The sequence below is a fragment of the Lytechinus variegatus genome, chromosome 19 (assembly GCF_018143015.1).
Source record: "Lytechinus variegatus isolate NC3 chromosome 19, Lvar_3.0, whole genome shotgun sequence".
In the NCBI taxonomy this organism is placed as follows: Eukaryota; Metazoa; Echinodermata; class Echinoidea; order Temnopleuroida; family Toxopneustidae; genus Lytechinus; species Lytechinus variegatus.
Window position 1 is genome coordinate 8,016,740 of NC_054758.1, and position 60,948 is coordinate 8,077,687.

The 60,948-nt window shown below is 37.0% G+C and overlaps 1 protein-coding gene and 1 long non-coding RNA gene across 2 annotated transcripts in view; one reads left to right on the plus strand and one right to left on the minus strand.

The window, feature by feature from the left end:
• The window catches only part of LOC121406005, a 3,036-nt gene extending 518 nt beyond the window's left edge, over nt 1–2,518 (minus strand). Inside the window, exons 1-3 of the long non-coding RNA XR_005968744.1 lie at nt 2,236–2,518; nt 1,104–1,233; nt 1–625 (exon numbers count right to left, since the gene is read on the minus strand). The exon at nt 1–625 is cut by the window's left edge and continues 518 nt beyond it. This is a non-coding gene — a long non-coding RNA (uncharacterized LOC121406005). The remainder of the gene's footprint in view (nt 626–1,103; nt 1,234–2,235) is intronic.
• A 25,149-nt stretch (nt 2,519–27,667) lies between these two features.
• Nucleotides 27,668–60,072, plus strand: LOC121405889. The gene is made up of 5 exons (XM_041596879.1): nt 27,668–27,878; nt 47,448–47,792; nt 48,429–48,566; nt 55,104–55,195; nt 58,436–60,072. The coding sequence occupies exons 1-5, from the start codon at nt 27,800–27,802 to the stop codon at nt 58,637–58,639; spliced, it is 858 nt and encodes a 285-aa protein (XP_041452813.1). The 5' UTR covers nt 27,668–27,799; the 3' UTR covers nt 58,640–60,072.
• The last annotated feature ends 876 nt before the right edge of the window (nt 60,073–60,948 follow it).

The window sequence follows — 60,948 nt, forward strand, 5'->3', positions numbered from 1 at the left end:
GATAACAATAAATGCAATTTAATATCCCTACATAATTATTGAGCCATTATATGACGACTTGCAATTATGGTAACTTTGTCCAAGCCCATTGCAGCTACCATAAAGACCTTGATTTCTTGCTCAGCCCTGTTACCATGGTAATTGTCATAGTGACAAGATTACAATAGTAATAACTTGTTTATGGAATGAGGTCCAGGAGTGATACTAAAATTATTTCTTAATCCTCTGATCACCTTTATTAACATTTATCTACGCATGATTTTTATTTCAAAATATAAATTTTTGTCTTGTATACAATAGTCCTTTAAACTGGAAATTATTTAATTTCACAAAAACTTTCAAGAACTAGTAGAAATATTAAATATTAATAAAAGGTGATACATTTGCCCATTGGAAAAAATTTTCTTCCTTGTATTTTGTGTGAAATTTTGTATACTTTAATGTCATTGCCCGCTGATGAACCTGAACTCTTTTCTACAGATGTGCAGTTTAAAGAACATTCACTGCTTTGTTGATATATCTATTCAAATTAATTTGAAGTAACTACTTATTAGCTTGGCCTTCATATATCTTCCATCTTGGTACTTGTGATACCAGTACTTAAACAGCTTGGACAGTGGGAAACCTGCATTGTAAAAAATAGAGAAAGAACAAAATGAGATGCTGATGTAAATTATTTTTACTCATCTAGTCCAGTTTTATTAAGAAGATTTAAACTCTATTCAATACTTTTGTCACTTTTGTCCTACATCCAGATAAATTGATATATCAATATAACTATTTACAGTATGTTTTGATAATAAAGAATCCAAATTAATTGAAATATTTATCAGATGATAACTGTTAATATCATGTTTTTTATGTACATGTACATAGACAGAAGGTATGGTCGGTGAAAATGGAAATACGGGTGAATCTGAATTATTCAAACAAATATTAACTATCAATGGAGCTTTAATTGTACATGATATCTTATCTTGATTCAGCTCAATTAGCCATACCCCCCCCCCCCTCCCCCAAACTGAAGAGGGAATATTTATTTATTTAGATTTAGACTTTTAGCTTAGATACAGCCTGTATTATTATTAAAACAACAAGCATACCTTGCAATTTTCCAATTCAGATGTCCTGTTCCTCATTAGAGTGTAACTCACACTTGCAGCTGATCTGCATGGTTCTCAATTTTGTCCCTCTGACCGGGTGTGAACTGCTAAGATCTTCGTCCTATTGGATCTGCAATAAACATTTTTTTAGTTTGAGAGTATTAGAGATAAATAAAACTACTCTTCTTAAACAATATTTTAAAAAATCCAGCTGCCCATATCATCGAAGTATGAATATTCCAAACTAAATTATCTGGTCCAAAAACTTCATTCTCTCTCTATCATGAAGTTTCACAGAGGCATATGCATATACCAGGTACCCGAATGTTTATTAAAGTAAAATGAATGTAACCACATATTGCTCCAGCTGTATAGCTGAATCAGGACCTGGTCAATGCTGGTCCTGTATATAACTAAAGAATCACATCACATTTGAATGAAGTAATAACTATGTAATAAAAACGTTTTCAGAATACCACCCCAGGCCAGGCCCAGGGCATCCTGTTCAAATAGAAACTTGATTTACGTCTAAGTCATTTCATTCAAAATCAAATCCTAACACTAAATCAATTGGATTTCATTCATGATTACTCTGAAGTAAAAAGTTTCTGAATAAAAGAAGCTGCTGAGAATTATACTTATTCATATGAAGATGAAATAGCGTGGACGGACTAGGCCTAAACTTCAACTTTCAAGCTTGAAGTTTGGGCCTAGTCCGTCCCCGCTATTTTCATACCCCATGACTACATCGACAATCTCGCTAGCCGGCTAGTGCCGGCGATATCAAGGCCGGATCTCGCTCTGACCAAAATCGACAGTTTGTCGTTACTAAAACAGGAGGTCGGAAACAAGTCCACATCTACCCCTGATAATTGACAATAAAACTGAAATACAGGTTTACTTTTTGCCTACATGAAGCATTTCGATGAAGGTCTACGACAAATGGTAAGTTAGGCCTACTTTTTGGAGAAACTAACTAACTTACAGATGATTTATTTGGAATTCAGGCAAAAGAAATGGGAGTGTATGGAAATGGGGTTTACGTAGTAAAGTAATACGGGATGGGCCCCGAACCCGGCAAACACATCACCATTGCAAGTGAGATCAAAACATGAAAATGAACTTAACTTACTTTTATTCTTATGGAATGTCATTAAATTAATATTGATGTTCCCTCCAAGATTTTCTGCTCCAATGAAGTTCACTCCGAAATCACGATTTCGAACATCAATTCTATAAACAGATGATTAGTCGAGCTATTTCGTTGTAAAAACTGGAAATTCGCAGAGTCCAAAAGAACAACACTTCGCACAGATCTCGTAGGGAATTGTGGGAAGGAAAAAACGTGTTTAATTCATAAGATATGAATAAAACATTAGCTTCTTAGCCAATCATAGAAGTGTATTTTGCGTAATTTGACGTCATTCTTATGAATAAAACATTGATCCTCCAAAATCACCCTTCAAATTGTCCGCCGGCAGCCATATTGGCTGTGTACAAAACCTATGGGAAATAAAAACGCGCGAAAAGAGTTACCTCTCTAGCTCCCTTCGGGAGCTTACGTATACGTAAGATCGTATCTCTGTGCTGCCCTGATACATGCGGGGGCCCCTGTAACAAAATGAAAGAACACTTCTGATTGGTTACTGGTCAATATTTAGAGCCAAATGCGCGCGTAACAACGACCTTGATTGGACGGTTCATCAAGCGATTATTGTTTTAAGATCCCCAGGATATCCATGTTTCTCATCCGTATGAATACTTCGAAGTCTACTGTTTATTGGGATTTCCTTCTCTCTACATCTCTCTCTATTAAAGAAAAAAATTAAATCATATCCATATTGTTTTCTGCTCGGAACTTAAAAGAAGTCTTAGACTTTTCATCATACGGCAATTACGAGTAAAATTAATTGCTTTCTGTTTGTATTTTTGGTGATGATAATTTTTGTTCGAAAAATTCATATCATGATATTATTTATTTATCTACTTTTCCCCTTTTTTATATTGCTGTATACTTCATTTTTATAAGTACATTATTTATTATGTAAGAAAAAATGTAATATCATCTGAATAAAGGCTAAAAAGCATAAAAAAAACATAGGAGTTGTCGATACAGTTACAACTATACTGCAAAGTGTTGCTGCCCTCTACGCTCCTTGGTATTTCACAGTCGGGAGTGATTGAGATGAAAATTCAATCAATTTCAATTTATTTCATTTTCAACAGAAAAAGTAAAGTGGACGAAATAATTACATTGAACTTATACAGACAATATAAATTGAGGCATGTACAATATATGATATTCATCTATATGTAAAACAAAACAGAGTATTATATTTAAGCAAAATATCATTAAACATTAAACATTATAAACCATATCACATAGATAGATAATCATATAGATAAATAATTTTGAAAAAGTTTAAAATTAGCTTCAAGCAAATAAATAACTGATCCAGATTCTGATAACAACTTTTGTCATCTTATAGTTCAACTATGCCCTATTATGGTTATCATGTTCGTGACGTCACAAATCGATTGCCTGCAAGATGCGACCTTTTACCCTGACCGAGTCTCAAGTTGCTAATATTTCTATCACCCATCTTCTTGGGAGATGTTTGGATTCCGAAAATTTCTCCCGGATTTCTTCCTGAGTTTCTGAACCCCGTCAAAGAACCCCTCAACCCCGTCCGTAGAAACCGTTTTGAAGTTTTTGAATTCGGTTTCTAGGACTTCGGGGGGGGGGGGGGGTTAAATCTCATCACAATATAGAGAGAAATATGCCTTTCCTTTAAAAAAGATTCCCGTGATAATGGTGCATTGTATACAGGTCCCGGATAGTAATTAAAAAAACTAAAGGAACGAACTTGAAGTAAATCACTGCGATGATGATAATAAGTTACAAAACATTCTTCTGTTAACCTTTCACGTAGTTTGCTGAGAACATGACTGAAACCATGCGACTTAGTGACCACAAAGGACGGGCATGGGAGAACACTGAGGAAAATTAAACAGGGAAGAAATATTCCGTGTTCTTGAAAATGTACCAAAAACTAATGAGGCTCACGCTTTTAATAGGCTTAATATATACATTATATATATACATATATGCCTATATATTTTAGAGACGTATCCTCCCTATTGATGTCCTTTGTTCAGGTCTAAATATTGATAATAATAAAACTCACTCTTCGCGCTCAATAAATTGCGACTAAAATACATTGATCTTACACTGGAACAATAGACCTACCACGCGGAGATCCGTAACACAAAGGTTTGCGATGAATCGCAAATATGAAAGAACCGCACTGATTGGTTCCTGGTCAGAATATTAAACCAAATGCGTGTGTAACGTTGATATTGATTGGTCAGTTCATTTAGCAATTAATCGCCAATCTTTGTGTTACAGAGCCCTGGCCTTAAAAAAAAACACCTAGCACATCAATGATGTGGAGCTCATCCGGCATCTCGCAACAAAATTTAACACAATTTTAATTTCAGCCCAGTTGACACTGTAGTGAATTATATTAGTGACATAAATTGAGGATATAGAATTTGAATTGATGAAGAAATGACATAGAAGCATTTTTTGTGATCTATGAATAAATTTCATATGAATTAAGTATGAATAATTATCTAGTCAAAGTTTCTTAACTCTGTGTAGAACCTTGGTGAACCTAATGTAGCTTTCAGATGGAACAAAAATAACTCAACAAATAAATAAGTAATTTTATGAGTTTTGAAAATAAATGAATAAATGAGCATATTTAATGAGTTTCAAAATTCTATGTTGAAATTTTGTATCACCACCTCGAGCTATTACATAAAGCAAACAAAATTGAAATTGAACAACAAATGAAGAAAAAAAAATTGTAATTCATGAATAAATTTTGCATAAATTATAATAAATAATTTTCCAGACACCTTTATAAAATATCATGCGTGAGCATGGAAGTTCATTTATAGTGTTTGGTAAAACGATGTCTAAACATTTTTTTGCGGCTCCTTTCTTGGCAGCTTTATCGACGATCTCATTGCCGTTAACATCACAATGTGAAGGAATCCATTCAAACTTAATACAAACATCTTTCAAACTGAGTCTATGAATTCTAAATAAAATTTCATTAACAATAGTGCATTTTATGAAATCAATCATATTCAGTGCTCACAAAGAGTCGCAAAAAAATACAACTGAACATGGCTTATCAAACGAGTCTAACTTTTATGCTATATGAACGTCAACGAACGTAGACGGCAGCAGAACTTTGCAGAATTGCTTTTAGGAAGCCTATATAAGTCAGGCGCGGATCCAGGAGGGGGCCGAGCCGGCCCCGGTCCCCCCTATTTTTTGACAACCTGCAGAAAAAAGTTTACTCTTTACCTTGATAGAAACTACGAAAAACAGAAAGAAAAGTAAGAAAGAGGTATTTTACCCATGATGTGTAATTTACAGCCTCGTAACGACCGGCCCGACCCCGAAAGGAAACAAAAAAAAAGGTGAGGGGAAGAATTGGAAAATAGACTTTATATAAAAATTTTCGCTCGCGCTTCGCGCTCGCATTGCCTGTGTAATGAATCCCATTCAAGAGGGTTAAATGACACTAATATATAACCAGTATATATACAATATATCCAGTTCTGATATCAATTTGCACACAATTCTCTAGCACATCAAGCATTTATTATTTTGTTTGATTTACACAAATTGTTAATGTGTATCAAAATGTTCGGCTCGCGCTGCGCGCTCGCATTGTTTAATTTGTGAGATACCTATGCTCTTTGGAAATTCTTACCAAAATTTGTCAAAATGCTCCTTTATCATGTCAGTATATCAAAAAATTAAGCTCATGCTTCGCGCTCGCATTTAATTGTTTGAGACGCACAGCTTGTTTATTTAAATAAAAACGCGCTTAGACTGTTCGCACTGTCATTATTTGGTGATATTTGTATCCTCTTCAATAATCACTAAAAACAGTCCTAATTGAGTCACTTTTCACGTTACTATATGATAAAATTTCGGCTCGCGCTTCGCGCTCGCATTGTTTAGTTGGATACTTATCTTTGTTCATGATTATAAAGACTGCTCTGAATCTTCAGTTCTAAGGACATAAAATATCAAAGATTTTTAGCTCGCGCTTCGCGCTCGCAGTATATATTAAGACCACATGAGATACCTAATATTGTTTATAGCAATAAAAACTAACATATACTTAAAACTTCAGTCTTTAGTTAGGACTACCCCGTGAAAAACCAACAAAAAAAAAGCCAGATTGTAGCGGCCAATCGAGAAAAATGTTGATCAAAATATTATTTCATTTCATTTATTTTCCATTTCCAACAATCATTTACATTTACAATAGTTTTGTTACATACATCTTGATATAATTATAATCAATAAAAAAAGAAACTTATTATGTATAATAATCAAGATAACAGGTCGGAAACGGAGTAGGCTGCTAAAAAGCGAAGCTTGTAGGATGCAGCCTCCTATAACATACGTATGAAGAATGGAAACAAAACACAAACACAACATGGTAGAAATTTGAACTTAAATCTATCTGAATGAATAGTTTAAAAGAAACAACAAGAAAGAAAAAATAGAAAATGAGAGAAAATAGCAAGATCAGTGGTCTCCAGATTCTTGCCCCAACACTCACAGCGAATTTACGGATCACAGTAAAACGAAAAATATCATATTTCACAGCTCGTAGTGCTGAGTATATATGAAAAATATAATGTATGAGTGATGAAGAGTTAAAAAAACTAACGAGTATCTTGGAGAAACTTTTTCAACTTAAATTTAAAAGAATTTAGGCTTGGGGAATCTTTGATAGTATTATCAAGAGTGCCCCAAAGTCGAGGGCCTTCGAAAGTGAAGATGGATTTGGCAAGAATTGTCCGGGGTAGAGGAAAATGAAATTCCTCGGATTGACGTGTAGGGTATTTATGAATAGTTTTGTTTTTATTAAATGAAGAATCAAAGATTGATGGTAGCATATTATTATTTAATTGATACATAAATTGACCCAAGTTATATTGATATAATGTTTTTACTTTTAAGATTTTATTGTCAATAAACAGTTGGTCTGTGTGGGATCTCCAGGACATATTAAAAATAACGCGCAATGCCTTTTTCTGTAAAAGTAATATTCGTTCTAGATATGATGTATGTGTATTTCCTCAGACAATTATCCCGTAGTTTAGAGTAAAATTAATGTTGAATAAAGCATTTTTTAGGGAGGAAGTTGGAAGAAAAAACTTGACCTTATTTATAACACCAATATTGCGTGAAATTGTACGGCATATAAAATCAATGTGTGTTTTCCAAGATAAATTGTTGCCTACTATCAGACCTAACATTTTTGTTGTATACAACAAAAGTGACCACTTCAATGTCAGCGTTGTCCAATTTAATATCGTATGGTAGTTTATCTAAAGAATTGCTGAAAAGCATACATTTCGTTTTTTGTACATTTATTGACAATTTATTAGATTTTATCCATTGTAGTAGCTTCTCCAGTTCAATGTTCAATATATTGACTAAAATATCGGGATTAGGATGAGAATAAAGTACATTTGAATCATCTGCAAAAAGAATATAAGATAACATTGTCGAAGAATTGTGAATGTCATTTATATAGATCGAAAATAAAAGTGGGCCCAGTATGCTGCCTTGAGGAACACCCCAATTAACCTTTAGTAGAGAAGAATTTTGTTCATTTATGTTAACAAACTGTTTACGGTTTATTAGGTAATTCCTTCGCCCCCCCCCCCCTATTGGCGAAAGCTGGATCCGCCCCTGTAAGACCACTCCGCTCAGATTTTGTGACCACTCTAAGCTCCGCCCCTCACTCAGAGAACCATTTGGGTAGATTGTAGAGTTGATTTTTTTTTCGTTCGTTCAATTTCAATATTTTTCATGGATAATGAGAACTTCAATAAAGAACATTAAATATTATTTCAATAATTTTAATGTATTTGCTAAAAAAGTAAGTCAAAAGGTAATCATGATTTTTGTAGTTTTCATGTCAATAAAAAGGCAGTCTGATGAGATATTCTAAAATACAAATCCCCAAATTGAAATAAATTCTGCACATTGACCTCGCTGGAACTGAGAATAAAACATTGCGCTGCTTTGTGGAAAACAAGGGGCCCACAAATAGCTTAATGTTTATTTCAAAAACGAAACTTGCTCTCATTGTTTTAGGTCATCAAGATGCAAATATTCGATAAATCGAAGAAAAGTTGTGTTTGATACCCATTCAACTTGGCCAAATCTTAGTTCATTTCCTTGTGTTCATATCTCTCTTTGCAGTGACCAAGGTGACCTCAAAGCTGCCAATAGCACCAATATCCTTCCGTTTTCACTTTTTATTGGACCAGATTTTCGTCCTTGCCCTACCCCGAGGAATGCATGAAGATATATATACATGTATATATATATATATATATACATATATATATACATGTGTGTAAAGTTATACAACAGCTTTTGGCAACTCTTTTTATTTAAATATTGTAAAGAAATGGATGAAGAGAACAATGGTAGGCGTAGCCTAAATCAAGGCTCCCCAAAGCTATCTACCCTTTGGAAAAATTGGTGATGCCGATTTTTTTCTTCTCCCATACGTGTACTGTATCAAAGCAATATAACTTTGATCCAGCTGAGGCATGGCGGCTTGTCATTGTGCAAAACCCACCTTCACCCGACAAAGGAAATTATAATTGGTATAGTGTCGAAAATCTGTCTATCTGACGGTCAATTGGATCAGGGTCGCCATAGCCACTAACCCGTCTCTGTGGTCTAGTGGTTAAGGCACCGGCGTTCAAAGCTGGGGGCCCGGGTTCGATTCCCGGCAGAGACATTTCTTCGGCATCACCAATTTTTCAAAAGGGTAGATAGCTTTGGGGAGCCTTGCTTTAATCTACGCCTACCGTTGTTCTCTGCATCCATTTCTTTACAATATATATATATATATATATATATATATATACATGTATACAAGCAACCTTTGGTACCATTCTTAATTAAATCGCATAGTCTCTCCTTATATAGAGGCTTATAATTTATCAAATGTCTTAGATTTCTTTCTCATTTAATATCTCACATTTTTGGTGTGTATCTTATTCATGATAACTTGATTTTCTAATATTTTGCAGTACATAATTTATATGTTCGAATACTTTATGTTTACTGAGATTTTATGTATTCACCTTTATAAAATTAGCTACCATTCGCTCTTCCAAGTAGTATAGCTATTAATTTAGTCTTGTCACAAGCCTTTTCTTTGAGTGTTTGTTCCTTGATCTATCATTTTACTTTCTATTTATTTGCCATACGTTCCCATTTTCAATATTTACATTGATTTTCTGTTACTACATGAATTTAATTATCGTTCCCTTTGCGCAAGCTTAAAATTCAATTTGTATCTAAGAAGCTCATTCTGAATCGAGTTATACTTTGGGTATGAATCTTCGCTATCCGAATTTCTTATTATGTTTCATACTTCTTTTGCTGCTTTTTATGTATACGCAAGTGAACATAACCCCTGTCATGTTCTTCAATTCCATTCCAAATTTCTTTCTAAAATTCAACCAATTGCTTTACCACCCTTTTTCTAATTTGATACACGATTATTTGCTGGTTTGATCGAATTTATATTCTTTCTTTGTTTGATACGACAACCAAATTTTTATTTTTTTTTTCATATTTACAATGGAGATTTATTTAGAAGATTGATTATAATTACATGTTTACAAATATTTCTGTCTTACGCTTTTCTATGTAGGTACCAACCAAATGTGGAGAACCTCTCGACAGAATTTGTAAATTCTTTTAGGTGATCCCCAGGCATTGGCTGGTGCTCAACTTTATATATGCCTTCTAATGTTTATATTTAGTATGTCATGTTTGTTCCTATCTTGCCTGGAAAGAAAATAGATAAATACATAAATAAAGAATAGTAATAAATCAATCAATAAATAAATAAAATGTTTGATTCATCTGCGCACGATTATTTGAAAGGAAGTTTATTGCATATGAGTGATAATTCATCTTAAAGGGGGAGCGAACTTAACGGTTACACTTTGTAATTCCGAAGGTTCGTAATTCCGAAACACGTAAATTGCCTGTACCTCGATGTTCGTTAATCCGAAAACGTAAAAGGGTTCGTTAATCCGAAGTTCCGAACATTTGTGGCGTTATTCCGAAGGTTCGATAATCCGAAAACGAAATAAGGTTCGATGCTCCGAATGTTCGTTAGTCCGAAAACGAAATAAGGTTCGTTAATGACCGTCGGAAGTACGAACCTCATTTCGTTTTCGGACTTACGAACCTTCGGATATACGAACCTTCGGAATTACGAATGTATGCGGAACTCAACAACTCTGTAAGTTATCTTTTATTGACTGTGTTATAAATGGGGAGTATCAAAATATGTCTTATTAGAACCAAAATACAGAGGTTGAATAAGCCTGTAATTTCATTTGTGTAAGAAGTTAAACTATTTGGAGCCGCGTCTAAGTTGCTATACTCGGTAACGTACATGTAGATATCGTGCGTCGTATGTATTTATCAAGCAGTGGAATATAGTGCATGTTTAGGATTAAGTGGATCTGTATTACAAGACACGAACTATTTCCAGGACATTGCATCAAGGCTGTTAGTTTGTATTCCATTTAAACCTCCTCCCAGATATTAATGCATTCTATAATAACGTCAGTGCCCTCGACCTGGAATAAGACTATTCCATTTTATCAAATTTATTCAAGAATGTAACCCGGATCTAAAGGTCATACAATGTTGATAGTTAAGCAACAGACTCGCGATCTCCTGCACTTTTTTGAGGGGGCGGGGGACAATGAATTTATTTCCCTTGGCAGTATACCACGTGGTAGGTAGTTGAATTTCCAAAGTTTAACCCCTTACCAACTAGAACCGCAGTTTGTCCTTGAATACTTAAAGCCTATGAGGCCCTCGTGGTGGAGGGGGTGGGAGGGAGGGGTTAACATAATCCCATAGGCAAATGTATATTCACATCAACGGGACCAACATTGATATACTTATTCTTATTCTACTCTCGTCTTTGTTCTTTTGAGATGGAATTTCGTGTAAGTTGTTTTTAATTCGATTTTATCAAGAAGTTTGCTTGCTAAGGTCAAAAGTTTTTCCTCCTTTCGTCTGATATTGCCAGAAATTGAGGAACAGAGAGTAAGTAAGAGTATGTTTGTTTTTACATGTTGAAATTTTCGGTGTTTCCCGCTATCTAGAGTGAAACATGACCTTGATAACCTTCATTGTGAGACCTCGTTCAAATGATACAGACATGAATGCCATTCAAAAAGCTGATAACTTCTGCGATATCCAAGCTAACTTTCACTTCAGTGGGGGATAAACATAATCCCATAGGGAACTGTATATTTACATCAACGGGACCAACATTGATATTCTTATTCTACTCTCGTCTTTGTTCTTTTGAGATGGAATTTCGTGTAAGTTGTTTTTAATTCGATTTCATCAAGAAGTTTGCTTGCTAAGGTCAAAAGGTTTTCCTCCTTTCGTCTGATATTGCCAGAAATTGAGGGGCAGAGAGTAAGTAAGAGTATATGTTTGTTTTTATATGTTGAAATTTTCGGTGTTTCCCGCTTTCTAGAGTGAAACATGACCTTGATAACCTTCATTGTGAGACCTCGTTCAAATGATACAGACATACATGCCATTCAAAAAGCTGATAACTTTAGTGATATCCAAGCTTTACTTTCACTTCAGTGGGGGATTTCCCCCTTCTCTCACATTGCCCAATTTGAAAACCCCAAGAAAATACCAAAAGCTTTGTAGGCAAGTTATTCATTCTCTTGAGAAAAATCCCCTTTCCAACACTTAAGTTTTTTGGACGACCTTTTCTCCTGAGTGCATAGCAGCCCTGTCCTTTTTGTGATCACACTATGTAAATCGATGTCTTCGAAATGGGTAAAATAAATATTTATACTTTGGCGAAAGAGAAGAGGCGATAAAAGAAATGGAAATCACTTAAAGAAAATATCAAAAAGTAGAAAAATGGAAAGAAAAATAGAAAATAAAAGAATATCACGGAAAGAGGAGAAAAGAGAAGACAAAGTAGATGATGAAGATGATAAAATATTGGTGGTAATAATAAGAAGGAATACAAACAGCAGCCGCAGTAGAAGTAATAGTAGTAGTAGTAGCAGCAGCAGCAACAATATAATACCAACATGTTTTAATAGCACATATCACTGTCAAATGCGTCCCTAAAATACGCTTTTGAAGACAGAAAAAGCAAAGGAAAAGAGAGAAATTCGCAATAAATCATACAAACTCTGAAGTATGTTTTGAAGAGGGGTTCAAACTTGGGTATTGAAGAGTTATTTACATAATATGGGGTGGCATTCCAAAGTGAAGGGGCAGCATGGGCAGATGGGCAAATTAAGGAACGTTGTAAAATTAAGGACGATGTAAAACATCCTTCTGGCAGTCTGTGCTGATCTAAAAGCCCCCTCACAGCTGACCGAATGTAGGCGGACGAAGGGTGACGGATGGGAAAAAATGCGCGAAATGCACGCGAATCCAACGAATTCACGTAAAATTTCTGTCAAATCATCCCGGGGGGGGGGGGCACTTCCATTCACGAGTGGATACCATGCGCGACCATGGGGTCTCGAAAAGCACCCTAAACACGTAATTTCCATATTCTGAAAATGCACCCCTTAACAAGTATTGGCGTGTGAAACCCTACCCTTACCAAGTATTGGAAACAAAACGATACTCTTGGCAAATATTCCCTGAAATGAACCCCTAAACAAGTACAGGAATGTTTTATTGTTACAGGTCCTTCGGTCGTCGGCTTTACCTTATTTGGTTTAGTACGACCCCAACCTTCTACACCTCGCGCAAATCGGACTCTAAACACGTAGTGTTGGGGCAAAAAGGACATCCTTTATAAAAACATTTAATTTTGTTTTATCATCCCCGCAAATTGGACCCTAAACACGTAATTTTCCTAGCGAAATAGATACCCTTTTTTCATTATTTTTGTGTTTTTGACACCCTTATCACGTTACGTACGTAACGTGCCCTATCGTGAAAAAGACATCCTTTTTACGTGTTTTTTTGGTCGCGCATGGTATCCACTCGTCAATGTAAGTGCCCCCCGGCAAATCATGCGATCAGTAACTATTGTCAAATATTATCAACAAAAAGTAAGTTAAGGATATATGTGGCATGGGAAGGATATCGATTTTTCGGTTCACCTCTTTGAATAAATTGCAGAAGAAGGTAAGCGAAGGGTTGATATAACCCAATAAGCATGATGAGACGAACGAACAGTGAGCAATGGTTTGTATGGCGTGCGATTAGAAACGAAGACGAGGAATAGATCGGACGTTCCTCTACGTTTGTGTCGTCGTGTTGCTTCGTTAACATGGTTAGGGATTCTTTCGAGATCGGTCCACTTTGGCAAAAGCGCGATGAGGGACTATGCGCGACATTAACACACGAACGATAACATGATAAACGAACGATCACCGCAGACTAAACAAGAGATGCGAATTAAAACAGATGACCAACGATTTTTTAATTCGTCAGGAAATTTTAAACATGTTCAAAATTTCCGCGCGAATCTGAATAATCGTAGTTCGGATTTCCTTCACTTGTCTGGAGAGATCGTCAACTGAAGATCGAAGAGTTTGTGAAGATCCAGTTGAATGGACTCGTAAACTTGCTTCGTCACCTCCTCTTTCACTACGTCGATAATTGCTTTGATGAAACGAGAATGTGTTTCTTCGCTGATCGCTTTGTCAACCTGAGTGCGATTATTTATTTCATTTTATTTCATTTCCAGGTTCACATACTTATAACAATAGTCGAATTCATTACAATGAAAATAATCATCATACAACACCCAATACACAATATATCAAATAAAAAAAAACACTAAAAAAAGAGGAAAAAACACCAGCTAATGCCTGGGGGTTATCAAAAGAAATCAAGTTTCTGTTAAAAGACTCTCCTCATTAGCTGGTACTAAAAAAAGAACACTAACCTTAAAATAGAGTTCAACAAATAACAAATAAAAATGACATTTGAAGACATAATTGGGCCAATGCAGGTTTAGAAGGAAAAATGAGAAAGAAAGAAAGAAAGAAAAGGAAGAAAAGGAGAAAACAAGAAGGAAATAAAGAAAGCAAAAGCGGGATAAAAGTGAAAAAGGAGAAATGGTGAAAGCAAAGTAAGAAGGCAAAATCACTGACATGCCCTTTTTTTCCTAAACGATTGATGGCTAGAATGAGGGACTGCAATGTTTGAATGAAAAAAATAAAAAAATGTTTAAAATGCCTTTTCAATTGGTGGCATGCTACATAGGAGCTCTCGAAGAGCATTGAGAATTATGTTAATATTTGGTTCCAGGCACAGGTCTCTCTCAGCCCTAGGAATTGTTTCCCAGAAGCGGGCAAAACTGTGAAAGCAAGTATATTTTAAAGCATTGCATCGGGCAAATTCATGAGTGAAAAATAATGTATCTAGTTTCCTTTTCTTTGGGCTAGGTAGTATATGTTGTGGCACATTATACAAACAAAATAGGCATTTAATCATAAAAGAAGTTGACAAGTAAATCAATTTATTGTATAACGGTGAGATGTTCAAAATTGTCAGGCGTTCTGTGTATGTCAGATTTTTTGCATCATTGTATGAAAAACAAAAACGAGTAAAACGTCTTTGGACAGCTTCAAGGGCATTGATGTGATTCTTTTGATGAGTAGCAATGTGGGGTAATTCAATACGTCCACAGTTGAATGGTCACCTGAAATCGTTGGAGATCTGTTGGCTGAATCCATCGGGTGCGCCCCGGGCGTTTGTTGGATCTGGCCTCGTACTTCAGAGTCCCATTTCGGTGGCTTCAAAGTTACCTTTCTCAATCCGAGATTTGGACCGCATTTTCATCTTTGAAGTGGTAGGAACACTCATTGTGGTAGTAAGAAGTATGATATATAAGTTGAAAATGAAAAAAAAACTGGTATATATCCAACAGAAAAAGCCCAATCTTGTTCACTCTTTGGTCACACTACTGTTCACGTTCACCGGTCAATTGTCGAACCATGTCCAGGACCTAATCTAACTGAATATTTCGTTAGACGTTAGCACTTCTAACTTACGTTGTCGTAACGTTAGATTTCTGTAACTTTTATAAGCCTAGTCTAGGCCTAGATCTAGAACTAGATGGTACATGTAGATCTTAAATGTTAAAAAGTTAGACCTAACTGAGATCTATAACTTTTAACGTCAGGCTTGATCTAACGTTAGGCCTAGATCTAGATCTACTTACCAAATTTTATCGTCCTTAAGCTGATCTTATTCCCCATTGCTCATCAGACATCACCACAAATCTTTTGACGTTAGACATGTTAGACCAAATCCAAAACTAAAAGCTTTATAATTAACCTTAATTTTAACGTCAGTTGAGCCTAAGCCTAACGTTAAGCTTCAGTCTCTATCTGCAAGTGGTAAACTACGTTGGATCCACACTCACCAATACACATTATGAAAAATACGAGACATTTGACTTCCTCCTGCTCGTACGCACGGGCGTCCGTCGATATAACACATATTTTTATGAAAATATGCACCTTTTTTCTTAAAAGTTGATGGAGAGGGGGAAAAATTAATCGTATCAAGTCGGGGTATTCAGTAATGAGTACAAGAGAAACTATATTTCACTGATTTTCATGATTCATCCCATTTGATTAACTCATCTATTCGTGTTTTGGGGCTAATCTTTCCCTTACGCATTGCTTTTTGGCAGAGGTTCTATGGAAAATGCACCTTTTTTCACACAAACTTTGAGACACTCTGTATTCATTCCCCCATTGCTCGAGAATGAATGGGCAGTTAACGACGGGGTTAAAGATTTATTGAAGAATGGAATGTATATTTGATGAAAATGAAAGCCATTTCCCCATCGGATGTTATCTTCAATACGTGTTTTTTAGATGAAGTCAGTTATCGAATAGGCTCTCCTGGCATTTGAGGTCTCTATCGGTGACGTCACTCAGGATCGTCATGCCTGGACCATCGGCCAGGCAGGGGTCGCAATGGTATGAGTTATGCATAATGCACTCGATATATACAATAATCTTGTCCTCCCGTTCAAATGAATGTGAAACTCATATAATTTCCATCAGAGCATTCAACAGGAGTACTGTAGTACACATTTCTTTGTTATAAGTGAATTAATAAAGTCCCTCCAGTGAGTTTGCCTCACCCCTATTGTGAAAATGTATCACCCCTAAGTTGTAACACAGTCAGCTGTTTGCACTCAGGGTCACGATTTTCTGTCTCATTTAGGCAGAAATCTTTCATAATGTATCCAGACATTGTTTAAGAAATCCCCAGAACCCCCCAAACTACGGTTATTCCTGTATACACAAATCTAGGGTACATTTTAGTATCTGACAAGGGCCCAACGTTAAACCTAACTCGTTCCTAGTCCTACGACCACACCGTCGTAGGACTCAATTCCGTGGTCCGGTCGAGTGTTGATCGATTGCACACGACCGCTACTTTAGTCCCACAAACATCTAATTTAAAAGAGGGCGCCATGCACGTAGAAAAATATATTCATGGACCGGTTGGTCCATATATTCATCGAGGTTGACCGGCTGGTAATATACACCGATTTCGATCATATCACGTGACGCGCTATGAACCAATTGCGCTTGGCTATCTGTTTTTGCTATCTAATGTTGCTTTTTATATAGAACACTTTTTTCGGGATGTCTTTTCTCTTGGGAATACGGGTTTCCACCCATATCGATATTGCTTCAACTTGTCATATTTTTAAAAATATTTTAGATGTGACTTCCTAAGTGCAGATGATCAGAACTATCGCCCCCCCCCCATTGAGGTGCGTTTCTAGGTGATGTATAAAGATTGATACCCCAAACAGTAATAAATTAATTAATTAATTAATTAATAAACGAATAAAAAAATATTAAAATTAATTGAAATCAAATTAAAAATAAATAAAATAAATATTTTTGCTAGATTGAATTTATTTCTGAAAGAACGACGATAGCACATAATTGAAAGCACACCTGAACAGGTCCCTATATTCACAAATTTTCTTTCAAATGGAAAAGAATAATAATCCGATTATTGTGAATTAACTCTATATGAAGAAACAATACTTGAAAACGCCGATGACCGCGGCCTTGATGTGCTTATTCTTGATACTACCATGTATTTTCATCGGTCTCTTTATCGTTGTTATGATAAAGACTATTCTTTTTGAACTTGATGAATTGACATGGTTATTTGTCACACTGTTATCTCCCACTCAAATCTATCAGCGAGGTTCTATCCCCAGACGATAACATGGTACCCCTTGGTGAAGATGACTGTGACGTCATGTGACGTCAAAGAACCAGTGTGTAAATGCAAGATCATTGAAAAAAAACATTCATTTTCTGATGAAGAAAGTTTAGAGGGAGAGTTCCCTCTGACGAATGGTTTCTTGTAGAAATACCAGAAAAAATAATAGAATATTTATTTGAAAGTTTGAGAAAAATCAATCAGAAATTACGAAAGTTATTAGAATTTTAAGTTTGTTTTTATTTGTGACGTGATTTACGAACATCTGCTACATACATGTAGGTCATGCAATATAAATGGATAAATTTCGATTTTTGTTTAATGGTTCACAATAGGGGCGTTGTGAAATCATTTGTCTGTTGATATACTGAAGGTATAAATAAAACCATTTTTAAAATGAATATGACATTACACTTGTTTTTTTTTAATTCATGATATATCTCTCGAAGTTGCTCGCATGTGACGTCAAAAAATCTAATAACTTGTTAAGTCTTTGACGGACTTTCCGCAAATCTTTACCAATATTTTTCTATTCCGCTATTTTTACCATTAACATTTTGTCAGGGTCTTCCCCTTTAATGGGAATTCGAAAATAAAGAAGAGACAAAGTTTTTTTTTCATTCCTTCATTCCCTCTGTGTTGAACCAGCTTCCCCTTTCGCTTGTGATGATACTGTCACTCTGACATAAAGAACTCACGACAAATCACATTTTTCTTGTGGATAATTTACACAGAATGATCGTCCAACATGTGTCGGTTCTCTTGTTGTAAATGGGGTATTGACTGAATACCGTTAGTTTAGGATGGACATTCAGTACTGGTGTGGCTAAGGGAAGGTAGTCTACAACTGTAGACCCACCATCTGCAGTGCGTGTATCACAGCTGATTCAAGGAGTCTGCATAGCAGACTAGGTCTACTGGAGCTGCAGATGAAATGGCTCGCTTCGCTCGCCCTTCGCAAAACAGCTGCAGATCCCACTTCACAAGCCATTCAGAGTATGCATAGCAGACTAAAGGGAAGGGGCCGATCCAGGATTTTCCTAAGGGGGAGGGGGGCACATTTTCCCGAGGAAAATCGCTTTCAGAAGGGGTGCATACTTGTTTTATAACGGCATATTTATAATACAAGTGGAATGCCTCTGGCCGTCTCACCTGCATCACGCGATTCAACATAGCAGCAGTGCTGGCTTTGAAAACTACTATAACTCACACAAGATGTTCAGTGATACTTGGTTACTCTTATTTCCACGTTTTATGAATTAGACCAATACACTTACAGAGATAGGATGGTAATTCAACAAATACCCCCAATGCGGCCAAAGTTCACTGACCCTAAATGACCTTTGACCTTGATCACGTGACCTGAAACTTGCACAGGATGTTCAGTGATACTTGATTACTATTATGTCCAAATTTCATGAATCAGATTCGAAAACTTTTAAAGTTTTGATTGTAATTCAACAGATACCCCCAAATCGGCCAAAGTTCATTGACCCTAAATGACCTTTGACCTTGGTCATGTGACGTGAAACTCATGCAGGATGTTTGATGATACTTGATTAACCTTATGTCCAAGTTTCATGAACTAGGTCCATATATTTTCTAAGTTATGATGACATTTCAAAAACTTAACCTCAGGTTAAGATTTTGATGTTGATTCCCCCAACATGGCCTAAGTTCATTGACCCTAAATGACCTTTGACCTTGGTCATGTGACATGAAACTCTAATAGGATGTTCAGTAATACTTGATTAACCTTATGGCCAAGTTTCATGAACTAGGTCTATATACTTTTTAAGTTATGATGTCATTTCAAAAACTTAACCTCAGGTTAAGATTTGATGTTGACGCCGCCGCCGTCGTCGGAAAAGCGGCGCCTATAGTCTCACTCTCCTATGCAGGTGAGACAAAAACTGTTGATTGTGCCTCTCAAAGGGGAGAGGGGCACGGGATCCGCCAGCGGCGAACGGAATAAGAAACATAAAACATTAATGGAACCAAAAGGAGGGTTCCGTGTATCATAATACAATGTTCAGGATTGAAAATGACATATTGCAAACCACTTTGAAAAGAACACACAATATTTCGCCCACCAAGAATGAGAAAATTAGAGTGACAACAGATTTAGTGCATCAGATATTCATTTATGCAACTTATTTCGTTACAAGGCCGACATATCATATAAACATGTATGAAAATATCAAATAATGATTATTTTATATAGAAACGAAAAAAAGTTGGGACTTGACATCATCATCCCACCTAATGAATATTCATGACCGCGAGATTATAAGAGTTTTTACAAAATATTGCTCAATTTGAGAAAAAAAAATAACTTTGTTATTTAATTTTGATGAAATATTTTGCGTTTTTTCTCTGTAAATTTTGCTTCATATAATGTAAGTACAATATCCAGCGCGGAGAAAGTTTTTAAGCTTGATTTTGTCTCTACTTTGTAGTAGACACATAAAAATAAGGGTGAAACTACAAGTATTAATCATCAAAACACAATATTTTTTTCTCCCTTTTATAACAGAGGCATAGTACTCAGTTCCAGTATGCACCGGTTTAGTAATTAGGTCTTTACGTCTTTTTTATTCTCGTAAGGTTCTCATTAATATTCACCCCACTATAATCACGATAACTTTCTTCATAATAATTATCATCATCATCATCTTCGCCGTCATCGTTTTCAAGTTAAAAAGCACTTGCAGCGCAATAGAGTATATCGAAATAGTTTTTGCGCTATATAAATGCATATTATTATTATCATTATCATCATTATCGTCGTCATCATCGCGATCATCATCATTATTACATTCACCAGCATCTCCTCAGTCAACATCGTAATCATCATCAACACGACATCGTCATCATCTACGCCATCATAACCGTCATCCTATCTATCCTCATCGTATAAATCGCCATCATCACCATCATCATCATCATTGCGACAATCAAAGTTTTTGTCAAGTACAAGAAGAAGGTGAATGTACTCCACGAGAATAGTTGCTATCATTTGTCTTCCTAGTTCCTGTTTCCTTTCCTACTATTTGCTTATCTCCAGAGAAGAAATCATAGGTACTTCACGGTATTTAAATGACATTAGTCAAGATTTACGACAATCACTCAAACTGCCAGACTGAAGGCTGTTTTCTGGTTGGAAGACGCATGTTTTAGTAGAAACAAGGCAATATCTCCTTGGTAGAAGAGATAGATCAAAATGTTCGATGTCCATGGCCCTTGGAAGCAGGGTTGCTGAAGCACCCCCGAGATTTTCACAGGGGGTGATGCACATTATTGTCCACAGGCAGCACCCCCTGGAATTCTGTTAGGTGTGTAAAATTTGAAGAAAAAAAAAGATGTATTTAAAAAGACATATATTTTGTGTTGAAACCATTTTTTTTTGCTTGTCGATTTTGTTTTCGAGTTATTTTTTTTTTGCTTTTAAAATTAACTTCAACAATCAGTCCCAGTGCCCTGTCACTGACATAGCAATACATGGACCTATAAGTCAGTGGAAAAGTGACAAGTGTTTTAAAACTTATACATAAATGATTTCACAAAATGAGGTCAGGTATCCCCTATACGTTTTTATTTACAATCCAATTTCGTGTGTTGCTATTATTTCTTTAACTCACTGAAGATAAATTAACTGAACTGAGGGACTTGCCAAGAAATGCAGAGCTCGTATAAAAGGTAAGTCCCTAAACTTAGATACTATAATCACTAGGCCTAACAACGAAGAGTCAAAAATTGACCGCAGCGGCATTTCTGATGACGTTGTAGGCACAAATCCGGAAAATATATGAATTAAAAATGGAAGTGTTCACCCTGATAAAAAAATGGCACATTCCGAAATGTATCTACTCTTTTTTGTATGTGTTTGACATATTTATAAATTCAAGAAATGCGATACGGAAAGTGTTTCTTTTATTCAATCACTCTTAGACAAGCAAAGGGAAGCACCCGTGACCTCCCTGCATGACGATCTTCAGAAACAAGAGAAGAATTTCCAGGAACTTATGAAATCCTGAAACTTGTTGATCACTATGATCGACACAACTGTCTTATTTGAGTGTATATTGGCTGGTTCCGAATGTTTCTACACAAAAATACGAGTCTACTTACACGTAAGCTCCCGAATGTTTCTATATAAATTTCGCCCTCTACCTCGAATGGCAGTGGACGAAAAAGCTTAAAGGCATATTGACTTGAACGTTTCACGAGCGTAAAATCTTTCCCGCAGACTTGTGTGTTAAAGTGGCACTTTAAAAATTCTTTAAAAATTCAGATGAAATTACAGGATAGAATGTTTACTACCAGTGGATAGGATATTATGTGACATTCCATATCTGACTATAAAATTTTTCAAAGGTACCTCGACAGGCTCATTAAAAAAATTAATCGGCTTTTATAAAACCACTCTCCTGCAGGAACAAATTTATCTCCTGAGACAGTGAAATGGCCTTCATTCCAGTCAAAACAGTTACACAAAATTGCGATATTTCATCCAAATTGGGGAAAAGGAAGTTCAGTTGTTACTTTTCCTATACCACATGGCCAATCAGCTTTATCAATTAAAATTTGAGAATGGGCTGGCTCGAATGAAAATCTATATATAACCTCGTTCCTACCTACACCCTGTAGGGAGCTGTTGCAACACAACGGGGACGGACTCTACAACATAGAAAATCTATTGTCGAAAGGCGTCTATGACTAAGCAGTCTTTGTCGAAAACAGCATTACGATCGTCCTGGACTCCGGACAAACGACATCCCCCCCATTTTCATCAGCTCAGAATCTCATAATGATCAGCTCTTCTAGTTCACCAATTTTTGACAAAGACCTGTCAACTGTTCGTTGTGATATTACGGGCATTTTCTATGTCATAGAATCTGGGGCCCATTTCATAAAGGACTTACAACCCGGGGGAGGGGGGCCACTTCCATTGACGAGTGGATACCATGCGCGACCATGGGGTCTCGAAAAGCACCCTAAACATGTAATTTCCATATTCTGAAAATGCATGCCCCTTAACAAGTATTGGCGTGTGAAACCCTACCCTTAACAAGTAATGGAAACAAAACGATAGTCTTGGGAAATATTCCCTGAAATGAACCCCTAAACAATTAAGTACAGGAATGATTTATTGTTACGGGTCCTGTGGTATTCGGCTTTACCTTATTTGGTTTAGTACGACCCCACCTTCTACACCTCGCGCAAATAGGACTCTAAACACGTAGTGTTGGGGTGAAAAGGACATCCTTTATAAAACATTCTAATTTTGTTTTATCATCCCCGCAAATTCGACCCTAAACACGTAATTTTCCTCGCGAAATAGATACCCTTTTTTCATTATTTTTGTGTTTGACACCCTTTTCACGTTACGTACGTAACGTGCCCTGTCGTGAAAAGGACATCCTTTTTACGTGTTTTTGGTCGCGCATGGTATCCACTCGTCAATGTAAGTGCCCCCCCCCCCGGGACTTACAACTGTTTCCAGTTTGCCATTATGACAACTACCATGGTAACATGACTCAGCAGCCAATCAAAATCAAGGTTTCCATGGTAGTTGCCGTAATAGCAAAGTTACAAGAGTTGTAACTCTTTTACTGGCCCCAGTTTCCATAGCTTCGGGGCTGCGAAAACTCACTTGAACCGATTACCTACGTGCGTCGTGTCGATACAGAAGCAGATCTTCTCGTATCCTCTCGAATAAACCAGAATCCACTGGAATGAGCTGGAGTTTAGATTCTCTGTATAAACACACAGCAATTTTCTATCGGTCAACACGAGGACAAACCTTCCTTAATTCCAGGGCTTTCTTAAGTGCCTGGAAATTGGCTCTTCTAAAATGCGACATGCCGTGTGAGATTGCAGCCATTTACACAACCAAAGGTTGTCACTCAAACGTCCCTCAAAACCCACTGAAGTTAGTTGAAAGAAGGGTTTACTTGAAAGTTTATTGCTTGGCAGTTCAAACCTGAATTTTATACAAGATGTTAACGTTCTCGACTTGTTCGAAGGACCCATTTCTTGATTAAAGTTTTAATTAGGGTCTGTGCCCGCAGAATAATGGCTGGATTTCTGTTCAACTCTCGTGAACCATAATGATCTAATTGATCTAGATTCTTGAATGAACAAAAAGATGCAAGCGACTTTTACCAGAATTTAGTCATTGATTTCTTCAAAAAATACACGTGTGTATTTGTCTTCTTGACCATTTCTTACCATTTTTTACAAATAGATTTTGGGCTAGATCTTGAAAAAATAAATGCAGTGCACTAGGGAGGGGGAGGGGGCTGGAAGAGTGAGAGGGGCACAGGTTGTATGTGTGCGGGGGGAAGGGGGTGATAACTGCCCAATCAATATTCCCACAAGTAATGGTTTTTTTTTACTGGAAACCTGACAAGCACAAGGGGGGGGGGTCACGATTCCAGGGCATACTTCCAGTGCTTTTTCTATAAATAAAATGGACCTACTACAGTAGCCCCCCCCCCCCTCTCCGTAGATCCGCCATCCACTAGCCCCGGAGGTGTCTCGGATTTTCCAGCCTGTAATTTACCCGACTCTTCTATTCCCATGCATACATCTATTTTTTTCGTCTGTCGCTTATGATGTTTACAAACATGGGTAATACAAGGTTCCCCCTCTATATTACCCACTTTCCTTGAAACGGCGGAACAATGACGTCACATGCAAACCCGAGTACCCCTTCTCCGTTAACAATGTGTACATTCTTATAACAGAAACGGAAAAATAACGTCAGTTATTTTTGTTTGATCTCATTTCCATTAACATAATATAATCAGTAACAAATAAAAGCAGACATTAACATTTAAAAGAAAAGCAGTATTAGATAAACCAAACGGAAATAAGGGAGGGGGTGTATTCTAAAAGAGTTGATTCCCCTTGAAATAATAACAATAAAATTGGGTAGTCAATATCATAATACACTCTTAAAACAAATCAGTCAAATTGACTAGAGCATTAGTCAGCGGGGTGCAACTGATATGACAATCATTGATAATCACATTTCTGATATATATTCCAGTCAGGAATTAATCTGTTCTCTTAAAAACGACTAAAAATAGTCAAATATGACTGATTTGTATTTAGAGTGTAATATGATGCATGCACATGTCATGAGAACGAAAAAAGATTAATGATTTTGGTAACCCCTACTCGTTGCGCTGCAGTCAGTAATAAGAAAAAAAATGGATTTTGCTCTTTCACAGGAAATATTATTTTGTGACTTGTTTCCTTTTGGCATGTTTAAAATGTTTTACCAGACTGGTCAGCCTGGTCCGGCTAGACTCCTCAACCAATAAAGCGGTCTACTCAATGTTTTGAGACGGAAAAGATCAAGGTACTGTACATTACATCATGTAGAAGAATCTTCTAGTCCTGGCCTGAGCCATGTCTCACAAAGCGTGACGATTGATCCAATCAACAACTATGGAAAGCCAGCAACGTCAACATCTAAAATGCATGTGTCTTCGAAATATTTTCTAGATGTGTATTCATACATTCACTGTTTACTTGACAATTTAGTATGCTTCTCTTTGTTTTGAAAGGACGCTGAGCAAATTTTATTCCTGAAAAAAATATGGTATGGATGGATTTCAATACACATGATATACTTGAGGTTGATCGGATCAATCATCACTATTTGTAAGATGGACCCCTGATATCAAAACTTTACAAAAATTTCATAATCAATTCGCACTCTTTTGCAAGTGATTCAATTGGACATGGGTGTTAGGGTGTGCGCGAACCGCTTTCTTTGGCGGGCATAACGACGACCATAAAGCCCAGCGCACATTATACGACGCGATTTGTTTTAATCGCATTTCGCATTTACGTGAAAGTTCCAAGAGGTGAAATATCTTACTGAAATTCTGTATTATGTCAGGAATAATAAAATCATAATTCTGCTTTGCAGCAAGCCCTGTGGACAGTCAAGTCCAAATCGGCGTCAAGTCGTAGCCGATGATGACGTCAATATGATTTGGAATTTGATTTGCTATATTATTCCTCCAGGGAGGCTCGAACTACACTAACTTTCGATTTCAGTAGTCCTACTATGATCGATAGGATTTTATTGGTTAAACCATAGAGCTATAACAAGTTAAACAATATCAAATATATGTAGTTTGCGCCGGGTTTAAAAAGAAAAAGGGAAATGGGGAGACAGGGGGGGGGGGTAGAGAGAAACGAGAGGCTTTTGTGCTTGCGCACCTCTCCCCGATATCATACGTGTCATGGTTACCACGGTTACTCCAGAGAATAAATGACATTTTCATGATAACAATTCAAATTAGATAGAATTATATAGACTTCTCTACGGCGTGTGTATATAGGCCTAGATCACTATCGTTGTCTTTGTTATCAATCAGTTTTTGGCCAAGTCTACATCTTACCGTATTAAAAGTATTTCTTGTGTCTGATTTCAAGTTTAGTATAGGGAATTGTGACATTCCATCAGACAAGAGTGGGGGAATTCCCAGGGAATTTCTTATCTTTCCCCGATTTCAGACTCCCAGTGTCCCTCGTATTATTAACCCGTTCGACTAGCTGTTTTTTCGCCTCACAGCACTCTTTAAATGTGCAATAATTCTGGCTTGTAAGAAAGTAACAGGGGTCGGGGGGGGGGGGGTGCTGGGCCGGGGCTTCAGTCCCCCCACTTTTTTTCCAAAATCGTATACGAAAACGTAAAATTGACCATATGATTGTGATTTTGTGCATGGTCAGCCCCCCCATACTTTGAAAACCGTTCCGCGGCCCCTGAGTAAGGTCTGCCCATCAACTGCCTATTTTCTAGTTTATCAATGATTATAATCATTTATCATGTGTCGTTGAAATTATTATAATCACTAATCGATTATTATTATTGTTACTATTCTATTGTTTCAGGGGCTGCCTACAAATCGGTAAGAAAATCTCCCTTTCCTATAACCTTTTCCATAAATCTATTAGGATTCAATGTTTTGCCTTGGGGTGTAATTTGATGACGACATTGGGTGATCGAAAAATAATAGATTTCACGAGAAAGAATGTCAATTTTTAGTAGATCCCCCGCCCTTTCCCGGACTATAAAATGAAGCGTACATATATAAAATAGATTTGAGCTGTCAAACTCTATAACAAAATAAATGAATAAAGCTTACAAAGAGAAAGAGAACGAGAGAAAGAGAGGGAAAAGGAGAGAGGGGGGTATGAAAGGGAGGGGGGTGGAGGCGGGAAGAGAGAGGATAAAGTTAAACCGAAACTATGCAGACATTGATCTCAAGACAAGAGGTCAAAAGCATTTCATACTAAGGACACCATTCCAGGTAAGCGGCATAGCCAAGGGTGTCCAACCGATACCCCTGCTACCAGTTTTTCAGGAACCAGCTCACGTCACCGCTCTATAAAAGCACGAGCGAGCTTTTACATCCGGCATTCATACCACGAGCATAGAGTCGGTCACGGCATACTCTGAAAGAAAATTAGGCTCCTCTTCAAAGTAATAACCATCGCGCATTATTTCATATTCAATATGACCATATTCTTCACATCGATAAGGACGAACGGGCTGACAACAGAAGATAGCTAAAATGATTTCTTTCATCCTGAATATTCAGAAGTGTGCCTGGTCTACCACAGGGGCGAAAACTATTATTTGATATCGCTTTCATAAAGGTGGTTGAATTGTAGAGTTGGAACATTCGCTGGTCGAGATCCTCACGTGAAGAGACAACGACTGGACTAACAATCTCATCAGCAACTATTATATACAATAGATCATTTTTTGATTCCGAGCGATGAGGAAGGAATGTCAGAAGGCTCTATTTTTGTTTAGAACGTGGAACTCTCATTTTGAAACCAGATTTAAGGTTCAGTCTGGAAAGTGACCTAAAAACGTTTTAAAAAACTCAAACGAACGCAAGCTATCTTCACGATTGATGCACACTCATTAAACAAGAAAACGTGACTTTTCTGTGTATTTCGACATTTTCTTATTTTAACCTCAAATTGCGTTCCTTTTATCTATCTGATTCAAATTCAACTTGGATTATCTCTGTCTGTATTCGGAATTCCTGTTCTCGAACAAAGTTCAATTTTCCTTTGTATCCGTTTTGAATTCAGTCCAGCGAATTGTCCATCTTGGGTCGTCAGAGATTTATTATAGACAAAAATCTTTAAACTTCAAGCAAATCTCAGAGGATTTAATATACTCGAACACGAAGGCCACAAGCCTTGTTAGAACGCTACTATAGATCTCCAGGTGTGTTGTCCTTCATATTGTGTTCTCAAAAGGCAGAAAATGGCGACATCGTTGACGTCGGTTGTTATAGCACTTTTGGTGATCATCGGCCAACTGATTACAGTCAAGTCATCAGGATGTGAGTATACAACCATGAATTATTTCTAAAATAAAATATGTTCATCATTCAAACCTACGTTTCCTACCACCTGTATAAAAAGATTTTATGACGATGATGATAATATTCATTGTCTCTAAATATATTGTATCAATAAATCACAATAAAGTAATGAATACAATAAATTTCATCATAACCGGTAATCTCACCATATTTAGGCCTGCATATACGACGAATCTCTCGTTTAAAACACATGGGAGGGGGGGGGGTGGAAATGATGAAGTTATCTTTATATTTTTTTCTTGTACTTTCGATTGTCATGACCATCATGACCATGACCGTATGAAACCAGGTATGATTAACCAACTGTCCGACCACTATACCACCAAAAAACAAGTAAGTGGAGCCACTGATCTGATGTTCCGGTAGTAGCAACACTGTAAAAGACTTTAAAAACTTGTTAAAACGCTTAGACAAGTGTTTAAACTTAAAGGGAAATGAAACCTTTGGCACATGTAGGCTTGTGTTGAAACAGAAAAATCAAAGAAACAAATCAACGAAAGTTTGAGAAAAATCAGAAAATAATGATAAAGTTATGAGCATTTGAATATTGCAATCACTAATGCTATGTATGGAGATCCTCATATAATTCATTGGCAATGCGACAAGGATGTGTGATGTCACAGGTGAACAACTGTCCCTTTGATGGACTATAAAATACCCTCAAATGTATCTTTTTGCTTTTTGTAAGAAAATGGTGATACAAACTCTTTATCCATGATGTATTCTAGTTTAAAAATCTGTATTACATGCCCTCCTATAGAAAGGACACATGATCTACTGATAGGTATGATAAAAGAGGCAATTTAAGTGAAATATGCTAAAGTAATGGGGAGAGATGTTCACAAGTTTATAATTCCATTCCATTCCATTCCTTGTTTTTATTTGGCAATAAGTCATAATTGACTATTTTTGCCACTCACTGTATAAAGAGTTGGGTGACAATATTTTTTGACTAATATTATTTTCATTTTTTATTTTTATTTTTTTCCCCTTTTTTCAATCCTTTCTTGTATATTCGTTCCTTTTTTTCTATGAAAAAACGAACAAAACAAAACATAATACTATAAGGTCGTTGATCGATGATCTATGTGATATTATATGAAAGAAAATCATTCTAACAAGGGGGGCTAACATTTTAACAGGATTTCTGTACTCTGAATTCTCAGTGTAACAGAAATAGTTTTGACCAGCCTCAGATCAAGGATTTTAAAAATGGGGTTGCGTCTTTTCCACACACAAAAAAAGACAAGCCCCGCACCCTCCCGGTCGTCATTTATAAAGATGATAAATGAGTGGGATTTGTGTTTCCCGAAAGACTTGACTGACAAGCAAAAAGAAATGATAGATAGAAAAAAAGAAGGTCACAAGTCACATGAAGGGCATTTTGTTAATTTGTAAATTTTACGGGGTGCAGAGAATTATGTTTTGTATTGGGGGGGGGGGGCAACAATAGCTGTCCCCCATGAACAAAGGAAAATCCTCTGCGCCGACGCCCATGACACTCTGCCTGGTTCCGCGCCCGATGATTGCGTGGGTTGATAAAAAAATATAAAGAAAATCGACTTTTTAGCCAACAGATTCGATTCTTCAATAAAATAGAACAGTTTAGAAATATAGAAATTGAAAATGCATCCATGGGCATTATCATTCCAAGATTGACAGCTCCATCAGAATAAACCAAATCCTGAATATGATAAAGTACTGTCGTCCAACACAATAATGATATAGCCTAAACACGTATTTTATCTGTTTGGTATGTGTAGGCTTTATGCGAGGATTTTTAGCGCTTAAATACAAGTTAATCGGGATAATCGTCTTATACCCCAGACTGCGTTTGCTTTCATCCCGTCTCGCATCATTAACTGTAGTTTTTTTTTTTTTTAGAAAGCCTGCATGCACTGAGGAGAAATTTGGTTTTGCTTGAAAACACGAGATGGTCCAGGCTGGAAATATTTATATCTCAATAAATAGAGAAAAACTTACAAAGCAAAATGCTGAAAATTTTTATCAAAATCGGATAACAAATAACGAAGTTATTGAATTTTAAAAATTTGCATTATTCCGGTGAAACGATTCTAGGCATGTCTTTATGGATATTCATTAGGTATATAGGCTGATGATGTCATATCCCCACTTGTTCTTTTGTATTTTATTATATGAAATAAAGTTTAATTCAATTTTTTCTACCAAGAACTAAAAACAATTGGTTTGACAACTGATTAAGTGCGTTAGTCATTTACTGCCTCAAGTTCATCATAATCATGATGGAGAGGCATCATTTTATACATGTATGAAAACATGTAATATCTATGATTTCATGTAATAACATAAGAAAAAGGAAGGTGGGAATGTGACATCAGCCCATCTAATGAATATTCATGATGTGCATATAACTATTTTCATAAAATATTGATAAATACTTTTTTTGTAACTTCGTTATTTGGTGGTATCCGATTTTGGTGAAATTTTCAGCAATTTGCTCCGTGAAGTTTACTCTATTTATTTAGATATAAATACTTTCAGCCCAGACCATCCCTTTAATACCAATACCATACACCATTAAATAGGACAATTGAAACGAAGCTACCGTTTAATCTAAGACCCAATACAGAAATGCTTAACAAAAAGGACATGTTGAAAAAATGGTACCAAGGCATACAGAATTTTTAATGAATTTTGAATTCATCACTTTCTTTTTATCCCCAGCAATGCAAAACATGATTGATTAATCTATATCGTGTATACATGCAAAATAACCATTGTTTAAGTATTTTTTTTTAAATATTTCTGGAAGATCCAAATTTGTTGTAAATAATACGTAATGTATTTAGTCTGCAGCATCATCTTTTCTCTTATTTTCAGACATATCACTTTATGCGAGTCTAGACCTTTTATTTACCGACCCGGGAGGTTCTGTAAATGAAAGCATTTTGACCATATTTTTGGTAAAGTTCGAAATGCCGAAACCCGTTTTCATTGTTGTTCTGTAACCAACTGTAAATAAACTGTCAATGTAATGCTTGGTTTTTCTACTTTTCAAATTTTTCATGATTCAGGAAGATTTGGAATTGAGTTGACAGGGATTCACTGTAATCGTCTTACAGTACGTTAGAAGCTTGTTCTCAGTTCCCATTTTCTGTTTAATGTTGGGATTAAAAACAAATCTTCGGATTTGTATTCTTGTTTCAAATCTCATTGGCCTCCTCCTGTGTTAATCGTCTTACACGCTCGGCGATGTACTGCCGTACTCTGGCAAAAGGAAGCAAGTTAAAAGTCAAAACTATCATTTCTTGTAAATGAACAATGTGTGTTCGTCATTTACATAGGCGTCAATGCAATTTAACAGCATATTTTCTTCAACATCTATCCATAGAACGATCATTTCTTACCCAAAGTTTGCCTGAACGTGCAACATACAAACGGTGTTTCAGAAACATCAATAACTCAAATTTGACTGATGTGTCATTTGCTTCCTTTTGCCAAAGTTGGGCAGTATTGTTAAAGGGATAACATTGATAATTCTGAGCTGCATGACCCAGAATACCCTAAAACTAATGCTTGGCAAATTTAAAAGGATGATCCGGCCTAAAAGTATTTATAGCTTAATAAATAGAGTAGAATTTCACTGAGCAAAATGTCAAAAATTTCATCAAAATCGGATAACAAAACTATTGAATTTTAAAGTTTGGCAATATTTTGTGAAAACAGCCCACCGAATGAACATTCATGACGACTATTTTCACAAACTATTGCTAAATTTTTAAATAATTTTATTATATTTGTTATCCGATTTTGATGAAATTTTCGGCATTTTGCTCAGTGAATTTTACTCTACGTATTAAGATATAAAAATTTTCAGCATGGACCATCCCTTGGTTTAAGGCCAAACGCTTGCAAGTGTTATGTGAACTGCTGTCAAACCATGTGGTAGGTCCATGGTCAAACCAAGAGGTATAGTGGGACCTAATTCGTCAAGGATTTTTTTTTGTTTCTTAGTATCCACTCCAAAAACAATCTGGCAATATGAAGAAATATCTTGTCAGAGGGACATTAATAGAATTACTGTGTCTTTCGAAGAAACAGTTGACTTTGGATATTTAATACCTTGATATTTGATCTTTATTTGAAAAATATGTCAGCTAGGCAATGTCTCTGTGGTTTGGAATGTTAAACAGTGTAATCTCTATCATGTTTGTGAAGCGTCTATTGAAATAATAAAGATTGAATATAGTCAATGAATCCCGTGGTCCATGGTCTCGTTCAGTCGCGTATCGGGAAAGGGGGGGGGGGATAACCCTGTCAGAATGTTTGGTGACCCTTTTTTCAATTTCCCGAATTTCCATGTTTTCTTTGTACTACTTTTTCCTTTTTGCCGGGAAAGTGTTTAGAGTAGAAATGTTAACGCACAAAATCGTTCGTTAGGCCCGTATTCTGAACTCGGGTTTAAACTAAACCTTGGTTTAAAGTTGTAGTTTAACTATGGAGAGCCAATTGGGGCACAAATCTCTACAGATCTACACGTTCAATGTATTAACTCTTGTGACACTCAGATCATTTATAACTGTCTCGGAATATTAACTGCAACAGTTTCCTCATCATGAAAGCAAAGGGGAACGAAAGAGTGAATACTCAAGAAATAGAAAATATTTATAAGCAGAATATGGCAACTGCATGGAAGTTGGATTGCCTCAGCACAAGACAAGCACCTTCAGCACCAACTTGAGGAGGCCTTCGCCTTCCAGTGGGCTGAACATGACTGATATGATGATGATAATGATGAAGTAAATTATGAAAAGGTGCAAGGACAACTTTCCCATAGGCCATGTGTACTTATCAGGAATTTATGGTTTTCTCCTTAATATACCTATTCCCCTGGGGCAGTAGTCTAAATGTAACCCAGTTAGTATATTGTACGTCCTCGTTAAAAAAACATGTAATTTGGAGTAAAACTGTTGACATTTTAGCATTTTTTGTGTGTATTGGAGTACATGGAGAAGTAGTCCCTGCCTTACATCACTATGAAATGACAAATGGATCCGAGCCAATTTGAAATCTCTGTGTGTGTAGTGATTACCAATACTTACAACTTTTAAAGATTCATAACTTTCTTATTGTTAGTCCGATGTTGTTCAAACGTTCACCTATCAACTTGACTTATTTTTCTTTTTCCCTCTAGACGCAAGTTTTTGTTTGAGATGGATTCCCCTTTAGATAAAACCTCGCTGTGGTCAGTGTGGCATGATGATTCTTATTACCTCTTGACCAGAAAAATACACCCACTCCTTGGCCAGTTGTCCCTCATGCATGTCATCTGTATTCTCCAGGCTCACAAACCTGTATAAAGGGTCATTCAGCCATTTCTGATTGACTAGGATCCATCTATTATGCTTGTTTATGACCTAATACAGTACATGTGGATCTTTGGTTCTTGCACATGAAGAAGTGAGAGGATTTAAGTGACAAGTTAATGAATAAAGACAGAGACAATTTTGGGACCGTGTAATATAGGGATCGCACGAGTGGGCATAAAGTGGCTTTCACAATATTGCTCGTGGGATCGATAATTTGGGTCACAAAATCGCAACGGTTGATTTGTAAGCAATGGCACAGCCAGTTGTGGAAAGGGCTGTATATACAGCTAGCTCATCGGCCGGGATCCAGCGGGCGTTCAGGTTCGAATCCAAGTCAGTTTCCCGATGCCCTTCGGGAGATAGATACGCCTCACACTCAACACCAGGGCCCCGTCTCACAAACAACAAACGACATCTTACGGCGTATCAAGTACGTCTGCTTTTGTGAGATAAGGCCTTTAGCAGTGAATACCGGGATTCCATGCTATGAAGGACATAAAAAAGCAATCTGCATTTATGGATGTGTGTGTGTGTGTTTGTGCGTGTGTGTGAGGGGGGTGTGCGAGTTCGAAATGACGTACAGTACTTCTGGGGACATTTTACCAATCAACCGGGGACGCCGCCAACGGGGAGACGCCTTTTTTTCGATTATGATGATGGCTCCCCGATTGTCGTATAATATGACTGGGTGTGTTCTTTCTATTGATATAAAAAAATAGATATTAGTATGAAATAAACCTTCATTTACTAATTTTCTGTCAATGAAAACAAAAATCCATTAGATCACCAGACCATATCACTAGGAAAGCATAAACAGGCGTCGTGGTATGGGAATTAATAGACCTGATATTTAACAATAGGGTATTTTCTCGCACGTCTTCTGACACCTCGACCTCGAGAATACAAACAATGATTTAGATTAAAGGCCAAGTCTACGCTATCAACAATATTTTGTTTAGTCATTTCGAATCCTTCATTACAGAAGCCCATGCTCCAATAATCAGTGTTCTTCCACATGGTCACGAATAGCGAGTTTCCGTATCCAACTCCAAAGACGCTTTCTGGAACGTAGAGAATCTATTGAAAATGATATGGTGTCAATTATTCTTTACGTAATTTTTCACGAAATATGCAATGACTCCACCTAAATTTTACATACATGTATAATTCTTTAAATCTTCCTTTTCACTCTATAAGAGTAAGTTCATGGGGTTAAACAAACTATTGATCCTGTCATGGGTGTTGTAATGTTCAAAAGTGCACATATCATTACAGAACCAGTCGAGCTATCATAATTGACGAAAAAATATTTTCAAGCCAGATTTAACGATGAGAAACAGACATGCTGGGTCACACGAAATTCTGAAGAATAACGCTGCATGTAACTAGACAAACAATCTCAGTTCCCGGTGCAACATGCAAGGCACCTATAATTGACAAAATTTAAGATATTAAAGCAATAAGTATGTATTTTTCTAACGATTAATCGATGATAAACTAGCGGAACTGACCGCTTTACAAGTGGCTCTCATTAAGCCGGCTTTCTCGATTTACGTTTAGATCATGCCATTTGTTAAGATATGATCTGATCAACTTCCGTATGATTTGCACAGATGGAATGGTTACTTGAGGTGAACCGGGGGGGGGGGGGGGATTTTGCCCTATTACAATCAAAAGTGCACATATTATATGAAATTACAACGGAATCAGTCGAGCTATCATAATTGCAATGATTATTTTTAAGCCAGACTTAACGATGAGAAGAGACATGTAAGTCTGTCGTGATGTATTCAGCCCGACAAACAATATAAATTTCCGGCCCAACATGTCCAAGGAACCTATAATTGACAAAATTTAAGATTTTAAACCAATATGTATGTATTTTTCTAACGATTAACCGATGATAAACTGGCGGAACTGACCGCTTTACAAGTGACTCCCATTAAATCAGTTTTCTCGAAGATTACGGCATTTGTTGCATAGGGATATGATCGATTTCCGTATGATTGTGAACAGGTGGGATGGTTACTTATGTTAAGGAGGTGAATCGGGGGGGGGGGGGGGGGTTGCCTTACTACAATGAACAAATGCGGTAATCAGCAAGAAGTCAGAGTCTATCTAAAGCATCGTTAAAGTTTCAATTCATGAGAATGAAATATTGAAGAATCAACTCACATTTCAACCTTACAAAATTACATTGCCATTTTCTTTTTGTTACAATTATTTGATTTCACTCGACACTATTTAAAAAGAGCCCATAAAATCTAATTAGTGATAATTGAAAATAATGAATAATTGGTTGATTTTGTGAACAGCTTTTTTGGGAGGGGGTGGAGGGGTTTCGACCAAAATAAATGTTCATGTAAAATCGTTCGAATTGCCCCTCAGAGCTCATAAATACAGAATACCCTTAATTGGTACCGCATTGAACTCAAGATTGATATTATTGTAGCTGGCAGTAATGATTTGTTTTGCCAGAGCAAGCATGAAATCGAATGAATGCGATTCTATTTTAACATTGAATGTTTGACCTTCAGTTCGATTTGAACTTTCTGAATGCTCAGAAAACGAAAACTCAAAATTATGGAAATTCAATAGTGACTGATAATGGATATTAATAACGGACGAAACGATATGTCAAATTATAGTCATTGACAGGATTTGAATTGTGGTGATGAAGGCTCCATACATACCACCTCGGAATCTACAAACATGTAATGAAAGAAATCATATTAGACATTATTTTGAAAAGCGTATCAACACTATTAGAGGGCACGTTTTTTATAGCTAATATAGGCCTACAATCTAAAAACAAATCAGTCAAAAATGACTAGTTAATACGGTCAGCTGGGTGTAACTGTTATTCTAGTCATATTTGACTATTTTCTAGTCATATTTTACTAGAACAGAGTTATTTCTGACTAGAATATATGTCAGAAATGTGAATATCAGTATTTGCCGTATCAGTTGCTCCCAGCTGACTACTGGTCTAGTCAATTTGACTGAGTTAAGAGTGTATGTATGTCGCTTGATGACAATAATAACTACCTAAAAATTAAGGACCAATTTCACACTTTCCAGCCTCAAAGCAAATTAAAAACAAGAACATTATTGAAAAGTTCATAACAGACTAACAAATGAATAAATCTACTTCCGGAAAGAATATCGTCATAATTCGCATGGTCATTGTCATTTATTAACGTATACACTGTCAAAATAGCTGCTTCTTAATGAGAATCACTCAGTTTAGTAAACCTCTAAGTACAGTCTTTTAGCATGTTTAGTACAAGGTGTGCAGATTATGTATAGTACAATGGTGTTTGCTATAAACATGATGAAGTGTATAGTTTTCTTCTATTATTTCAGTAGTAATTATACGGTCAAATAGTCGGTAATGAGGTGTTAATTCTGTCTATTTTTCCATGTCTTAATTAAGTAATGTCGCTTTAATCGGCACTCTTTACAATATTACTGGCGGACTGCGTGAATTTGAACTGGCTTGCACTATATATACAAAGTCCTGTTACTTTTTTTGTTCTTGTTGATGATGATAGGCATATTTCCCTTTCCTCTTTTTTCTCCAATTAATTTGGACATGTTAAATGAACCAAATGTCATCGTTTTTGTAATTAGTCTAATGATTGATCTAGCGTTTGCTATATACTGAATATCGTTTTGGCATCCCTCTTTCCATGCTTTACCCCCCCCCCCCCCGAGAGCTGGCTAAACGTTCATCACGTTCATGCTAGTCTTGATTGACATAAAACCATACTAGAATCGAGACATTTATACATTTGCTAGTCTGCTTTGTTGAATTAGCCCGTATCTACTCAACTTTATATTTTTATCTATTTTTACAAAAACATGTATAATGTTCAAAGTGTATAACACAGTGACAAGAAAAGTTGCAACATGGTTGCTGTCATCAAATTACAAAGACAGTTTTTCTTTTAATTGTTTTGACTCAAATTCTATAAACTCCTCGACTTTGACCAAACTAGACAAATACTTCAATGATACTTTAATTACCGACTAAACTTGTCTTTGCAAAGTGGGTGATGTTTACATCCACATGATTTCACGTGTATGCTTATATCATGCTTTTATTCTTTTGTGAAATACGAAATCCACATTTTTCGGAGTTCAATTATTTATTGTGTGAGTGAAGTATGAATGGTGAAAAGTAATTGGCCATAAAGTCTATTTAAAGCTTAATTCAATAGATTTCATTTGTTCATAACATTGCACAAATTGAATCAAACTTGTTCGATGCTTATCTGGTGTTTTGATGTTATCGTGTGCCTGAAATTGAGTATAAAGTGATTTGTATAGAAATATTTTATTTCCCCTACGCTAATAGCCATATAATACAATTAGAACAGGGTTTTTGTAATATTCAAGACCGCCACGACTTCGTTGTGTCGCTTGTAGTTCATGACTTATTCTGTGGAACGTTGAATGGGACGAATGGAACGAATGGTCATCTGACTCCTACTTAGCAAAAAACACAAGAAGATGAATATAATTACTCTTAACCCTTTGAAGAGCATTGCCTCGATTTTGAAATATTATAGGAACTCAAAATTTCAGGGTTCGAACACATCCAGGATCTCGTTGCGTAAAAGTTACCATTACGGTAATGTTGCCATTCAATTGTAACTTTCATGGAATCCTTGATTCTGATTGGCTGTTGACAGGCGTTACCATTGTTTGGCAAGTTGCGAACCATAATAGTAACTTTTATGCGACGGGGCCTGATCGGCGACGAATAGCAATCAGGAATCGAATCCTAGATATAAATCTTAGGTTGAAATTCAATCACCGGCTAATTAGAAATAAATCTTGCGGATTTGAATTTAGACCCAAATTTCGACTGGTCACCGTTCACAGCTGCTCACTTTGCTTCATTTAAAATTCGTGGTGTTTAAAATAAGAATTACCTTATTTGGTTTCAATATTCAGGTCTAGCGACAATCACAACATAATATCTTCGTCGCATGTATATATTTATTTTCTACCTTTCCTTTATTGAATTTGAAAGGAGTTTGAAAGAAATTTTATCCTATATTTTATAACTCACTATGCAGCAGCGATTTCCTCCCACGACCAAATTCAGTTGAAGAGACTTTGGACCTGCCTGAGGCTGTACTAGAATGGTGCCATCGAATATAGGCCATGTAGGCCTGAGACCTGGCTCCCGATTTACAAAGATTCATAACTGATAACCCCCAACTATGGAAATCCATCAATGTCATAATTTTCATAAAGGAAATGGATACAATATCCCGTTCGAAGAGAAGAGGAGCACCCTGCCTTGTCAATACAAAGATACATGCTTAAAGGGGAAGTTCACCCTGACAAAAAGTTTATTGTAAAAATAGCAGAAAAAAATAATAAAAAATATTGCCGAAGGTTTGAGAAAAATTCATGAAATAATTAAAAAGTTATTAGAATTTCAATTATTTGATTTGTGACGTCATATGCGAGCAGCATTTCTACATAGCGAATGGTAAAAAATCAATGAAATGTCATTTTCTCAGAAAATTGAAAATGGTTTTCACTGTAACTTTTGTATATCAATAGACAAATCATTTCACACCCGATCATGAAAAGAAAACAAAATTAAGTCATCAGGAACCATACAAAATTTGAAAATCGTACATTTTATATTACATAACACATGGGGCAGCTGCTCGTTTATGACGTCACAAATCACAAATTTTGAACTCTAATAACTTTCTTACTATTTAACGGATTTTCCTCAAACCTTCACCAATATTTTTTACTATTTTTTTGCTATTTTTACAACAAAGTTTTCTTCAGGGTGAACTTCCCCTTTAAATGTAGGTCCTATACGTGTTTAATCAAGAGTAGATCGATGTTGACGTAACTGGCTTTCCATAGTTGTGGTTGATCGGACCAATCGTAACTCTTTGTAAGACGGGGCCCTGTATAGTCCTAAAGTATAATGAAATTATTTTATAAATACAGTCCACCTGCCAAGTCGTCATAAATATGAAAAGAATATTGCAATTTACCAGAGGCTGTAGTCAACAAGTTACAAGATAACATTGTGATCTTTCACGTAAACGTCCGAAAACACTGACACGCCCACTCACTGTCAGGGCTCCGTAACACAAAGATTAGCGATGAGTTGCAAATATGAAAGAACCGCACTGATTGGTCCCTGGTCAATATTTTAAACCTAATGCACCTGTAACATTGGTATTGATTGGTCAGGCCATTTAGCGATTGGTCGCTAATCTTTGTGTTACGGAGCCCAGCTGTTTGTAAGAATATAGGAATACTGCTTTGTGGCCCAACGGATTAGTCTGCGGACTTTGAATTGGAGGGACGTGGGTTCGCATTCCTTCAGCAATAAAGTGAGCCACATTGTGCACTGCACCCGACCCAGGTGAGGTGAATGTGTGTACCCGGTAGGATTTATTCCTTGAACGCTCTACCGCCTACCGCGGCTCATGGGCTACGATCGGGTAACAAAAGAACAGTCGAGTATTCATAACTGCGATATATTTAACTACATGGACCATGTTATAACCTGACAATGATAATCATACTAACAACGACAACACCATTATTGACTAGTGATAACAATAATACGAATGACAATAATGATAAATGACTATAAAAATAATGATAATAATGATAAAAAATAACAGTGATAATAATTATAATATTGGTGATAATAATGATAATAATAATTGTGATAATGATAAAAATTTTCAATATCAATTACAATAATGAATGCCGATGTTTATTCCGATACACTGACTACATCGTGTCACTTATTTAAAAATGAAACTTAGATTACACACGTAACTTTTGTTTTCTTTGTCATATTCATGGGACCCCGATTAAACTTGCAACATCCGGGTCTTAAGGTGAAGGACAATGTAAATGAACTTTCCTTTAATCACTGTGAACACAACAAAGGCGCTGCATTATAATAACTATGCCATTCCACATTGGAAAGGCAGAACGAAAATGACGCTGCAATATACTAATGCAGTCATTATTTGTATGGTCATTTTCAATATTGATTTTTTTAGACATCACTTTTTTTTTCCAGTGGACATCGATATGTTTATATTGAGAGCATTTCATGAAACAAATAGTGATTTTCTCCGACAACTGTTATAAGCTACTGAAATCCATGCATCTGATTGGCTCCTCAGAAATTAGTCTATGGAACCACTGCCATGACTGAGAAGATGATTTGTGATACATTCCCATTGTCAATCGGAAATGTCGAAAACAAATAGATATTTAAAACACATGTAAAAACAGACCTTTAATTCCGGAAAGGATCGCCATTTGTGAGAGGAATTCACACGCGTTTGAATGATTCATACCCGTAAAGCCAATCAAGAAATAACTGTTTTTATTCAGAACTCCTTGATGATTTTTTTACCTGACTATTAAGAATGCATGAGTGCTTGAAAGCAAGCATCCATAGGATCAAAGGTTTAATGTCCTCTCGGTGAGACCTGGTAATGAGGATAAAGATCTTACAAAGGGCCACTAGCGCACCTAGTAGGAATCGAACCCGGGTAACCGGACATGCTGGAATCCGATGCCTGTACCGACTGAGCGATGTCATGTGCAGAAACGACGACCTTAGATTGGTATGGAGTCGGTTTAAGCTGGTTGGACTGGGATTCAGCTGATGGGACTGAAGCACATGCGATCCATGAAGTATTTGCCGCCGTAATTAGTGATCCAATGTCAAACGGCGCTGAAGATAACTTCCGATTGCTATAATAATACGTGACCTTGAACTTGATTGAGGTCTTATGCATATTAAACAATTGTTGGTGTAAACACGTTAGTTATTTTATTGTAAGTAAGAACACGTGTCTAGCTATTGTTGAACAGGAACGGGAGCCGGAAGATATTATTATGTCCAATGAAACTCGTTTGAAATGTCCTTAAAGGGATGGTCCAGGCTGGAAATATTTTTATCTCAATAAATAGAGTAAAATTCATAGAAAAAATACTGAAAATTTCATCTAAATCGGATTGAAATAATTGTTCAAATGCTACGAGATCAGTTCCTCTCATCAAATCACAATCACATATTTTATTGAGCTGTTAATTTAGGCATTAGTATGATTAGTAACAACTGCCATAAAGAAGACACCCGAGTGTTCAATGGTATTGGTACATGCAGTGCAAGGGCCGTTTATACGACTATATTTCAGCAATTAAAAAAAAATCGGAAATATTTTCACTAAAATATCAAAAAAATTTAAAGGTGTACTATCTGCTGACCCTTATTTCAATATCCTTTCAAAATATTTTTAAACAGAAAAATGATGAAAAATTAAACAAATCACGCCTTTATTTGAATGTTAAGAAAATAGTTAGGAGGCTCATAATTAAGTTCATTATTGTAAGGTTATTCTTTATGTGTATAGTTGAGTCACATAACGACTCAGGATTGTGATTTCACGACATGCTCCTTATTTCAATATTCACATATCAATCGCAATAATCGCATACCACTTTAATAATGGATCGTTATTAATTCGAAATCATCCTTTTTTGAAGCACCGAGGCCCAAAAGAGGGGAATCGGATCCGAATTATTAAAACATGCGTCAGTTGCAGAATCAATGAATAGCAATCAGCTTTAAACTCTACTTACAAAACAAGCAAACACACCTATATTTCCGAATTAAAAAAAAACGATTCCAGTCTATTTATAAAGCTCGAAGTACAGAGGCTAAAAGAAGGTGGGATATAACAACAGTGAATAGGGCAAAAAGTACATTCGGAATAAAAGAAAACTATTTCCTTACAAATGACATTTTCAAAATTCTAAAGCTTATCATAAGTGGGTGTCCTATTTTAAGAGCCATATTGCTCAAATGAATAATTCAACTGCCGCGGAATAGTTTTGAAAGTTTGGGGGCAGATACAACAAGCGTGGGGGCTGACTAAATGGAAAACCTTTCATATAGATAATCAAAGTTATTGTATATATATATTTTTCGTATCCAGTATAAGAGTTTGTTTTCTTTATCAATGAAGAAAAATACCCCCAATTCCTCCACAAAGCTCTCATTTATTCCCATTGTTATTTTAGGCCTTGCTTTAGAACGTAAGCAATTTAGCCATTCACACGAAGAAGTACAGGGGTTCAAATCTGGACACTATATGCTGCTATGCATCTTTGATAGTGTAATAGGCTACACTGTTGCACCTTCAAGAAAGGGTGCAGAGTTGAGGGAACACTCTGTGCCATGTCAAGGGTGCAGGGTTGAACCTTTATGGTGCACACAAATTGTGTGTACAGTATGCCACATCAATGGCGCAGAGTTGGGAGTACATTATGCACATTCAAGGATGCAGAGTTTAGGGGACACTCTGCACCCTCGAGGGTGCAGGGTTGCATCTTTATTGTGTAAACGAGCTGAGTGAACATTTTTCTGCAGCCTCGGGTCTACCGAGTTTAAACTTCAGAGTGCAAACGAACATTTCTTCCTTTGTCACATGTTTGTAGGCCTATTTTGTTAATCTTGGCTTTAAAATATGTATCGCATCCAAATATAAAGGTTGGCAGGTGTTTCATGTCACGTGCAAACATGAACCTTTACTTGTAAATGTGTAAATACGTATATTTCCCCTTGAAAAATATTGTCTCATCTGAAGGAGCCATCATTCCTGTTGGACCCTGGACCACATTGCCTATGTCTGGGCTACTAATAACTTCCGATGCATATAAGGCTTATCGGTCACTGCCGTTCATCTGTTATATAGACGATAGCTGACTTTCAAGTAGAAGATCACACTAGACATCTGAATGATAAGATAATGTTCGCTATATGTTCACCTATTAAAAAAAAATTAAAACAAATCTTTCAACACGCAGGAGGGGGGGGGGAGCTATTTTATTAATGTACCGCATGATATTAAGACTTGCGCTGGTCGTATGCTTACTCAAACGAGTTTATAATCAATATACTACATCAATTTTTTATTCATAAAATGGTGATAATGGATCCTGATCACATGACTGGCTGCAACTCATCACGTGACCAGTCAATTATCTAATGACTGATACTAATAACTACTTCTATTGATCGGTCGTATGAGATGATTATATATATACATATATATAAAACATTCCACACCACTATTGTTTTAGAAAATATAATACCCATCATCTTGCGTGTTCTCGCTAGCAACCGACTAACGTACTCCATGATAAGTATTTTGTTTAATCATGCGTAATGTTCTGGGCCAAATGTTTTTATATCTGAACACTATATGCTGCTATGCATCTTTGATAGTGTTAAAGGCTACATTTGGACCTAAAAAAATAATTTAATCTCTATAGGGCACTACTCCCACGGTCAGGTTATAGTCATTTGATTTTCAAAAAAAAATAATGACTTCACAATTTTCCATGAAAAAAAGTTATTCATACCACAGCATTTTCTATCTGAACGCTTCATCGGTGACCCTCTAAGAACCGAATAATGCCGAGGCGAAGCTTGAAAATAACCGAATAAATAGGCCTGATGCCATGAACAATTTTCAACAAAATCCTACAATATAGATTTGCCGCTTGGGAGGTAGTGGATTAAAGTGAGTTTTTAGTACCTTTATATAAAGAAACAAAGAAGAGATTACAAAATTGACAAAGCGCAGTGTGCACATTTCCTCTACGTATCCTTACGCCTCTCTCTCCCCTCTCTCTTTCTGTCTAAAAAAAGCAAATGAGAAGAAATCGGCTGAGTAAACTGTTACCTTTTACACAGCAAAAACTGTGGTGTTAACCGGTGTACAAAGAGGACCACACCAGTTATTTTACACCGGTGTTAAATTGGTGGTGTCAGTTTAACACATATACGTAGGTGTTATTACAACACCTTTGGTTGTTACATTTACGCTATTTGATGTTATGTTCAATCTCTAGGGTGTTATTTTAACACCTCAGGGTGTGGTCCTCCATTAACACCAATTGGTGTCAGTTTTAACACCACAGTTTTCACAGTGTACGACATTCCTTTAGATATCGTGTACGTTCCAAAATGATTAATTTTTTAAAAGGATTGCCTCTCTTTTTCAATAAGTTTCCTTGGAGATACATAAATATTCGTGATTAAGTTTGCTTTACGTACGATTATACGATATTCGCAAAGGCGAAACCTATTTCAGATCATGCTTCCCTCCATGTTCAGATCGATGCATGGCGTCGGAGTATGTCGGTTAAAACTAAAGAGAGTCGATTAGAGGCAATTTTCGCTAGCTGTTATCTCACTGCCTTACAAGAATAATTACAAGAAAAGTTAAGGCAAATGTTCAGAAAACTATACCTGGCCGGGGCCCGTAACACAAAGCTTAGCAATGATAGCAAAACATTTTTCTACGACTGATTGCATTCACTACAATGTACGACCAATTGTAAAAATATCAAGCGTACGATTAATCGGTAACCTTTGTGTTACAGGCCCCTGGTATTCTTTAAAGGTCGAGTCCACCTCAGAAAAATGTTGATTTGAATTAATAGAGAAAAATCAGATGAGCACAATGCTGAAAATTCCTTCAAGATTGGATGTAAAATAAGAAAGTTATGACATTTCAAAGTTTCGCTTATTTTTAAACAAAATAGTTATATGAACGAGCCAGTTACATCCAAATGAGAGAGTTGATGATGTCACTCACTCACTATTTCTTTTGTTTTTTATTGTTTGAATTATACAATATTTCACGTTTTACGAATTTGACGATGAGGACCTCCTTGCCTGAAGCATAAAATGTTTAAATAATGGAATTCCACTAGTTCAGGGAGGAATGAAACTTCATTTCACATGACAATGCCGAGAAAATCAAAATATTTCATATTTCATATTATAAAATACAAAAGAAATAAGGAGTGAGTGATGTCATCAGTTCCCTCATTTGGATACCGACCGACATGTGCATATAACCGTTTTGTGAAATGAAGCGAAACTTTAAAATGTCATAACTTTCTTATTTTACATCCGACTTTGATGAAATTTTCAGTGTTATGCTTGTTGAATTTTCCCTTTTTATTAAAATCAAGTTTTTGTTGGGGTGGACTTGTCCTTTAAAGTAGGGCTTAGACATTGCGAGAAAATTCTGTACCTCTTGGTGGTACGAAAAAGCTTCCATACAGGCCGGTACCATGCTAATTCTTCCTTTTCGTAATTAAACTTAATTTAAATCTAAATGTAGAGCAGTTGACAATGGAACATCGATTGTCCTCTTATAAGAATTATTTCCCGTTTGTCGTATGGCAAGGTCAGATTATCTAAAGACCTCCCATTCATGATGATGATTATGATAAATACATCGCGGCTATATAGCGGAGGGGGGGGGGGGCAATGAGGCCTACCCTTCTTATTTCAAAATGAAAGAAAAATTTGTCAAAAGAAACGGGAAGAAAAAAAAATGACATATATTTTTTTAGTATCATGTCAAAGTCCGTCACAAAATTACATTTTCGTATTGAAAACGTCAACAGGCTAATCGCAGTTACTTCGCGGTCATAGGTGAAGTATGCATGTATAAAATATCTAACATCCGTTGTTGCTTTTCTTTGGTCGTGTTGCCACTTAAATAATGATTAGCCTGCTAATGAGCACATTTAAATACCGTCGAATCCATCGTGTCATGAGAAGTTTGAACGGTGATTATTTTCACAGATAACACGGATGTTATACCAAACATCAATGGATTGTTATAATCAGGCCGCTTATGGGATAGAAACACTTCACATGATTGATGATGGTGTAACACCGTTCGGAAGTTGGTATCAGGATATTGCCACATGAGTGTCAGAATTTTAAACACTATCGGATAAAAAAACGAGGGTTCGTGTTTCAAATTAAAACAATTAATCTGCGTAATTGCCAGCATTCACACTGTTAGGCGATAGCTTGTACTTAGATGTAAAAAAAAGTGAAATTGACTAATGATTGGAAACTTGTTTTAAAGGTTGGCGGTATTAATAAGGAGGCGTTCGGGAAGGAGGCGACAGGGTGAAGTAGTTCTGGCTCTCGACGGTCATGATTTCGAATCCAATTTTATTCAGCAAAATATACTCAAATTGTGCTGCACCCAACCTTAGCGATCGATAATCAATCAATCAATTAATGCATCAGTCAATCAATCAATCGATTAGTAAATCATTCGATCGATCAATCAATGTCATTCAATCAATCAATCAATCACTCAATCTATCAGTCGATCAATACATAAATCGATCAATTATATTGATCAATCATTCAGTAAGTATATTAATCAATCAGTAGACAGACAAGTCAACAATCAATCAAGCGATCAACCAATCAACCAATCAACCAAACAACTAGTACTTCGTGTTCCTCGGTGTCTTAAATATCACATTCTTTGTCATTCGGTGATACATACACCGATAATTCATGATAAAGCGATTTAAAATGTTAAAAAATTTTTTTATAGTGCAATTTAATATTTTTTTAAAATTGAAATAACAATGCATGCCCGCAGCCTAATGACTGAATTTTATTTTTTTTTACATTGTGGATGTACATTTAATTCTGTCCCTCATTTTCTTCCCAATGAAAAATACGGAACCATTAATGCTCCGATTTTGTTTCAATTTGGATTCGGCTTATACACTGTAAAAACTGCGGTGTTAAAACTGACACCAGTTGGTGTTAATAGAGGACCACACCCTGAGGTGTTAAAACTGCACCCGAGGGATTGAACATAACACCAAAGAGTGTAAATATAACAACCAAAGGTGTTGTAATAACACCTATGGGTGTAAAACTAACACCACCAATTTAACACCGGTGTAAAACAACTGGTGTGGTCTTCTATGTACACCGGTTAACACCACAGTTTTTGCTGTGTACAGTGTATTAATGGTTTCCACTTTTTTTTCTTTCGTAACTTCATATATATTTGTCCTGAAAATTGTGTTTTCCTAGAAATTCCGTGAATGTCCACTTCTCCGAATCGACCTATCTTTTGTTAGTTCGCAAGTACATGTATATATCACTTTCGTGTATTTTTCTATTTTCTGTGAACTTTGTATGCGTCTCTGAACTGTTTTACACCGAATTGAATTGAACAAAAATCTGGGAATTGTATTCTAGAGGCTTATTCAATAGATTGTTTTTTTATCATTTCTACAGCGACGATCATAACCACCCTCAACGGATGGTCAGCAATGGAAGGTTCCAATTTTACGCTCGCTTGTAAGGTTAGCCTCACAAACAACGTCATCGCCGCTGACACCATATGCCGAACTAGGATCCGATTCACGAGAAACTCTACGGGGATAGCCGAAGACACGCGGCACATCCGTTCGGGTGCTACTCGGGATAGCGTGACCAACCGTATTAACTGTACAATGACGATATTTCGGTTACGTTCGGAGGACTCCGGATTGTACGGATGCTGCTGGCCGGATGTCGAAGGAAATTGTTCACGTCATCCAACCAGAATGCTTCGCGTAATACCAGCTACAACAACTTCCGGTGAGTATACAAAGTATTGTATTTTAATGCAGTTGTATAGCTGCCAATTATTTCATGAAGAAGTGTTTTAAAATAATGACATTTGTTGCTATATAGGCCCGTTTCATAAACAGTTTCAACTGTTGTAACTTTGCCATAATGTCAATTACCATGGCAACCTAGATTTTAATTGGCTGCTGGGCCCTGTTGCCATAATGATACAGTTACAACAGTTGTATCTCTTTATGAAACGGGCCCCATGTACATTTACATATTTAGTTGAAAAACAACCTCCAAAACAACAACGATATACTGATAATCACATTTTAAAAAAATATATGGATAAGCGGTATGTTATACAATAAAATGAAAAATGATAAGTGGAGATGACATCATCTGTTCACTCATGCATATTCATGAGATCACGCAGATACCTGTTTTTACTAAAATAATGCAAAACATTGTGAGTTTTCCATATTTTTGTTTGATTTTTTCCTCTCTCTACCCAAATCACATAACTGTCAGTCTAGTACGCCCATTACCACGATAATTCGACTACGATTTTAGTAAAATTTGTGAACATTAACTACGATTATGGGTAATTCTTTTTTATGTCCCGGTTAACGGTTAACTTTACTTTGCATTGTTTTTATCCAGCACCGACGACCCCTAGCATTACGAGTACCGAGCCGTCGACTTCGCCACCGAACACACAACCGGGTAGTCGAACGCCGAGTGAACACAATGGAATAGTCTACCACTCAGTCTCACCGAAGGATGGATCAACATTACCAGGTTTGTACAGTATGTATTTTTCACATTTACTACACTGCGAAAACACTGGTGTTGATTTAACACCAGCCCGGAATATATGTCCGCACCAGAGAGGTGTTAAAAACTACACCAGTTTGGTTTCGGTCTAATACCAGATAGATTTTCTCCTGAGGACGACAAGAACACACTTGCCGAAACATCGAGATCGGGTGGTCCTTTTTAGGACCAACACTTGCCCAAGAAAGATACATGGTGTACCGTGAAACCTACTACACTATTCTTCTTCGCCATGGAAACCTTCAGAAGTAATACCTAATAGGTGTTTATACAACACCAATTAAAATTGAAACAGCACTGATTTGATTCCAAACTGGTGTTGTTTCAATACTTCTTTGGTGTGGACATATTATACAGATTCCGGGCTGGTGTTAAATCGACACCGGAGTTTTTGCAGTGTATGGGGAAATTCTCTACAACGCATCAATTCCTTTGAAAATGCAATTGAAATAACACTGGGAGAGCTGAGAGGCTTTTGTCGAAAGTTGGTGGATTGGGACAGCGGATTATTCGAAGATTTGCACTGGACGAACAATTTTTAAATATGTCGTTGTCCAGAGTCGAGAGATTCCGATGCTGTCCAGGTCCACCGACTTTCTACAAAGGCCTCTCAACTCTCCACTGTGATTTGCCTTACATTTTCAAAGGAATTGGTGCGTTGTAGAAAGTTTCCCCGCAGTAAATGCGAAAAGTCCGGCTGTAACATTTATGGGAAGGTCTCGTTGTTTACTTGTGGCCTTCGTGCAAGCAACAACCTTGATACCCAAATTCGAAGTTCCTTTTAGAAGGTTAAACAATGCACTCCATGATGAAATTAGCATGCCTCTCTTACGGATACGTTGTCTTCCATCGCATAATGCAGCACTCGGATGTTTTGCCAATGATCTTCCCATGTGATATGAAATGGATGGAAAATGTTAACCTTAGTGGGGGGGGGGGGTTAAATTTGATTTTTTTTTAACTCATGTCATTTTCACATCCCTTGTAGAGAGAGATCGAATAGGGCCGAGGTCTGATACTGTTAGAGCCAATGTTAAATGGAATTCAAACAATATCGGTCATAGTACATACTGATCCACCTAAATTATTGAATATTATACCGAGTTTTTTACCTGACTGCTAAGAAAGTACAAATGCCTGTGAGCGAGCAACCAGGGGACCAACGGCTTAGGGCCCTCTCCGAGGGACCTGGTAATGAAGATAAATGCCTTACCAAAGGGCAATAGCGCACCACTTGGGAATCGAAGCCGGGTCACCGGAATCCAAAACCCCCTCTCTACCGATCGAGCTATTGTCTGGAATCTCATTGCGATTATGCTTAGCGAAAGTCTAGACTACTTTTTTTTTTTTGGGGGGGGGTTGATCTGCCCCCACCATCCCGCGTAGTAGTTTTAAGCATCGGTAAAGTATTTTTTGTTTCTTCCCTGGCAAGAGATAACATGATTCAGACACTGTCAGATGAATTAATATGGCCGAAAGAGGGGGGGGGGGGTATAGGTAGGGGATCATTCTACAACGCACCAATTCCTTTGAAAATGTAAAAGCAAATCGCAATGGAGAGTTGAGAGGCCTTTGTCGAAAGTCGGTTGACCGGGACAGCATCGGAATCTCTTGACTCTGGACAACGACATATTTGCTCTTGTTCGTCCAGTGCAAATTAAATCCTCGAATAATCCGCTGTCCCACTCCACCAACTTTCTGCAGAAGGTGAGGGGGGGGGGGTGGTAGGGGATCATTCTTACAGGAATAGTTCCCTCTGCACAATGATGAATAGCCGGTTTGTAGTGAAAAGGAGGTCAATCCTTTCTTCAACCTCTTTTTCGATCCATATATACCGTGTCCCCCTTCCTGTACTGTAGGCCTATGTTGTGTATTGTTCAAGTGTTATTCTTTATAGGCTACCCTCTAAAAGCAGGTTTCTTTGGAACTTTTTTTGTCGTGGATTTCTTTTGACACATTCATGTTTGATGAAGAGTTCGGGGTACTTTTAGCATAAGCTTACTCACAACGAACGCTCTTCCGACAATGTCCGAGGACACTCGTGGATCCAGTTACATAATTCTTTGTTTATTTGTGATTTAGCGCGACCGTATTCAAACATTGCATTTCCTTTTGCACAAAGTTCCACTTAACATGCTTAAAGGAGAATGAAACCTTTGGAACAAGAGAGCTTGTGTGAAAACAGGAAAATCAAAGAAACAGATCAACGAAAGTTTGAGAAAAATCAGACAAAATTATGAGCATTTTAATATTGCGATCACTAATGCGACGGAGATCCTCTCACTGGCAATGCCACAAAGATGTGTGATGTCACTTGTGAACAACTCTCCCCATTACTTTAGTATATATTTCACTTAAACTGCCTTTTTATCATATGTATCAGTAGATCATGTGTTCTATAGGAGGGCATGTAATACAGATTTTTTTTTTTAATCGGGGACAAAGAGTTTGTATCATGATAAGAAAAAGAAAAAAAAGAGACATTTTGGGGGTATTTTATAGTCCATCAAAGGGAAAGTTGTTCACATGTGACATCACACATCCTTGTCGCATTGCCAACGAGAGGATCTCCATGGCATTAGTGATTGCAATATTGAAATGCTCATAACGTTCTCATTATTTATCCGATTTTTCTCACACTTTTTTGTTCTTATTCTCTGATTTTTCTGTTTTGACACAAACCTACTTTTTCCAAAAGTTTCATTCCCCTTTAAGATAATATGTCTATGTTTATGCTGGATGAATGCGAGAGGCTTCTCAATGTAATACACGAAAGTTCATGTTGAAGATGTTAATTTTCCTCTTATATTTTCTTATAATCCAATCTGAAATTTCAATATATCGAATGGAGCTAAAGCAGGTCCGCTAATCATGCACTTGCATTTTTCCGAATGTCTTGCCTTAATATTGAAGAAAGAGAGAGTTTATTTGCTCTCTTTATGTATATATATATAGGCCTAAGTACAACATTGATAAGGTATAGCCTGGGGGTATATCAATTCATAAAGCTTGTAGGATAGGCATAACAAGTGGAATGCCTCTGGCCGTCCCACCTGCATCACGCGATTCAACATAGCAGCAGTGCTGACTTTGAATACTACTCTAACTCGCACGAGATGTTCAGTGATACTTGGTTACTCTTATTTCCACGTTTTATGAATTAGACCAATACACTTACAGAGATAGGATGGTAATTCAACAAATACCCCCAATGCGGCCAAAGTTCATTGATCTCACATGACCTTTGACCTTGATCATGTGACCTGAAACTTGCACAAGATATTCAGTGATACTTGATTACTCTTAGGTCCAAGTTTCAAAAGTCAGATCAATAAACTTGCAAAGTTATAATAGTAATTCAACAGATACCCCAATTATGGCCAAAGTTCATTGACCTTTGACCCTGGTCATGTGACCTAAAATGCGCACAGGATATTCAGTGATACTTGATTACTCTTATGTCCAAGTTTTATGAACTAGACCAACACACTTTCAAAGTTATGATGGTAATTCAACAAATACCCCATTTCGGCCTAAGTTCATTGACCCTAAATGACCTTTGACCTTGGTCATGTGACATGAAACTCTAATAGGATGTTCAGTAATATTTGATTAACCTTATGGCCAATTGTCATGAACTAAGTCCATATACGTTCTAAGTTATGATGTCATTTCAAAAACTTAACCTCAGGTTAAGATTTGATGTTGCCGCCGCCGCCGCCGCCGTCGGAAAAGCGGCGCCTATAGTCTCACTCTGCTATGCAGGTGAGACAAAAACTAACAAGCTTGTTCAATTTTGGGTCCTAAACAGAAAAAAACACACTTCATAGAAATGTTTCAACTCCGGCCCACCCCCCCCCCCCCCCGAAAAAAAATCATTAAAAAACTTCCACACATCTATAAATCAAAAGATTTACTATCATTTAAAAGAAAGAAAATGTAAGTGAATTTATATGACGTAAAATAAGAGAAAGGAAGAGACAGAATGGGGGAGGGGCATTGCAAATATGTTTTGTATAAATTAAGTTCTTGCCCATATGGGAATTCGAACCGCACAGAATGCAAACTAAAACACACTTTCAATTTTCGTATTTTCACAAACGAAAATAAAGAGATGCAGTATCATCGGGGAATTCTCATTTACAATTTCCAGGTATCATCATGGACCTATCATCAAGCAACTTACTCTAAGCCAGTGACCTTCCAATGAACCCCGTCATGAAGTCAAAGGTCATACGCTCCCCATTGATCGATGACGTCTAAAAATAAATACATAAATATAAAGCGGCCCTTTTGACATTATCTGATATAAATCATAAACTTGTTTGCGTGTTGGGGATACCTGTTAACAGTCCTATACCAGAAGGTCCGGTTTTCTTCATCTGTTGCGTTTCTTACCCTTGTATATCCCTATTGCAAGAATCTTGGATTCTGCAAAATACGTCATTCTTTTTAAGTGGAAGTCCACCCCATCAAAATGTTGAATTATATAAAAGAAAAATATAACTAACATAAACTATGATAACAGTTTCAATTCCATCGCTATCAGATGTGAAATAGAAAAGTTATATTTTAACGTTTCGCTTAATTTCAGAAAACAGTTATGTGCACCGACAACTTAGTCGGTGTGCAAATGAGGAGACTCGTGACGTCCCCATCCACCATTTACTTTGTATTTCATTTTACATACTCTGAGGGGGTTTTTTAAACCCTAAATAAAACACTTGTATCAACGTTTCGGGGTGTAATCTTGCACCTCGGGGGAAAAGGGAAAATTATTTGCACCCCAAAATGCTCGGTTGCATCCTAAAATGTACAACTTTTCACCTTTTAACTTAAGGTGCATATACTTAACATTAAAAAAAAGTTCAAATTTGGATCGTCATTACAACTCTGCACCCTATATTGTGTTAATATAGCTATAATACACCCTTACACGTGCACAAATGAGCATAACTGCACTCATAAGCATCCCTTTGGGTGCTGCAATTGACGACTCTCTCTTTTGCATATCACTGAGTTGTGGTGAAATATAAGCGCAACATTTAATTCATAACTGTCGTATGTCATTATTATTGACTAGCACTTAGTTGAAATGAGTGATATCTTATCATCCTTTGTATAGAGGAAAATTGCTTTCCCTTTGTCAGAAGACTGAAGACATCTTTATCTAAATGCAAAAGGGAGCGAGCTGTAAAAACTTTTGTACACGAATTACTGAGAGTCATAGCACATTCCTTAGGACAGATTTATGTTTGTATTTCTAATTTCGTTCCACCAACTTTCCCACACAATCAAGCCCATTCAGCTTGATATATATTGTTTTCATCCTGAGATTTTTTTTGTCGGTTATCCCTATAGAGATTGAATAAATGAAACGTGAAAATCGGGGGGGGGGGGGGGCACAAGTCCCCTCCCCCCCACACACACACATACTACACCATGAGATCACCGCCCATGACATTGGCATCGTATCAAAGTTTTCGATTCACTTATTTCGCTCTATCACAAACGTCCGGAAAATATTCATCCTACGTGAGCGGCCACCTCATTCTACAATCATAACTTTACCCCGTAATCATGGCAATCATATTCTTTTTGTTCATTATGTTTACATTCTAATAATTGAATCCATACCAATGGAAATAGTGAATTCCTTTTTTTTTTCGCAAATTGAAAACTCTACTTGATTATAAGTGCTTCACATCTCCTTTATCAGAAGTGCTCAACAGTAATGTAGCTTAATTACCCTGGCTTGGCAAAGCAGCTGCTACACGCGCAGCGTATCACGAAATAAATTCCTCCAAGGTATAAACCAACCACTCACCTCACCTGAGTTGAGTGCAGCACAATATGGGTAAATTTCTTGCTGAAGGAAAACACGACATGGCTTGGGATGGAACCCACGTCCCTCAGATTGAGAGACGAGAGTCCTAACCACTAGACCACAACGCCCCCACAATCTCAGCTTTTATTTAATTGGTTTTTAACGGTGCTCTCATTAAAAAGAATATATATGTGCACCATGTAAAAGCTGTAATAATTTAAATCAATTTCCCATGTTCCAGTTACAACAACACGACCAACACCAAACTAATAAATAGTATGTCATTTATCTATGACACGATATCTTTGATCGGTCCCATACGATGTCTGAAGTGTGACTGAATCATGAGGTCGTTCAGAATAAGGTCACATGGAAACCAATGCAGACGCGACATTTTTTTGTCTGTAGCATTTCATCATTTTAGATCCTCGTTTTTGGCTGCCTCCTTGACGGTAGGAAGTGGTTTTCCGCACCACTCTGCTCTCACGATATTCCCCACGTGAAAACGACAGTGTCACTGTTTTTACAATCAAGTACCCTGATATATAATTGTGTGAGAAAACAGATCAATGTATCGATTACGATTTCGAAATCCCTGCTATATCGCAGGGAGATTATATCGACTTCCCTTCTCATGCGTTAAATCTCCTAATTTTCCTTTGTTCATATTTCAGGAGGAGATAATGAGGCGTATAATCAAAGATTGAGACCTTCTTCTGTCCATAAAGCAATCTGGCCAATTCTTTTCGTCATTGCCGTTATTGTGGTAAGTTTGAAAAAGTCAGTGCTACACAGCAAAAACTGTGGTGTTAACCGGTGTACATAGAGGACCACACCAGTTATTTTACACCGGTGTTAAATTGGTGGTGTTAGTTTTACACCTATAGTTGTTATTACACCTTTCGTTGTTACATTTACACTCTTTGGTGTTACGTTTAATCTCTAGGGTGTAATTTTAACACCTCAGGGTGTGGTCCTCTATTAACACCAATTTGTGTCAGTTTTAACACCGCAGTTTTTACAGTGTACGTGTCTCACTGGAGGCCAGTTGCTCGGCTCGCAGACGCTTTCTTCAACGTTGACAATCTATTGGCAATGCCCGTCAAATCGCAATGGACATAATTATGAGAGGTCATTGTCGAAAGTTAGTGGACAGGGACGGCACATCGTCCCGAGATTCGCACCGAACAAAGAATTGCAAACAAGTCGTTTGTCCAGAGTCCAGGACGGCACAACCGTTTTGATTCACCGGTTTTCGACAAAGACTGTTTTGTTGTGAAGGGCTATCGACACAAGATTTTTTGCGTTCCAGAAAGCGTCTCTGAAGTGATTGCTAAAATGCAGTAATAACACGCAAACTGTCCATATTTCTACCTCTTATGACTTTACCATTAAGTACACATTTTATACCTGTAACCCCCCCCCCCCCCCCTCCTCAAATCAATACCCCTGCGCCGCTCCTGAAAACGGAATGATGCTACTTCCCGGGGAGGGGGCGGGGGGCACTTACATTGACGAGTGGATACTATGCGCAACCAAAAAAAAAACACGTAGAAAGGATGTCTTTTTCACGATAGGGCACGTTACGTACGTAACGTGATACGGGTGTCAAAAACACAACAATAATGAAAAAAGGGTATCTATTTCGCTAGGAAAATTACGTGTTTAGGGTCGAATTTGCGGGGATGATAAAACAAAATTAAAATGTTTTACAAAGGATGTCCTTTTTGCCCCAACACTTCGTGTTTAGAGTCCGATTTGCGCGAGGTTTAGAAGCTGGGGTTGTACTAAACCAAAAAGGTAAAGCCGACGACCGAAGGACCCGTAACAATAGAACATTCCTGTACTTGTTTAGGGGTTCATTTCAGGGAAAATTTGCCAAGAGTATCGTTTTGTTTCCAATACTTGTTAAGGAGGGGTTTCACACGCCAGAATATGGAAATTAGGATATGGAAAATGTGGAAAATATGGAAAATATTTAGGGTGCTTTTCGAGACCCCATGGTCGCGCATGGTATCCACTCGTGAATGGAAGTGCCCCCCCCCCCGGGTGCTACTTTTTCAATGCATTTCCTCTCATTAGAATTTTGAGAAGCCACTGCATTACTAGCTAGTTTTACCCGTTCTCAAATTTCGTTTAACCCATGATGTAAACGTGCTCTATGTACAGGGATACGAAACGTAAGTATCGTCCACATCCATCACCTGTTACTGAAAATATTTATTACATATTTTCGACGACGCGCTGTGCTTTCCATTATAGTAGACTCAGTTACGACAAATTACATTGTATTTGGAATATAATAGATGCATTATATTGGGGTCATAAGATAGGGTACAGAAATTCCCACGGGTTTTCTTAAAATTCGTGATTTGTCCATATTGATATGAATTTCATCACGAATTGGGACAGACACCCTGAGGGTAATAACGTGAACGAAATCCGTCTTGGCTGACCTCTTGAGATTTATATATAATCCAATGACCGATATTCAATAAATTCTTTTTGACGTCCTAAACTATGTCTATAGTCGGTCATAAAGAGGATGAGGGTAATAAATAAGCCTCGCCTTATCTGAATGGGTGCGCCTTAATATATACAGTGCGTATCAAAAAAAAGTTTACACTTTGAAAAAGCCCTGGGAATTAAAAAATATACAAGATGTGGGTAATTTTTTCACATATATTCCTGGGTTTGGGTCTCATCTGTCTAATGAAAGTACAAGTTTTGACAGAATGTTACACTTGAGTGAGCACTGTCCATTTTTGTAAAGCTCGCAGAAATCTGTTTGCGCAGAAATGCTCGTTTTCACGCTGTGTAAAGGGGAAAGGGCGAAATCAAACTTACCCTGTGACACATTTCTCATACATTTCCCTTGCACTTTTAGTCAGTTGAAATAAAACGGATACATTCAAGCAATTTGTAACAATTTTGCAACCCAAATTGAAATTTCAACACTTAGTAAGCACAGCCTTCAAGTTTGCATTTTTTTTTGTGCCAGCTGGATCTGAGGACATAACTGAATCTGGACGAAAGTTTATATCAGACATCTCCAGCACTTATTTATTAAGTTTGTATCATTTAAAGTGGGTTTAAATTTCATTTTTCATTTAATGCTTGTTTCTTCACACTTTTTCCAAGCTTGACAATGATTAACAAAATAAAAATCAAGCCTGAGCCATTTCATGTAAATCACAGTTAAGTTTAAAGCACATATCGTCACGATGGCCTCGGCGTGTGGGGGAGTGGGGTGGGGCGCAATTCACTCTTCGAAGTGTTCTGGGCAAGGAAACAAGTATTAAAAAGGTAAAAGATATCATCAAATCAATTTTACTAGCTAAATTCCACGTGTTCTTCATGATTAAGGCCTACATTTATTCGCATAACTATTTCAACGTTCTGCGCAAATCATTTTTCACTAACTTTTCATAAGTAAGTGGTGCTCACTCAAGCGGAAATATTTTTCAAAACTTTTATCGTCATTTGCTTAAATGGATCTGTACCAATGTTGAAATGTGGAAAAATCTTCAGGATATTACAAATATATAATTTTACAGGATTTTTTCTTAGTGTACACTTTTTTTTGATACGCACTGTAGAGGTTTTTTCCCGGAAACGAAACGAGCATTATGGCATTTTTTTTGGGTTGTTTGTTTCTTCTCCGTCACCATCAATACCTTCTTTATTCTTCTTCCTTTTATTTATTTTTTTTCTCACCTTCTTTGTATAATTCTTCTCTTTCTTCCGTTCCTTCTCCGCATCCTCCTTCTTTTTTGTATGGGTATCTTAGCCCAAATATAAAAAAAAATAAATAAATGAAAACTGACTTTATCATGTTTATAAGTATTCGATCACCTTTATCTTAAATTAAGTGGGAAATTTGATGATTTGATTTTTTTATATAAAAAAGTGGTAAAAATTACGTTTTCGGGATTGAAATTTGAAATTTTAATTGAATTGCCACCATTGGTCACTTATCAATGATTTTTCTTTTTTTTTTTTATAGATTATTGTCCTCTTATGGAAGCGATACGTGAAGTCGAGGCCATCCGACGGGCACACCATCCCTGAAAAAGAACCCGAGAGCCCGACACATGTGGCCGTCCTAGACCACACTGTTGCGTACGATATGGACGGTGTTGTTGCTACCACTACCACAACCACTACTACTGTGCTGAATCGGACAGTCGACGAAGAGTCGCAGAGATGATCTCAGCTGCTTACATATTGGGAGTCGAAGTTTGTTGATGGATATTAGACTTTTATAAAATCAGAGAAGTGAAAAGGACGCAAGACGCCGCCATTCTAAAGCTTGACGTAATATATACCACGTCACTATGATTGCTGACACGAGGATCAATTTGAATGGCATCGTTTAAAAGATTATTATTATTACAATTGTTTTAAAATGGCGTTGAAAATGAACCAGGGCCATGCTGGTCTTGTGACTTTGAAACTAGACTTTTGGATTTAAGTGCAAAAGGATTGTGGAAATGGAGTATTATCTCAAGCTCTTCACAAGCCGATGGACAGCAATCGTCGTCGCGATATAATCGCCGGGAGTACTTTCCACAGCATCTCGAGCATTATGGAACCCGGGAGAATTTGTTGAACAGAGGTGTCATCCAATGTGAGCGTGATAAGAACTAGCGATAGTTTATTACGTCTGCGAGTTGCAGGGAGACTAGACGAAGCGAAAACTGATGAAAAGAAAATGAAGAGACTTTTATACAGATTGGGATTCGCTCGTTGAAATTTCATGAGAAAAATAGGCTTTTCGCCCCTGAATTGAAAAGACAGGGAGGAGTGAGATTGGTGACCTCACTGAGAAAGATGAGGAATATTTCTATAAATTATTGATAGTGATTATTTTCTTCTTAACTATTAATTGGATTTAAGATGAGTTATGCTAAGTACTACGCTACAGTCTTGTATAATATTATCATTAACATGTATTGTAGTCACCTGAAATGCACTTCGCTACAACTAACCTCGGAGAATAACAATGAAACGAAATTCACAACAATATGTGAAACGATTAAAGATATTCATATAATTTGAAAGAACGAGATATACACTGCTATATAGCAGACCTTGTTTTCTTTCATCGTTCCCTGTCGACAATAGCCAATATAATAGTGCGACAAACACAAGAAAATCGGGATAACTACTTTAGTCAATAATAGAGTCCCAAATAACAAAAACAATACCCATTTTGGGGGCTAATCAGGAGCAGAGGTAGCCCCAGTAAATGTTCATGCTCAGAGGGGCGGGGTATCACGTGGGCAGGGGCGACCAGCCCTATGGTTTTTCAAAATAGTGAGAAAAAGAATCGGAGAGAAAAGGGGTAGGAGAAAGATACGAAAGAACGAAGGAGAATATACAATGAGGTCTTGACCGTGTAACCCATGACACCTATAATTTAGTTTGAAAACAAAATATGACATCTATGGGTCGTCTTGAATGCCATGTCACTGACCCTGTTTCCTGGAAAAAAGGATTGATTCAAGGTGCTTTTGATTTTAGAAAAAATTTTATAAATATCATTTAGCTACAGATGGCGCTGCTCACTGTCAAACTACAGACCTGAAGGATCACTGTGAACTGAAAATACGAATCTCCAGTTCAGAGTGAAGGATACACGGGCCCGGGGGGGCCACTTACATTGACGAGTGGATACCATGCGCGACCAAAAAAACACGTAAAAAGGATGTCCTTTTCGCGATAGGGCACGTTACGTACGTAACGTGATAAGGGTGTCAAAAACACTAAAATAATGAAAAAAGGGTATCTATTTCGCTAGGAAAATTACGTGTTTAGGGTCGAATTTGCGGGGATGATAAAACAAAATTAAAATGTTTTATAAAGAATGTCCTTTTTTACCCCAACACTACGTGTTTAGAGTCCTATTTGCGCGAGGTGTAGAAGGTGGGTTCGTACTAAACCAAATAAGGTATAAAACCGACGACCGAAGGACCCGTAACAATAAAACATTCCTGTACTTGTTTAGGGGTCCATTTCAGGGAATATTTGCCAAGAGTATCGTTTTGTTTCCAATACTTGTAAAGGGTAAGGTTTCACACGCCAATACTTGTTAAGGGGTGCATTTTCAGAATATGGAAATTACGTGTTTAGGGTGCTTTTCGAGACCCCATGGTCGCGCATGGTATCCACTCGTGAATGGAAGTGCCCCCCCCCCCGGGTACACGGGCCTAATTACAACTGGCAAGCAAAAGATATTCATTCGAGCCGACCCAAAATTTGATATTGCTGATTGACAAAACTGAATGAATATGACTGACAATCTACTGTAGTCTAGGGAGGGTACCAACTGAACTTCCTTTTTCCAAATTGGAAAGGTATGTCATCACTTAGGAACTATTTTTTTTACTGGCGGAAGATTTAGGGCCATAATACTCTCTCAAGAGATGAATTTAATCCCGTCAGGTGTATTCTTAATAAATGCTGATTTATTTTGAAAATGAGCCGGTCGAGGTACCGTTTTCTGGTCAGATGTGG

What these genes read in the sequence shown, in the direction of transcription:
- LOC121405889 (XM_041596879.1), top strand. Translation starts at nt 27,800, where the DNA reads ATGGCGACATCGTTGACGTCGGTTGTTATAGCACTTTTGGTGATCATC. An exon ending in TACAGTCAAGTCATCAGGAT is followed by an intron (nt 27,879 to 47,447) that starts GTGAGTATACAA and finishes TCATTTCTACAG; the next exon opens with CGACGATCATAACCACCCTC. An exon ending in ACCAGCTACAACAACTTCCG is followed by an intron (nt 47,793 to 48,428) that starts GTGAGTATACAA and finishes GTTTTTATCCAG; the next exon opens with CACCGACGACCCCTAGCATT.